Source organism: Bos grunniens, chromosome 3 (assembly GCF_055505025.1).
Source record: "Bos grunniens cultivar Pamir isolate PY7600 chromosome 3, Bosgru_T2T1.0, whole genome shotgun sequence".
Lineage (NCBI taxonomy): Eukaryota > Metazoa > Chordata > Mammalia > Artiodactyla > Bovidae > Bos > Bos grunniens.
In genome coordinates this window covers 116879457-116951545 of record NC_141167.1, presented here as the reverse complement: position 1 = coordinate 116951545, position 72089 = coordinate 116879457, and positions in this window count along the sequence as shown.

The window sequence follows — 72089 nt, the reverse complement described above, 5'->3', positions numbered from 1 at the left end:
CCTAGGCATAGTGTCTTATCTCCTCTATCGTGTTGACATTGCCCTTCTATATGCCTGCTTTATTATGCACATGACACTTTTTCTGCAAGAAACTATAAATAGTTTTTTTTTTCCCACTACCTCCTGGAACTCTTGTTAACTTTAAAAATTTAGTTTTGAATCCTAGATACCTAGTTTCATGACTGGGTGAAAGGTAGCTCTCAGTAGTAGACTAAACCTGTTTCGTTGGATGTAATAGGATGTAAAGACGGGCCTCTCAACTCAACTTTCCCCAAAGACCAGTAAAATAGAAGTAAAGTACTAAAGTCATTGTGGGAAAGACACTTAGCCTCCACCAACCCTATGTAAAAACTACAAAGGAAATATCTACATATCAGGTTATCTATAATTATTTTCCCTTTAATGGATCAATAAAATAAACTGGAGTAAAGACTGTGAAGAGAATTTCTTTAGAGACCCTATACTTTGATTCCCAAAAGATTTGGATGTGGCAGGGGAATGTTACCTGTTTCACTTGAAAATCAGAGTGTAGTTTAGAGTTAAGCAAATGTAAACGACGTAGCAAAGGATGTAGAAGTAAGGAACCATATGTCTCAGACTTTTCAGGACAGTTCTACTATCAGATTGTCCTGTTGTCCCCCATAAGTATACTCATGCTGTCAGACCATATGTTTTAGTTTTATGATAAAATATGAAAAAAGAAGATGCAGAAATTTTAAAAGATAATATGATTTTCAGATATTTATATCTGAAAAACTTGAAAGAAATAATAAGGAGGAAATGGCTTGACAGTTCAGATAACTCTGGGTGATAAGGGTGCTTTTGTTTTTGTTTTCTTTTTTTTTAAATTTTCTTTTATTTTTAATCTTTACATAATTGTATTAGTTTTGCCAAATATCAAAATGAATCCGCCACAGGTATACATGTGTTCCCCATCCTGAACCCTCCTCCCTCCTCCCTCCCCATACCATCCCTCTGGGTCGTCCCAGTGCACTAGCCCCAAGCATCCAGTATTGTGCATCGAACCTGGACTGGCAACTCGTTTCTTACATGATATTTTACATGTTTCAATGTCATTCTCCCAAATCTTCCCACCCTCTCCCTCTCCGACAGAGTCCATAAGACTGTTCTATACATCAGTGTCTCTTTTGCTGTCTCGTACACCGGGTTATTGTTACCATCTTTCTAAATTCCATATATATGCGTTAGTATACTGTAATGGTGTTTTTTCTTCTGGCTTACTTCACTCTGTATAATAGGCTCCAGTTTCATCCACCTCATTAGAACTGATTCAAATGTATTCTTTTTAATGGCTGAGTAATACCCCATTGTGTATATGTACCACTGCTTTCTTATCCATTCATCTGCTGATGGACATCTAGGTTGCTTCCATGTCCTGGCTATTATAAACAGTGCTGCAATGAACATTGGGGTACACGTGTCTCTTTCCCTTCTGGTTTCCTCAGTGTGTATGCCCAGCAGTGGGATTGCTTGATCACAAGGCAGTTCTATTTCCAGTTTTTTAAGGAATCTCCACACTGTTCTCCATAGTGGCTGGACTAGTTTGCATTCCCACCAACAGTGGAAAAGGGTTCCCTTTTCTCCACACCCTCTCCAGCATTTATTATTTGTAGACTTTTGGATCGCAGCCATTCTGACTGGTGTGAAATGGTAGCTTGTTGTGTTTTTGATTTGCATTCCTCTGATAATGAGTGATGTTGAGCATCTTTTCATGTGTTTGTTAGCCATCTGTATGTCTTCTTTGGAGAAATGTCTATTTAGTTCTTTGGCCCATTTTTTGATTGGGTCGTTTATTTTTCTGGAGTTGAGCTGTAGGAGTTGCTTGTATATTTTTGAGATTAGTTGTTTGTCAGTTGCTTCATTTGCTATTATTTTCTCCCATTCTGAAGGCTGTCTTTTCACCTTGCTAATAGTTTCCTTTGATGTGCAGAAGCTTTTAAGGTTACTTAGGTCCCATTTTTTTATTTTTGCTTTTATTTCCAATATTCTGGGAGGTGGGTCATAGAGGATCCTGCTGTGATGTATGTCAGAGAGTGTTTTGCCTATGTTCTCCTCTAGGAGTTTTATAGTTTCTGGTCCTACATTTAGATCTTTAATCCATTTTGATTTTATTTTTGTGTATGGTGTTAGAAAGTATTCTAGTTTCATTCTTTTACAAGTGGTTGACCAGATTTCCCAGCACCACTTTTTAAAGAGATTGTCTTTAATCCATTGTATATTCTTGCCTCCTTTGTCAAAGATAAGGTGTCCATATGTGCGTGGATTTATCTCTGGGCTTTCTATTTTGTTCCATTGATCTATATTTCTGTCTTTGTGCCAGTACCATACTGTCTTGATAACTGTGGCTTTGTAGTAGAGCCTGAAGTCAGGTAGGTTGATTCCTCCAGTTCCATTCTTCTTTCTCAAGATCGCTTTGGCTATTCGAGGTTTTTTGTATTTCCATACAAATCGTGAAATTATTTGTTCTAGCTCTGTGAAGAATACTGTTGGTAGCTTGATAGGGATTGCGTTGAATCTATAAATTGCTTTGGTTAGTATACTCATTTTCACTATATTGATTCTTCCAATCCATGAACATGGTATATTTCTCCATCTATGTGTCCTCTTTGATTTCTTTCACCAGTGTTTTATAGTTTTCTATATATAGGTCTTTAGTTTCTTTAGGTAGATATATTCCTAAGTATTTTATTCTTTCCGTTGCAATGGTGAATGGAATTGTTTCCTTAATTTCTCTTTCTGTTTTCTCATTATTTGTGTATAGGAATGCAAGGGATTTCTGTGTGTTGATTTTATATCCTGCAACTTTACTATAGTCATTGATTAGTTCTAGTAATTTTCTGGTGGAATCTTTAGGGTTTTCTATGTAGAGGATCATGTCATCTGCAAATAGTGAGAGTTTTACTTCTTCTTTCCCAATTTGGATTCCTTTTATTTCTTTTTCTGCTCTGATTGCTGTGGCCAAAACTTCCAAAACTATGTTGAATAGTAATGGTGAAAGTGGGCATGATAAGGGTGCTTTTGATGATCCTTTTAGTCATATAGATTTAGAACATTTGGAAGTTGGCTTCTATGAGGCATCTCCTAGCTTGACTGTCAGCCTAAAGTTCCACTGAGGCTGATAAAACTTGAAATATCTTTACTTTAGTTAGAAGCAATCAAACCAAAGAAGAAAAGAGATGGGATCTGGGTGTGAATTAGAGGACCATAGATGGCTATTGAAACTCAAAGCCCAGAATATACTTGGAAATGGGGAAGCCATGAAGAAATTGATGGATATTTTTTGAGGTTTCTCATTTCCATTTCATATACAACTTTGTTTCTTTCTTTTCTACTTGTAGATTATCTTTCTCTGATCATCACAAAATAGTATTGTGACTAGCTATCACATTAAGCATTTACTCTATGCTTCATTTACATGGAGGGAGCTGGTGGCTCAGTGGTAAAGAATCCATCTGCCAATGCAAGAGATGTGGGAGATGTGGGTTTGATCCCCGAGTCAGGAAGGTTCCCTGGAGGAGAAAATGACAACCACTCCAGAATTTTTCCTGAAAAAATCCCTTGGACAGAGGGTCCTGGCGAGCAATGGTCTGCTGGCTCGCAAAGGGTTGGGTATGACTGAATGACTGAGCATGTATATCATTTACATAATAGCTACTGCTGCTACTGCTAAGTCACTTCAGTCGTGTCCGACTCTGTGCGATCCCATAGACGGCAGCCCACCAGGCTCCCCCGACCCTGGGATTCTCCAGGCAAGAACACTGGAGTGGGTTGCCATTTCCTTCTCCAATGCAGGAAAGTGAAAAGTGAAAGTGAAGTCGCTCAGTCGTGTCCGACTCTTAGCGACCCCATGGACTACAGCCTACCAGGCTCCTCCGTCCATGGGATTTTCCAGGCAAGAGTACTGGAGTGGGTTGCCATTGCCTTCTCTACTAATTTAATGCCAACTACAGCCTTATGAAAGTGAAAGTGAAGTCACTCAGCTGTGTCCGACTCTTAGCGACCTCTTAGACTGTAGCCTACCAGGCTCCTCTGTCCATGGGATTTTCCAGGCAATAGTACTGGAGTGGATTGCTATTTCCTTCTCCAGGGGATCTTCTCAACCCAGGGCTCGAACCTGGGTCTCCCACATTGTAGACAGACGCTTTACCGTCTGAGCCACCAGGGAAGTCCACCCTTATGGAGATAATCCTATTTTACAGATGAAGAGATTAAGGCCCAGAGATGTTAAATAATTTTCCCAAGCTCTTAACTCTTAGAAGAGAGTTTTGAAAATAAGTCATTCTGACTCTGGGACTTCTAACCACTAAGGAAAATTCCTCTACCTGGCAAAATAAGTACTCTCCCTCTTTAAATATCTCATAAGAGATCAAGGTACTGGAAAAGTATAATTCTAATTCCTCAGGTTCAATTCTCAGCCCTTGAGGGTCAATGTCTGCCTGGTCAAGATTGAGTGAGATGGGAATTTCTGATGGGGATAGTCATGTTTTGTAAATGAGGACTCATCTGCTACAGAGGATCTTTACTGAGGAACGATCCATTTTCTGAAAATGGAGACTCACACACCAATATATGTCTATTATACTCTCCTTTGCAAATGATATTCCAAATCTCTGATTACAATGCAAATGGAATTCCATATCTCACAGGTTAATTTGATTCTATCCCACAAATATTTATTGAACACCTATTATGCACATGGCATTATTCAGGTTGCTCAATTTAGCAAATAACGTATAGGACATCCAGCTATATTTAAATCTCAGATAAACAATTAACACTTTTTTAAGCTTATGTATGTCCCAAATATTGCCCGGTAAAAATGGATTTTACATGGCAACCCTGAACATTATTTTTTACCCCAAAGGTTCTAGTGTCATGAAGAAGAAGGAAACTAGTCATCGTTTCTGGTCATTTTAAACTAAATCCAGGCAGTTTCATTTAATATGGACAGGCTTGAACAGTATATTTTCTCCCTACATTTCAGTTTGGATTCACTCACAATATCAGCTAGCACTTTTTTTTCTAGACAGAAGAAATTATTACCCAGGTTATTACCTGTGGGGTTATTTTGGTAGTTATAAAAGGAATTAGCTCATTGAAGAGCCCTCCGCCAAATATCATTAAAATCACAGATCTTTGGATTCAGCATAGGCACCTAAGATTTTGAATCTGTTCCCAAGTCTTATTTAGGAAATTAATTATTTAGAAATATTAAATGGGTTGGGAATGGCTAATTTAAGATGATTAAGTGGTCACTAATTAAAATCAATTTTATGTCCAGAAGAGACTTCTATCCAGGTGTGTGTTATGACAACTTGGCGCTCCAAATATCAACTCATTAAAATGTCTCCATGTTGCTCCTCTTACTTCACTGTTTCCATGCCTTACCTCCCCTTCAAAGCACACACACGTGCACACACACACATACACACACACACAGAGGTGAGCTCACGCAGGTACATACACACATACACACACACAGTTGAGTGGTGAGTGAGGACTGCACAGTTTTTGTGTAGAGAAAGGTGTTTATGACTCAGCTGTGTACACCTTCAATACTACATTATTCCCCAGAAAAACTCCCCCTCCTTTCATATCTGGCTCCAGATCACATCCAGTATACCTGAGGCACCGGCTGTGCTTTATGAAGTCTAAAATTTTCAACTGGTTGTATCTTTCCATGCAAACTCATTAGGCACTATTTACACCCGCTGCAGCTGCGAAGAGAGAGGTTCTGAACTCTGGCATTCTACAGTAGGCTTTGTTTCTCATTTACATTTGCATATTAAAGTGTTTGCCTGAAATAGGCTATTGAAATTAATTCAGGATTAATTGGTGTCTTTATCTCATTAGGACAATCTAATTTAAGGATGATGAAATTGTTTAGCCTCCCGTTTGCATAATTAGATTGCTTTGAATTGCTGTCATTATTGGCTCTTTAGCATCATCTGTAGGCCTCAAACAGACAAGAGCTTCAACCTCATAAAGACCAATCATGTGTTACAGCAGAGGGCTGTTAACCCCTTTTAACCCAAACTCACTTGGATTAGCAGTCACAATAGTCAGGCCTTGGTCCCTGAGAGCCTGGAGTGCCTTCCTCCTTGAATTCTTAATGTTCAGATTGATAAATTTCTCTGCATTTGTGTGTTTGGTTGTGGAAACTGCTATAGCATCTCTTTTGAGATCTAAAGTGTTCTCAAGACTCTTCTCCTTTGGCCATCACCCTCAATGTGGAGCAGACTTTCCTTCACTGTAAGTTTATCTCTTTCCACCTCTTAAGCCAATTGGGAATTCTTCATGACCTCAAAATGTGACAACATTCCTAACATCTCTGAGAGAATATTGGACTTCTACCAAGTCCAGTGCTCTTTACTTGTCTGAATGCTCAGCAATAAGCATTATTATTTTATTGAAATTACAAATAAGACACAGGGAACCTTCTGACATTCATTCAATTATTTATTCATTCTACATTTAACAAATGTTTGAGTACTTTTCATGTACTTGACATTGTGCATGGCACTGAGAGGTCATTGGAAAATGTTATAGGCTTGTTCTGCAAATGTTTTTGGTGAGTGAGAACATAGAATAAATGACAGGAAAGCTGGGTGGTAGACCTAGCTTAGTCACTGCTTTGGGAAGTCACAGAACCTCAATGAACTCTAATTTCTTTACTACTTTGTTTTATCAATGAAGAGTTGTACCACATTAAAGATTCTCATCCCTGGCTGCACATTAAACTCACCTGTATGCTTTTGTAAACTACCAAAGCTGGGCCCAAATTCTCCATAAATTAAATTAAAATTGCTCAGAAGGGGTGTAGTCCCCTAAATTCTTCAAATTCAGTTAAATCTGAAGCACTGAAAGCCAGTCTCCTAAATATCTTTAAGGCTGTTTATAGTAGTTAAGGGCTTCCCAGGTGGTGGTAGTGGTAAAGAACCTGCCTGCCAATGCAGGAGACATAAGAGATGTGGGTTTGATCCCTGGGTTAGGAAGATCCCCTGGAGAAGGGTATGCCAACTCTCTCTGGTATTCTTGCTTGGAGAATCCCAAAGACAGAGGAGCCTGGCTGGCTACAGTCCATAGGGTCACAAAGAGTTGGCCACGACTAAACTGACTTAGCATACATGAATGTGTAGTAATTAAAATAAACCTACAGAAAAGACACTGTTTTCACTTTCTGCTAAACTAGTAAGAATAATTCCTGGAATACAAAATTTGACTTCAATTTTCTCAGGTATTAATTAAGAAGAATGGAAACAACAGAATAAAGAGAATTTTTTGATTTTAAACTAGAAAAAAAGTTGTAACTTCAAAAAAAATCAAGGCTTTATCTGGAGAATACATATTTGAGAAAATTAAAGCCACTTAAATTAAGAACAACACAAATAATATATAATAAAACAACAAAAGCAGCATACATAAACATTTGGTGACATTTCCCACCACCCCTGAAAAACTGAAGTGGCTTATTAAAGATGCTTGATTCTCATGTTAGCTGTATTTCTCATGCGTTGCTGGCTCTGTAGGTCATAAGAGTTAATTTCTCCAAATTATCGGTTAACAAAACAAGCCAAGTCAAGAACAGACAGTGAAAAGAAAAAACTTTAGACATAAATTACATTGTGGTAAGTTTTCACAGTACAATTCAAAGAACCCTTGAGTACCCTTAGTCAATATTCATTATCAACAATATTATGATAGAGTGATGCATTGTTTCATCACCCAAGTTATTTAAAAGAGAATGAAATTCAGAAAAGGAATTATCTATCATGAAGGATTATGATATCTGATTTATAAAATCTGTTTCTATTTCCATTGATTTTTGCTTTAAATTTAGCCTGGCTTCAAATATAAAGGGTTGAGATTATAATTATGTATGTATATTATATTAGTGACTGAACACGTGCACACATATCATATTATTGGTTTCCTGAAGAGGCACAACAATGTGCCCAAACAGGTGGCTGGAGCCTTGGGTTTGAATATCAGATTGCATAATCTTGAGAATTTGCTTAACTTCCATGGCCTCAGTTGCTTCAACTTAAAATGACGAGAATATGCAAAAGCCCAAAGGGTCTTTGAGCTTTGCTATTTCTAGAACTACACTTTGGAAAATATATTACAATTCACTATTTCCTAAAAGTGTTAAATATGTCTTAATAAGTTTGAAAGAATAGGAATCATGTGTAAAATCAGACCATACATCTTGGGGTGAGTAAGGACCATAGACAGACATGCTATTTTCTCACAACACAGCACAGCAAGAGTGTTCCCAAAGAATGGCAATGAACTCCACACAGGAGCATTAAGTAACAGGAAATATCTGTGGAGTTGGTGATAACAACTACTTCATTATTCATATTGAAAGATATACTTGTTTTGGAAAGTGATTGACTTCAATTTAGACAAACAAGCCCCTCAGCTGAGGGTGAAGAACTAAATGGACCACCAGTTTCTATGACTTGGGAAGAAAGAGCAGGAGAGAGGCTGCTTTATGAGTCAGTTCACGTTTGGCAACATCTGGTTGTGTCTCATCACATTGCAAATTTATGACCCTGGAAACAACATGTTGATGTTGATGATCCTTTACGAAGAGAAGCCTGAACTATAAGCTTATGACCAGAGCAGCGGCAAGAGGCTGTGGCTGCATTCTCTGATCTGACAAATCCCTGGCTTGGGTCAAACTGATAAAGACTTGGACTGCTGGCCCTTCCTAAACAATGTCATGGATAAATATTGAGTGAAGGGGACTAGCTGACAGAAGAGCAGAAGGTTATGAGGAAGTTAAGGCCTGGCTTCCCCCAGTAAAAGCGTAGTGAGATTTAGCAGAGGCCACACTGCACAGAAGTCAAGAAGTGAAGACCTATCACAAGTCAAATCTCCAATATTTAACTCCCACAATGGCAAATTCATCAAATTACAAGGCAAAACTATTCTCTGAAAAAATTGGGGTTTGTTTTTAGATAAGTCTGAAACTCTGAGAACCAAAGGCATACTGTGTGTATGTGTTAGAATAACTTTAGGCTTCTCATCACAGCCATGTTACAGGATAAGATATATTTCAGCTCACAAGCACTATGTTTTTAACAGCAAAAGACAAGTTCCTGTCCATGAAGAATTCACCTTTGAGAAATTCATTCTCTCAAGTCAAATGGAAGACTAAAAATTTATCTTAAAATATATTAAAAATGTACCTCAATATTTGCTTGACAATGTAGGCAATGGAAGAATTATTGTATTTCTGCATATTATATTTAAATGTCTTATTTTTAAGACTGCTGGTAAAAGAAAGCAGAATAAAGTGTTTGTTCCATACCATTTCCTGAAAGTAGCTCCACAGAAGTAAAAACATTTTTTTAAAAGAGAAAATTCTACTTCCCACAGAGATAAGAAAATCTGCCAAACAGAGTAAAAACTGTACATTTAGACATGTTGTGTAATAACACACACTACTCCAGATCTCATTCAGTGTGCCACATTTTCCTGCAATAAGTTAGAGTCTTGAAAGATTCAAGTAATGATTTCTCTGGAGTGATGAGAAATGGGTATATATGTTTTAAGGGAGGTGAATATAAGTCATAGAAGGCATTTTTAGAGCAGTTCATTTCCAGGAAAATAATATAGTTGAAGGCTACTCATGGAAGGATTTGTCCATATTTGCCAAATTCATTCACCACACATCCTCTCAGGAAATAATAAGGGGCAGAATGTTAAGAAAGAGAGAACTGCACAGTAGGTAACACTGAAGTTGCTGACAAGAGTCAACTGAATAGAGATATATAAAAATCTAATAAACAAAATAAGATAAACAAAATATTTAATGTGTCACACAGTCTTCTTAACAGGGTAAACCATTCATCTCAAAATGTAAACTTGCCATGCTCAGGAGACTTTTTCACTGAAATTGAAGGATATGGAAAATTTAATGGAGTATTTTAAGGCACCATACTTGAATTAAAGTGTTGCTGACTTCCCCAGTTCATTTTATCAATTGATCTTTATTAGTGGGATTAGGTGAAATTCTCAAAATTCAAAAAGATACATGCACCCCAATGTTTATTGTAGCACTCTTTACAGTAGTCAGGACATGAAAGTAACCCAAATTTTCATCAACAGAGGAGTGGATAAAAATGCAGCACATGTATACAACAGAATATTACTCAACTATAAAAAGAATAAAATAATGCCATTTGCACCAACAAGGATGGACCTAGAGATCATCATACTGAGTGACGTAAGTCAGAGAAAGCCAAATATGATATCACCCCTTACATGTGAAATCTAAAAAATAGGCACAAATGAATTTATTTACAAAACAGAGGTAGTCACTGATATAAAAAGCAAACTTATGGTTACCAAAGGGAAAAGGAGGAGGGGATAAGCTTAGAGATTGTTATTGACATATATACACTACTATACATAAAACAGATAACTAATAAGGGTCTACTGTATAGCACAGAGAACTCTACTCAATACTCTGTAATGGCCTATATGGGAAGAGTTTAAAAATGGGTGGACACATGTATATGTATAACTGATTCACTTTGCTGTACACCTGAAGTTAACACAATTCTGTAAATCAACTATATGCCAATGAAAAAAGTCAAAATAGAATTGTTTATATATATATACATATATATATTTGATTTTGGAAATAAAAACACATTAAAATACTCAAAATTAGAATAAACATTGTTTGAAAAGAATGAATGCATGGAATATGGCTTGGAAAAATCTTATAAAAGAAAGTAGAAAAGAGTAAAAAGCCATGAGATGATATTATTACAAGAGAGAAAATAGAGATCCAATTTGCATAATTGATCTTCCTCAAGAAGAGAATGGAACAAATGGAAAAGTTAAATACTCAAAAGTATAATAAAAGAATATTTTTCTGGAATAAAAAACTGAAATTATAGATCAAAGGAATATGAGTTAAATAACAACAATTAGCTGAAAAATTCAAGAGTAACACAATTTGAGAAGTTATGATCTTCAAGATTCAAGGACCAAGAAAGAATTATATCAACATCAAAGCAGAAGAACTAAGCCACAACACACACACACACACACACACACACACACACACACACACACACATCTTTGATAACATATTAAACCAAAATCTAACATCATGTGTAATGATAACACAGTAGAAGTTACCCCACTGAGGACAGGGACCCCCCCAAAAAAAAATCTATCACCAAGACTATTTAACACTTCACAGATAACAATTAATGAAATCAGTTTTTCAACTCAGCTTTTCTGATACGTAGAATTTATAGGAAGTCTATTAGAAATTAGAATGGAAGTTATTTTATGTCTGAACTCTGCCTACAGTTCACCACAACCTTCAATAAAATCTGTATAATTAGCAGCATTGATTTAGTGTTATAAAGAAAGAAACAAAAGGGTTACAGTCTCAGAATTTCAAGCATTAGAAGCATTAAAATGATCAGAGTTTTCAGGAGATGCAAGAAACAGTGAGAGGCACAGTAGACCCTACTCAGGAACCAGTATGAAAAAAAAAATAATAATCTTTTCAAATATACCAGAGAAAATATGTGTGTATATGGGGAAGAAGCCATTAGCATTCTACTATTATATGGTGAGAATTCTCCACTTTTTCATTTAGACTTTAAAGGAACAGGAAGCCCATTAAGGTTAAAGAATAAAGAGAACGATTGCAAAGATAACAATGTGAAAAAAGACAAGGAGATAGAAAACTCCATTCGCAAAAAGGGAAAAGTACAGCTAAGTAAATTAAAGAATGTGAAAAGATTTGTATAAAAGAAAGTTGATACTAGTTAGGAGTATAAATATATATACAATTTAAAAGGAGTGTCTTTTTTCTTGGGTAGGACACCTACTTTTGAACGATGTTTTTCCCAAAGCTTATCTATAACTAGCAGTACAGTTCAGTTCAGTCGCTCAGTCATATCTGACTCTTTGCGACCCCATGAATCGCAGGACGCCAGGCCTCCCTGTCCATCACCAACTCCCGGAGTTCACCCAGACTCACGTCCATCAGGTCAGTGATGCCATCCAGCCATCTCATCCTCTGTCATACCCTTCTCCTCCTACCCCCAATCCCTCTCAGCATCAGAGTCTTTTCCAATAAGTCAACTCTTTGCATGAGGTATGGACCCCATCAAAATATTAACAGGATTTTTTTAAAACTTGTCAAAATGTTTCTACTGTTTGGGGGAAAATGCTAGAATAGCTTTTAAAAATACGAAAAATGTTACAAATGACAAACTATTCCTACCAGATACTAAAAATTATTTTAGGGTACAATAGTTTAAAAATCATATGACTGGTGGAGAAAATGTCAGATTATTGGAATAAAAATAAATACAAATGATCCTTAATAGCATGAAGGCCAGGGTGCTAAACTGCCACAAGGCCAGTTAAAAATTGGCACCTGACTTTATAGTTGGCCCACTGAATCCACCGTTCTTTGTCTATGAATTCAACCAACTGTGGATCGGGTAGTACTGCTGTTGCTGTTGTTCAGGCTAAATCGTGTCTGATTCTTTGTAACCCCACAGACTGCAGAATACCAGGCTTTGCTGTCCTTCACTATCTCCCAGAATTTGTTCAAACTCATGTCCACTCATTCGGCGATGCCATCCAACCATCTCATCTACTGTCACCCCTTCTTCTCCTGCCCTCAATCTTTCCCAGCATCAGGGTCTTTTCCAATGAGTCAGCTCTTCACACAAGTTGGCCAAAATATTGAAGCTTCAGGTTCAGCATCAGTCCTTCCAATGAATATTCAGGATTGATTTCCTTTAGGATTGACTGCTTTGATCTCCTTGCTGGCAAAGGGACTCTCAAGAGTGTTCTCCAGCACTTCAGTTTGAAAGCATCAATTCTTTGACACTCAGCCTCCATTATGGTCCAACTGTCACATTTGTACATGATTCTTGGAAAAACCGTAACTTTCACTATATGGACATTTGTCAGCAAAGTGATGTCTCTGCTTTTTAATATGATGTCTATGTTTGTCATAATTTATCTTCCAAGGAGTAAGCATCTTTAATTGCATGGCTGCAGTCTGGAAACCCACAAAAATAAAATTTGTTACTGTTTCCACTTTTTCTCCATCTATTTGCCATGAAGTGATGGGACCAGATGCCATCATTTTCAGTTTTTCAAAGCTGAGTTTTAAGCCAGCTTTTTCACCCTCATCAAGAGGCTCTTTAGTTCCTCTTAGCTTTCTGACATTATAGTCGCAGATCTAAGGTTGTTGGTATTTCTCCTGGCAATCTTGATTCTGGCTTGTGATTTATCCACCATTTTGCATGATGTACTGTGGTGTTGGAGAAGACTCTTGAGAGTCCCTTGGACTGTAAGGAGATCCAACCAGTCCATCCTAAAGGAGATCAGTCCTGGGTGTTCATTGAAAGGACTGATGTTGAAGCTGAAACTCCAATACTTTGGCCACCTGATGCAGAGAGCTGACTCAGGTGAAAGACCCTGATGCTGGGAAAGATTGAGGGAAGGAGGAGAAGGGGACGACAGAGGATGAGATGGTTGGATGGCATCACCGACTCCGGGAGTTGGTGATGAACAGGGAGGTCTGACATGATGCGGTTCACAGGGTCGCAAAGAGTCGGACACGACTGAGCAACTGAACTGAACTCTGCATAGAAGTTAGTGCTATAATACCCCCTTATTGGGGGGGGGGGGGGTGAAAAAGGGATGTAATTGTACCTGGGCAGTTCAAATCCATGTTATTTAAAGGTCAACTCAGTTAGTTCATATGCAGCTATATTTGTTCATATGTAAATATAGTAAGAAAAATATGACTTTTCAAATAAAGGGAGGGGGAGGGGATGATCAATTTTTTTTAAAAAGTGGATTAACTGGTCAGCTGTTTGGAAGAGCCACATGAATCATAGTTTTATATGTAAAAATGATAAAAGTAATACTAAGATAGTTAAAATATTTCTATATTTGACTAAAACATTTAAAAAGAAAATTCTTAGTGGTATTTATAAAAATATGATAACAAAATTAAAACAAAAATGAGAAAAATTGTAGTATACGACAGACAAAAAAAAGGGCTGATTTCCTTCATATAATAAGGGCACTTATAAATCAATATAAATGGAATAACAGAGTGTGGACTGCAAGGAACTTGTTCTCCCTATAAAACAATGAAAGCATCAACAAAAAGGCTTCCCTAGTGGCTCAGACAGTATAGAGTCTGTCTGCAATGTGGGAGACCCAAGTTTGATCCCTGGGTCTGGAAGATGGAAATGGCAACCCAGTTTAGTATTCTCGCCCAGGAAATTCCATGGATGGAAGAGCCTGGAGGGCTACAATCCTGGAGGTCACAAAGAGTTAGGCATGACTGAGCAACTAACGCTGAATGAACAAAATACTAAAGTCACGAATTTCAGATTTCTAGCTAGTAACCAAAGCCAAAGAATGAGGTACAAATCATATATATAAGAGACACTATCAAAAATCATTAAGACAACAGAACCTATAGTGTTCTAACTTGGGACTATGTATATTTCTCCTTTTCCTAGCTCAGAGGCATGGTAGCCAAAAGCTGTCTTAATTGCAAACAACAAAGAGATCTGATGGTTCTTATATTGTGTTAAAAGCATCATCCCCAGAACACAGTGGAAGTGTGGGAAAATGCTTACTCCAAAGGATTAATTTAAACAATTCTAATGATCATCTAGGAAAAATGCTAGGATACCTCTTAGGTGACTAGGTATGTGAATTCAATTGGGGCAAACAAGAGCCTGTCTAGATCTGTAAAAACAAATAAACAAATAAAAGAAAATTTGAAAACCTCTGAAACTGAAGGTTTTCATAAGGCTGTGCACACATGCCATACTATGCTCATATCCAGGAAAGACACAGGAAAAGTGGAGGCTCATCTTGAGACCCTGTGTAAGGAGATGGAAGCTGTGGGAGATTATCATTATACTTGTCTAAATTGGAAAGAAATCTTTCCTAATTAAACTTAAAAGCTTCTGCACAACAAAGGAAACTATAAGCAAGGTGAAAAGACAGCCTTCAGAATGGGAGAAAATAATAGCAAATGAAGCAACAGACGAACAACAAATCTCAAAAATATACAAGCAACTCCTATAGCTCAATTCCAGAAAAATAAATGACCCAATCAAAAAATGGGCCAAAGAACTAAATAGACATTTCTCCAAAGAAGACATACAGATGGCTAACAAACACATGAAAAGATGCTCAACACCACTCATTATCAGAGGAATGCAAATCAAAAACACAACAAGCTACCATTTCACACCAGTCAGAATGGCTGCGATCCAAAAGTCTACAAGCAATAAATGCTGGAGAGGGTGTGGAGAACAGGGAACTCTCTTACACTGTTGGTGGGAATGCAAACTAGTCCAGCCACTATGGAGAACTGTGTGGAGAGTCCCTAAAAAACTGGAAATAGAACTGCCTTATGATCCAGCAATCCCACTGCTGGGCATACACACTGAGGAAACCAGAAGGGAAAGAGACACGTGTACCCCAATGTTCATTGCAGCACTGTTTATAATAGCCAGGACATGGAAGCAACCTAGATGTCCATCAGCAGATGAATGGATAAGAAAGCAGTGGTACATATACACAATGGAGTATTACTCAGCCATTAAAAAGAATACATTTGAATCGGTTCTAATGAGGTGGATGAAACTGGAGCCTATTATACAGAGAGAAGTAAGCCAGAAAGATAAACACCAATACAGTATACTAACGCATATACATGGAATTTAGAAAGATGGTAACAATAACCCTGTATACGAGACAGCAAAAGAGATATGATGTATAGAACAGTCTTTTGGACTCTATGGGAGAGGGAGAGGGTGGGATGATTTGGGGGAATGGCATTGAAATATGTATAACATCATATATGAAACGAGTCGCCAGTCCAGGTTCGATGCACGATACTGGATGCTTGGGGCTGGTGTACTGGGATGACCCAGAGGGATGGTATGGGGAGGGAGGACGGAAGAGGGTTCAGGATGGGGAACACATGTATACTTCTGGCAGATTCATTTTGATATATGGCAAAACCAATACAATGTTGTAAAGTTAAATAAAATTAAATTTAAAAAAAAAAGAAATTTTTTTCCAACCATCAACTGATTTCAACGTTTGGGAGTTTTGTTATAAAAAAAAAAAGAAATCTTTCTCATACAAATCTTCTTGGCAAAAGTGAAAGTTACACAAGCATGCTAGTTAATAAAACCTTCTGACCAATTACTGGCTGACCACTAAATTATATTAATCCAGGATGACTTTTAGGAAGCCGGGCTTAAAGTATAAATAAGCGCTTTAAAAAAAAAAAAAAAAAAAAACTAACAGAAAACTTATAAGCTACATTGTAGAGATAGTGGAATGCACAGTAGTAGTCCTAGAAAGTCACCAAACAAATAAACATCAAGAAAAACAACACATACCTTGTAAGATGGGGCAATCTGATATCTGAGTTTCCATACTATCTGAAAGGGGATAGTTAGGGGAATTGGGATTAACATGTATAAACTACTGTATTTAAAATGATAACCAACAAAGAACTATTGAATACCACTGAGAATTCTGCTCAATATTATGTAACAATCTAAATGGGAAAAAAATTGAAAATGAATAGATACATGTATAAATGTATAACTGAATCTGTTTGCTATACACCTGAATTAACCACAACATCATTACTTGACTGTACTCCAATATGAAAACAAAAACTAAAAAAAAAAAAAAAAAAATTTTAACTGTCTAGTTTCAACAAAAATTTAGCAAGGCATGAAAAACAATAGTAAAGGATGCTTCATGAGAGGGGGTTGGTGAAGCCAACAGAACATCTCCCTGAAAGGCCCAGATTTTGGAATTAGTAGGTAAAGACTTTAACTTGGTTATTGTCTATTCAGTTCAGTTCAGTCGCTCAGTCGTGTCTGACTCTTTGCGACCCCATGGAGTGCAGCACGCCAGGCTTCCCTGTCCATCACCAACACCCGGAGCTTATTCAAACTCATGTCCATCAAATCAGTGATGCCATCCAACCATCTCATCCTCTGTTGTCCCCTTCTCCTACCCCTTCAATCTTTCCCAGCATCATAATAACTTGGTTATTATAAACACGTTAAAAAGACTAAAAGACAACATCAGTCAGTCAGTTCAGTTGCTCAGTCATGTCAGACTCTGAGATCTCATGAACTGCAGCACACCAGGCCTCCTCATCTGGGAGTTGTCCATCACCAACTCCCAGAGCTTGCTTAAACTCATGTCCATCAAATTGGTGATGCCATCCAACCATCTCACCTTCTGTCGTCACCTTCTCCTCCTGCCTTCAACATCTCCTCCTTTCCCAGAAACGAGGTCCTTTCCAATGAATCAATTCTTTCTACCAGGTGGCCAAAGTATTGGAGCTTCAGCTTCAGCATCAGTCCTTTCAATGAATATTCAGGACTTATTTCCTTTAGGATTGACTGGTTTATTTCCTTGCAGTCCAAGGGACTCTCAAGAGTCTTCTCCAGCATCACAGTTCAAAAGCATCAATTCTTCCACACTCAGCTTTTTTTATGGTCCAACTCTCACACCCATACATGACTACTAAAAAAATCATAGCTTTGACTAAACAGATCTCTGTTGGTAAAGAAATGTCTCTGCTTTTTAATATGCCATCTAAGTTTGTCATAGCTTTTCTTTCAAGGAGCAAGTGTCTTTTAATTTCTTGGCTGCAGTCACCATATGCAGTGAGTTTAGAGACCAAGAAAATAAAGTCTGTCACTGTTTTCATTGTTGCCCCATCTATTTGCTATGAAATGATGGGACTGGATGCCATGATCTTAGTTTTTTGAATGTTGAGTTTTAAGCCAGGTTTTTCACTCTCCTCTTTAACTTTCATCAAGAAGCTATTTATTTCCTCTTTACTTTCTACCATAAGGGTGGTATCATTTACATACCTGAGGTTATTGATATTTCTTCCTGCAGTCTTGATTCCAGCTTGTGATTCATCCAGTCCAGCATTTCATATGATGTACTCTGTGCAAAAGCTAAATAAACAAGGTGACAATATAGAGCCTTGATGTACTCCTTTCCCAATTTGGCACCAGTCCATCGTTCCATATTCAGATCTGATTGTTTCTTCTTGACCTTCATATAGATTTCTCAGGAGGTGAGTAAGATGGTCTCATGTTCCTATCTTTTTAAGAATTTTCCACAGTTTGTTGTCATTCACACAGTCAATAGCTTTAGCAAAGTCAATGAAACAGAAGTAGATGTTTTTCTGAAAAACTCTTGCTTTTTCTATGATCCAACAGATGCTGGCAATCTGATATCTGGTTCCTCTGCCTTTTCTAAATCCAGGTTGAATATCTGGAAGTTCTCAGTACACGTACTGTTGAAGCCTAGCTTGGAGAATTTTGAGCATTACTTTGCTAGCATATGAGATGAGTGCAATTGAGCAGTAGTTTGAACATTGTTTGGCATTGCCTTTCTTTGGGATTGGAATAAAAACTGATCTTTTCCAGTCTTGTGGCCACTTATGAGTTTTCCAAATGTGTTGGCATATTCAGTGTAGCACTTTAACAGCATTATCTTTTAGGAGTTGAAATAGCTCAGCTGGAATTCCATCACTTCCACTAGCTTTGTTCATAGTGGTGCTTCCTAAGGCCCACTTGACTTCATACTCTAGACTGTCTGGCTCTAGATGAGTGATCACAGTATCATGGTTATCTGGGTCTTTAAGACATTTTCTGTATAGTTCTGTGTATTCTTGCCAGCTCTTCTTAATATCTTCTGTTTCTGTCAGGTCCATACGATTTCTATCCTTTATTGTGCCCATTTTTGCATGAAATGTTCCCTTGGTATCTCTAATCTTCTTGAGGAGATCTCTAGTCTTTGCCATTCTGTTGTTTTCCTCTATTTCTTTGCATTGATCACTTAGGAAGTCTTTCTTATCTCTCCTTGCTATTCTTTGGAATTCTGCATTCAGACTGGATATAGTTTCCCTTTTTTCCTTTGCCTTTCACTTCTCTTCTTTTCTCAGCTATTTGTAAGGTCTCCTCAGACAACCCTGGGCTTCCCTGGTGGCTCAGAGGTTAAAGCATCTGCCTTCATTGCAGGAGAACTGGATTCAATCCCTGAGTTGGTAAGATCCTCTGGAGAAGGAAAAGACAACTCACTCCAGTATTCTTGCCTGGAGAATCCCATGGAGAGAGAAGCCTGGTAGGCTATAGTCCCCAGGGTCATAAGGAGTTGGATATGACTGAGAGACTTCACTTTCACATCACTTTCCTCAGACAATCATTTTGCCTTTTTGCATTTTGTTTTCTTGGGGATGATTTTGATCATCACCTCCTGTACAATGTTGTAAACCTCCGTCCATAGTTCTTCAGGCACTCTGTTTATCAGATCTAATCCCTTGAATCTATTTTTCACTTTCATTGTATAATCATAAAGGATTTGATTTAGGTCATACCTGAATGGTCTAGTGGACAATATACAAAGGACAACATATAAAGCAATAAAGGAAAAGATGATAATCATATCTAATCAAATAGAGAATGTCAATTAAGAGATAGAATTATATAAAACAGAATTGAATAGAAATTCTAGAGCAGAAAAATAAAATATCAGAAATAAAAAATTCACTAGATGCACTCAACAAGAGATATGGGTTGATAGAAGAATCAGTGAATTTGAGGATATGTGAGTAGAAGTTGGGCTTCCCTGGTGGTTCAGTCTGTAAAGAATCTGCCTGCAATGTGAGAGACCTGGGTTCAATAAAGATTATCTAGTCTGGAAGTAGGAAGAAAATGAATGAAAAAAAAAAGTGAACAGAACCTCAGAGATATGATATAAAACATACTTATAATGAGAGTTCCATAAGATTAGGAGAAAGGGAAAAAAGACAAAAATATTTGACAAATAGTGGCTGAAAACTTCCCAATTTTGATTAAAAATATTAGCATACACATTCAAGAAGATAAACAAGCTCCTAGCAGAATAAATCAAAGCAATCCACACCAAGACACTTTATAGTCAAGCTGATGAAAAACAAAGAAAAAAGGAAAATCTCACAAGTAGCAAAAGAAAAGTGACTTATCACATACCAAAACTTCACAGTGAAATTAACAGCTGGCTTCTTTTCACAAGTGATAAAGGCCAGATTATAGTGATATGACACTTTAAAAGTACTGACAGAAAAAGCTGTCAAGGAAAAATTCTATATTCACTTATGACCTCTTTTAAAAATGAAGGAGAAATTAAGATATTTCTGGATTTTAAAAAACTGAGAAAATGTGTTACAAACATCCCTACTCAACAAAAATTGCTGAGTCCTTGAGGCTGAAAGTGAAGAAGAACTAAAGAGCCTCTTGATGAAAGTGAAAGAGGAGAGTGAAAAAGTTGGCTTAAAACTCAACATTCAGAAAACTAGGATCATGGCATCCGGTCCCATCACTTCATGGCAAATAGATGGAGAAACAGTGGAAACAGTGGCAGACTTTATTTTGGGGAGCTCCAAAACCACTGCAGATGGTGACTGCAGCCATGAAATTAAAAGACGCTTTCTCCTTGGAAGAAAACTTATGACCAACCTAGACAGCATTTTAAAAAGCAGAGACATGACTTTGCCAACAAAGGTTCATCTAGTCAAGGGTATGGTTTTTCCAGTAGTCGTGTATGGATGTGAGAGTTGGACTATAAAGAAAGCTGAGCATCAAAGAATTGATACTTTTGAACTGTGGTGTTCAAAAAAGAGAAGACTCTTGAGAGTCCCTTTGACAGCAAGGAGATCCAACCAGTCCATCCCTTCAACCTGAATCGAAACTTATGCTGAAGCTGAAACTACAATACTTTGGCCACCTGATGAGAAGAACTGACTCATTTGAAAAGACCCTGATGCTGGAAAGATTGAAGGTGGGAGGAGAAGGGGACAATAGAGGATGAGATAGTTGGATGGCATCACCGACTCAATGGACATGAGTTTGAGTAAACTCTAGTAGGAGTTGGTGATGGACAGGGAGGCCTGGGATGCTGTAGTCCATGGGGTCACAAAGAGTCAGACACGACTGAGTGACTGAATTGAACTGAACTGAAGCTTCAATGAAAGAACACTAGAAGGTAATTTGAAACCACATGAGGAAAAAAAAAAAACACGCTAATCAACAGATGGCATAGGTAGTGTGAAAGAAAGTAAAAAGCGTTTTTGTTTGTTTCACTCTTCTTGACCTATCTATTTTTAAAAGAAAACGACATAAAGCAATAATTATAAAAGGTGATAATGGGTTTCTAAAGTATACAAATGTAATTTATATAGCAATAGTAATATAAAAGGAGAGAATAGAAGTATGTTGAAGCAAAAAATTTGTTACTATTTAAATTAAGTTTTTCCTGTGGTCATGTATGGATGTGAGAGTTGGACTGTGAAGAAGGTTGAGCGCCGAAGAATTGATGCTTTTGAACTGTGGTGTTGGAGAAGACTCTTGAGAGTCCCTTGGACTGCAAGGAGATCCAACCTGTCCATTCTGAAGATCAGCCCTGGGATTTCTTTGGAAGGAATGATGCTAAAGCTGAATCTCCAGTACTTTGTCCACCTCATGCCAAGATTTGACTTATTGGAAAAGACTCTGCTGCTGGGAGGGATTAGGGGCAGGAGGAGAAGGGGACGACAGAGGATGAGATGGCTGGATGGCATCACTGACTCGATGGACGTGAGTCTGAGTGAACTCCAGGAGTTGGTGTTGGACAGGGAGGCCTGGCATGCTGCAATTCATGGGGTCACAAAGAGTCAGACATGACTGAGTGACTGAACTAAACTAAACTAAACTAAACTAATGTTAGTCTGAACTAGGTTTTTTTTTTTTTTTTTTTTTTTTAGTTAAAATACCAATTGTCTTTCCTAGGGCAACCACTAGGAGGAAAAAAAAAACTCTTAAAAACATAGTAAAAGCAAAAATAGAGCAATTTGGAAGATACTATGTAGTTTCCTAGGGCATTCATAACAATCATAAACTGAGTGACTTAAAATAGCAGATTTATTTTACCAAAGTTCAGGATTCCAGAAATCCAAAATCAAGATATTGGCAAGCCAACACTTCCCCTCAGGGCTCTAAACGAGAATCCTTCTTTTCCTTTCACCTCCTGGTGGCTCCTGTTAATTCTTGGCAAGTAGTAGCATCAGTCCAATCTCCATATCCATCTTCACATGGTCTTTTTACTGATCTACTAATACAGTAGAATCTCATCTTGATTACTACTTTAGCTACAACTGCCAAGATCCTCAGAGAAGGCAATAGCAACACACTCCAGTACTCTTGCCTGGCAAATCCCATGGACAGAGGAGCCTGGTAAGCTGCAGTCCATGGGGCCGTGAAGAGTCGAACACGACTGAGCGACTTCACTTTCACTTTTCACTTTCGTGCTTTGGAGAAGGAAATGGCAACCCACTCCAGTGTTCTTGCCTGGAGAATCCCAGGGACAGGGAAGCCTGGTGAGCTGCCCTCTCTGGGGTTGCACAGAGTCGGACACGACTGAAGTAACTTAGCAGCAGGAGCAGCAGCCAAGATCCTATTCCTATATAATGTTGCATTTTGAGGTTCCAGGTGGATGTGAAATATTGAGGGACACTAGTCAAAACACTTCAAATGCACTAGAATATGGGTTTCCCAGGTGGCACTAGTGATAAAGAACCCACCTGCCAATGAAGGAAATATAAGAGACGCAGATTTGATCCCTGGTTTGGGAAGATACCCTGCAGGAGGGTATGGCAACCCACTCCAGTATTATTGCCCAGAGAATCCCTTGGACAGAGGAGACTGGAGGGCTACAGTCCATAGAGTTGCAGAGAGTCAGACATGGCTGAAGCAACTTAGCATGCACACACACACATTAGAATATATCTATTCAACACGCATTAAAAAAAATAAAAAACAGGAATTAAGAAAGAGAGCAAAAAATATAAAAGACATATTGAAAAAAATGGCAAAATAGCAAATGTAAATTCTATTTTATGGGTAATTGTATTACAATAAATGAATTAAAATGAAAATCAAAAGACAAAATTAGCAAAACACATGTTTAAAACATAACAGCTATCTATCTATATATATATGTCTTTAAGAGATACACATCATATTCAAAGAAAAAGAGTAAAAGAATGAAAATATGAAAGTGAAAGAATGAAAACTGATACACCATGAAACAGTAACAAAAATGAGAGCTGGAGTAGCTGTACTAATAAGAGACAAATTAGATTTTAAAACAAAAATTGTTACTAGAGAAAATGAAGGATACTTTATATTGATATGAAGGTTAATTCATCAAGAAGAAAGGATGGTTATAAATATATGTGAACCTAACAACAGAGTCTAATCTTCTACTCACATTGTACTGAGCTTCTAAGGTATAGGCTAAATAAGCAAATAAATAAATAAATGAGTGACATGTTTATTGGAAAGAAAGAAACAAACTATAGTTATTCACAGATTATGTAACCTTATATGTAGAAAAGCATAATAATTAAGGATTCCACAAAACTCTATTAGAATTAATAAATGAGTTTATCATTTTGGTAGAATATAAGAGCAACATACAAAAACGCATTGTATGTCTGAACATGAGCAATAAACAACCCAAAATGAAGGAAAAAATTCCATTTAAAAAAGCATCAGAAACAATAAAATTCTTAGTAATAAATTTAGCAAAAGAACTGCAAATCTTGTACACTGAAAATTTAAAAAAAAAAATTTGGAAGACTGGAAAAGGTCAGTTTTCATTCCAATCCCGAAGAAAGGCAATGCCAAAGAATGTTCAAATACCGCACAACTGCACTCATCTCACATGCCAGCAAAGTAATGCTCAAAATTCTCAAAGCAAGGTATCAATGGTATGTGAACTGAGAACTTCCAGTAGTTCAAGCTGGTTTTAGAAAAGGCAGAGGAACCAGAGATCAATGTCAACACCAGCTGGATCATAGAAAAAGCAAGAGAGTTCAAGAAAAACATGTACTTCTGCTTTATTGACTATGCCAATGTCCTTGACTGTGAGGATCACGACAAACTATTGAAAATTCTTCAAGAGATGGGAATACCAGACCACCTTACCTGCCTCCTGAGAAATCTGTATGTAGGTCAGGAAACAACAGTTAGAACTGGACATGGAACAACAGACTGGTTCCAAATTGGGAAAGGAGTACCTCAAGGCAGTATATCGTCACCCTGCTTATTTAAATTATATCATGTATGAAACGAGTTGCCAGTCCAGGTTCGATGCACGATGCTGGATGCTCGGGGCTGGTGCACTGGTACGGCCCAGAGGGAGGGTATGGGGAGGGAGGAGGGAGGAGGGTTCAGGATGGGGAGCACGGGTATACCTGTGGCGAATTCATTTTGACGTTGGGCAAAACTAATACAATATTATAAAGTTTAAAAGTAAAATAAAATTAAAATTATGGAACCGAGAAAAAAAAATTATATGCATAACAGACCATGTGAAATGCCTGCCTGGTAAATCACAAGCTGGAATCAAGATTGCCAGTAGAAATATCAATAACCTCAGATTTGTAGATGACACCTCCCTTATGGCAGAAAGCAAAGAAGAACTAAAAGCCTCTTGATGGAAGTGAAAGAGAAGAGTGAAAAAGCTGGCTTAAAACTCAGGATGGGGAACACGTGTACACCCGTGGTGGATTCATGTTGATCTATGGCAAAACCAATACAATATTGTAAAGTAATTAGCCTCCAATTAAAATAAATAAATTTATATTTTAAAAAATAAATAAATAAAAAAGGGAAAATACAATGGAGACCAGAAAAATAAATAAATAAAACAATAAAAACAAAAACAAAAAAAACCCCTCAACATTCATAAAACTAAGATCATGGCATCCAGTCCCATCACTTCATGGCAAATAGATGGAGAAACAATGGGAGACTTTACATTTTGGGGCTCTAAAATCACTGCAGATGGTGACTGCAGCCATGAAATTAAAAGATGCTTACTCCTTGGAAGAAAAGTTATGACCAACCTGGACAACATATTAAAAATCAGAGACATTACTTTACTGACAAAGATTCATGTATTCAAAGCTATGGTTTTTCCAGTAGTCTTGTATGGATGTGAGAGTTGGACTATAAAGAAAGTTGAGCGCTGAAGAACTGATGCTTTTGAACTCTGGTGTTGGAGAAGACTCTTGAGAGTCCCTTGGACAGCAAGGAGATCAAACCAGTCCATCCTAAAGGAAATCAATCCTGAATATTCATTGGAAGGACTGATGCTGAAGCTGAAACTCTTAATACTTTGGCCACCTGATGCGAAGAACTGACTCACTTGAAAAGAACCTGATGCTGGGAAAGATTGAAGCTGGGAGGAGAAGGGGATAACAGAGAATGAGATAGTTGAATGGCATCACTGACTCAATGGACATGAGTTTGAGCAAGCTCTGGGAGTTAGTGATTGACAGAGAAGCCCGGCATGCTGTAGCCCATGGGGTCGCAAAGAGTCAGATACGACTGACTGACTGAACTAAACTGAACTGAACAGAGTACACCAGGTGAAATGCTGGGCTGGATGAAGCCAAAGGTGGAATCAAGATTGCTGGGCAAAATATCACTAACCTCAGATATGCAGATGACACCACCCTTATGGCAGAAAATGAAGAGGTGCTCAAGGGCCTCTTGATGAAATTGAAAGAAGAGAGTGAAAAAGCTGGCTTAAAATCTCAACATTCAAAAAATTCACATCATGGCATCCAGTCCCATCACTTCATGGCAAATAGATGGGGAAACAATGGAAACAATGACAGGCTTTATTTTTCTGGGCTCCAAAATCACTGCAGATGGTGACTGCAGCCATTAAATTAAAAGATTCTTGCTCCTTAGAAGAAAAGCTGTGACAAACCTAGACAGCATATTAAAAATCAGAGACATTACTTTGCTGACAAAAGTCTGTTGAGTCAAAGCTATGGTTTTTCCAGTAGTCATGTATGAATGTGAGAGTTGGACCATAGAGAAAGCTGAGCACTGAAGAATTGATGCTTTTGAACTGTGGTGTTGGAGAAGACTCTTGAGAATCCCTTGGACTGCCAGGAGATCAAACCAATCAATACTAAAGGAAATCAGTCCTGAATATTCATTGCAAGGACTGATGCTGATGTTGAAACTTCAATAGTTTGGCCACCTGGTGTGAAGAACTGACTCATTTGAAAAGACCCTAATGCTGGGAAAGATTGAAGGCAGAAGGAGAAGGAGATGACTGAAGATGAATGAATTGATGGCATTATCGACTCAATGGACATGAGTTTGAGCAAGCTCCGGGAGTTGGTGATGGACAGGGAAGCCTGGAGTACCATAGTCCATGGGGTCCCAAAAAGTCAGACATGACTGAGTGATTGAACTAATTAAATAAATGGAAAGATAACTCATGCTTATAAGACATTCTTAAGTTGTTGGTACTCCCAAAACTGAGCTACAGAATCAGTGAAATGTTTCTCAGAAAGCTTAAGTTTTTGGTGTGTTTGTCTGTTACTGAAATTTATATGGAAATGCAGCAGACCTAGTATAGCCAATGTGGGAGACCTGGGTTTGACCTCTGGGTTGAGAAGATACCCTGGAGAAGGGAAAGGCTACCGACTCCAGTATTCTGGCCTGGAGAATTCCTTAGACTGTATAGTTCATGGGGTCACAAAGAGTTGAATGTGACTGAAAGGCTTTCACTTTACTTTAGCCAAAATCATCAACAACAAGAAAAAATGGATATAGAATAAATTTTCAATTGTCTCAATTTCAAGCATAAAACTTTAGTAATCAATACCGTGTGGTGCTATTATAAAGAAAGATATATAAATCAATATGAAATTGAGTGTACAAATAAACCCTTATATTTAATATCAACTGATTTTCAACAAGGGTGTCAAGACAGTTCAACTGGGAAGTGTAATCTTCACAATAGATGGTGGTGAGACAATTGGAAATCTGTATATAAATGAATGAATTTTGTCCCTTATCTCCAACCATACACAATAATTAACTCAAGTGGATCATAGATCTAAAGGTAAGAAAATTATAAAATTCTTCAGAAAACATAATAAATAATAAATCTTTATGACATTTGATTAGGCAATAGTTTTTAAGACATGATGCCAAATGCATTAATGAAAAAAAAATAGGTAAATTGGACTGCCACAAAACTGAAAACTTCTGTGTATTAAAGGATATCATCAAGAATGTGAAAAGGCAACTCACACTGACAAAGGACATATATTTGGGATATACGAACACTTACAACCCATCATTAAAAAGATTATTTCAGTTAAAAATGGTTGAAGATCTATCTAATGAAGATACACAAATGACCAACAAACACATGAAATGGTACTCATCTTCATTAGTCTTTAGGAAAATGTAAATAAAAATACAATATCATTCCATACTCACTACCATATTTAAAATAAAAGGGAAAGACAATAACAAGTAAATAAAATGTGTGTGTGTGGGGAAATGGAACCTTTAAACATTGTTTCTGCCAATACAAAATGGTGTAATCTCTTTTCAGAAAAGTTTTGTTCTTACATTGCTCAACCACGTCATCCAGTAATTCTTAGTAGATATACTCAAAAGAAATGAAAATATGTCTTTACCAAAATTGTACACAAATGTTTATAGCATTATTATTCATAATAGCCCCAAAGTGGAAACAGTCTAAATGTCCATCACTAGATAGCCATGATGGATGCTACCATGAACAATGATAAAACAATCATCCATGATGATGGATAACCAAAAATGGTATATCTATACTATGGAACATAATTCAGCAATAAAAATGAAATGAAGTACTGATATGTGCTATGTGTATTAACTTGAAGATATTAAGCTACACGAAAAATCCAGTCATAAAGACTTAATATGGTATTACATTTACATGAAATGTCTAGAAATACAGTTCATGGATATAAAAGGTAAATTCATGTTTACTTGTGACTGGGAACAAGGTGAGGAAAGAAGTAATAGGGGATGATTGCTAATGTGTACATGGCTCTTGTGAGGGTGCTAAAAGTATTCTAAAATTGGATTGTGATAATGCTTACACAGCTCTGTGAATAAACAAAAATCATTTAAATAGGAAAATTTTCTATATGAGATATATATCAATAAAGCTGTTAAAGAAAAAAGTGCCATCACCTCAATAGAGAAAATAATTTTTTAAAATCTTAAGGACACAGATAAAAGAACATAAATTACTTTTAAATATAATAGAGATAATAAACTATCTTCATGACGAAAAAGCTAAATTAAAACAAAGTGTTATGTTTCCATTTATTTTTGCAAGTATTAAAAAAATGGTAGTGCTCTTTTACACAACAGTGGAAATGTAAATGGGAGCACACATTTTGGAAGGCAATTTGAAGAGATAGCTGGATGAGAGGTTGATGTAGGTATAGATAAAAAAGTATCTGAACATTTGAAATATATATATATTTATATATATTATATATTATTATATATTCAATATATATATAGAAATATATATATATATAATATATATATATATCTCCAACAGCTATTTCAAGAAGTGAAAGTCTCGCGATCGTGTCCAACTCCTTGTGACCCCATGGACTATATGTTTGTGTGCGTGCTAAGTTACTTCAGTCGTGTCCAACCCTTTGTGACCCTATGGACCATAGCCCGACAGGCTCCTCTGTCCATGAGATTCTCCTAGCAAGAATACTGGAGTGGGTTGCCATTTCCTTCTCCAGGAGATCTTCCTGACCGAGGGATTGAACCCAGGTCTCCTGCATTGTAGGCAAATGTTTTTACCATCTGAGCCACCAGGGAAGTCCTATATAGTCCATGGAATTCTCCAGGTTAGAATACTAGAGTGAGCAGCCTTTGCCTTCTCCAGGGGATCTTCCTGACCTAGGAATTGAACCAGGGTCTCCTGCATTGCAGGCAGATAAGTATTTCCAGAACTTTATCCTGGAAATAGTATGTAGAGTATACCAATACCAATAACTTTATATACTAATATATAAATATAAGAATATATATATATATAAAGAATATATAATATAAAATGTAATAAAATATGTATAATATGAAATGTACATATTATTTATAATATATATAATATATATAAGCATATAAAAACATCTATTTCTGCTTTAATGACTTTGCCAAAGCCTTTGACTGTGTGGATCACAATAAACTGTGGAAAATTCTGAAAGAGATGGGAATACCAGACCACCTGATCTGCCTCTTGAGAAATTTGTATGCAGGTCAGGAAACAACAGTTAGAACTGGACATGGAACAACAGACTGGTTCCAAATAGGAAAAGGAGTACGTCAAGGCTGTATATTGTCACCCTGCTTATTTAACTTATATGCAGAGTACATCATGAGAAAAGCTGGACTGGAAGAAATACAAGCTGGAATCAAGATTGCAGGGAGAAATATCAATAACCTAAGATATGCACATGACACCACCCTTATGGCAGAAAATGAAGAGGAACTAAAAAGCCTCCTGATGAAGGTGAAAGAGGAGAGTGAAAAAGTTGGCTTAAAGCTCAACATTCAGAAAACGAAGATCATGGCATTTGGTCCCATCACTTCATGGGAAATAGATGGGGAAACAGTGGAAACAGTGTCAGACTTTATTTTTCTGGGCTCCAAAATCACTGCAGATGGTGACTGCAGCCATTAAATTAAAAGATGCTTACTCCTTGGAAGGAAAGTTATGACCAACCTAGGTAGCATATTCAAGGGCAGAAACATTACTTTGCCAACAAAGGTTCGTCTAGTCACGGCTATGGTTTTTCCTGTGGTCATGTACGGATGTGAGAGTTGGACTGTGAATAAGGCTGAGCGCCAAAGAATTGATGCTTTTGAGTTGTGGTGTTGGAGAAGACTCTTGAGAGTCCCTTGGACTGCAAGGAGATCCAACCAGTCCATTCTAAAGGAGATCAGCCCTGGGATTTCTTTGGAAGGAATGATGCTAAAGCTGAAAGTCCAGTACTTTGGCCACCTCATGCGGAGAGTTGACTCATTGGAAAAGACTCTGATGCTGGGAGGGATTGGGAGCAAGAGAAGAAGGGGACGACAGAGGATGAGATGGCTGGATGGCATCACTGACTCGATGGACATGAGTCTGAGTGAACTCAGGGAGTTGGTGATGGACAGGAGGCCTGGCGTGCTGCGATTCATGGGATCACAAAGAGTCAGACATGACTGAGCGACTGATCTGATAAACATATATAAAGAGTATGCCAATACCTTTACATGCTTAGAAAATTCCTGAAAATATATAAATTCAATAGTTAAAAGTAGGTACTTCTGGGAATGGGATAGACACCTTTGTTATTACAAACACACATAATCTTATAATTTTATAGCAAAGATCTTGTTAAAATGTTTGAAATATATAAAGGATTTGATGCCACATTGTTGAAACACAAATGATATTTCATATCTATTGATGTCTACAAAGAGGAAATTTTTTTGGTTACTAATTCTGGTGTTTGATCACCTAACTGCATTTGATAAGTATTGCAATTCCGGAATGGTGGCTCCACAGTTACAGACGTCAGAGACTCCTGTCTTTCTGTTATACTATCCGAGCAGATCCCAAACTTAAGTTAACTCTATGGTTCATGATGGAGCCTGGAGCCATCACATACTTTTTCTTAAGTTTTGAGTCCTCTATTTAAAGAATGTGTAGTTAGAGTTGCGTGTTATTAATCACTACCTCGAGAAAATTACAGTAGATTTTTTTTGAGGTTATAAACTCAAGAGTTAAAAATTACATTTTTCACCAGTGCTTTGGCATCTCTTTGGGTTTAGTGAAACAAAACAAACAGAGGAGGATTTTATAATGGTATCTAACTACTTTGACTGTGTGGATCACAATAAACTGTGGAAAATTTTGAAAGAGATGGGAATAACAGACCACCTGACCTGCCTCTTGAGAAACCTATATGCAGGTCAGGAAGCAACACTTAGAACTGGACATGGAACAACAGATTGGTTCCACATAGGAAAAGGAGTACGTCAAGGCTGTATATTGTCACCCAGCTTATTTAAATTATATGCAGTGTACATCATGAGAAACGCTGGGCTGGAAGAAGCACAAGCTGGAATCAAGATTGCCAGGAGAAATATCAGTAACCTCAGATATGCAGATAACACCACCCTTATGGCAGAAAGTGAAGAGGTAAAAGACTCTAAAAGACGCTTACTCCTTGGAAGGAAAGTTATGACCAACCTAGATAGCATGTTGAAAAGCAGAGACATTACTTTGCCAACAAAGGTCTGTCTAGTCAAGGCTATGGTTTTTCCAGTAGTCATGTATATGGATGTGAGAGATGGACTGTGAAGAAATTTGAGCACTGAAGTATTGATGCTTTTGAATGGTTGTGTTGGAGAAGACTCTTGAGTCCCTTGGACTGCAAGGAGATCCAACCAGTCCATTCTAAAGCAGATCAGTCCTGGGATTTCTTTGGAAGGAATGATGCTAAAGCTGAAACTCCAGTACTTTGGCCACCTCATGCGGAGAGTTGACTCATTGGAAAAGACTCTGATGCTGGGAGGGATCGGGGGCGGGAGGAGAAGGGGACAACAGAGGATGAGATGGCTGGATGGCATCACTGACTCGATGGACATGAGTCTGAGTGAACTCCGGGAGTTGGTGATGGACAGGGAGGCCTGGCATGCTGCGATTCATGGGGTCGCAAAGAGTCGGACATGACTGAGCGACTGAACTGAACTGAACTACATCGAATACATTTTATATATTCTTTTGATAATTACAAGTTACCTTGTCTATTGATTCACTCAAAGTTCTTATTTACTAACCACATTGTTTCTCTAATTCTCCGTGCCATTACATCTAAAGTCTGGGTGTTCAATAGCAGAACATTGAGTTTTGACAGTTTGTACATCGTGTCTGATATTTCACATCTGGCAGCATTATAAAGTGACAGGTCTTTCACAGTTTTTTTTGAATTCACTCTGGTAATGTTAATATAAGTGATGAACTTTGTGTATGCTATGGACATAATGGGCAATTCTATATGACTGACACTCTAATTTTACTCTATACTAATGGGCACTAATTGTAACAATCAGTGATTATGTCAGTTAAAGGCAATGCTGATGGCAATTGATGTCAGCAGTGAAAGCCCTGACACCATTTTGGAATAGAACTTGGAGCAGCCATTTGTAAAGATGGGAGATCAAATTTGTAAAGATGAAAGATCAATTGATTTCCTATATTTTGTATCTTATACTTTTCTTCATTTTTAAAAATAACATACAGCATGTTGTCCTTAAATATCAATGGCTTTCTGAACTCTTCTATCTATTATAACATTATTTCTATATACTAGGTATATTACTCTCAAAACACTGAAATGACTCAAGGTATTTTTTTAAAGAGAGTAATGCCTCTTAAAAAGATAACTCTGAATAAAATTTTCTCTTAAATTAGGGGCAAGTTATGGCTAAAAGAAGCAACAAGTGACTATAAATTCCAGTGGAACATCTGGACTGTGTGATGATGCTAGACTTACTGTCTGCTTCCCTGTAAATATTCCATGGGTATTTATAAGTCCTCTGCTGTTCCTGAATGAAGACAGTCATTTTTAGTGATAGTTAAATTTGTATTCTATCTAAATGTAGCATCCTTCTCCAAAGTTATAAGTTATTTCCAGAAAAGAACATTACTTACTGATTTGGAAGAGAATGAATAGTATTCAAAGGCACAAAATGAAGTAGGGAAGCAACACAAGTCAATAATAAAAAAAAAATGCAAACTTCTATTGCATGTATCATATTAACAGACACTACTTAAATACACATAGTCTATATTAAAACAAGCAATATATTTATGCATAAACTGAGGTTAAGAGAGCTTAAATATCAAGCATAAATATTCAAGGTCACACAACCAGTAGTCTCCTAGACATTCTTTAAGATTTAATTAAGTTTGATGTCATATCCTACAAGGGCCCTTCTTTGACTATCTCCTGGCTGAATATAGATCTCTACCTGCCTATTTCTACAGTGTTCTTTGCTTCCTTCTGTTTTTATGCTTATCACAATGCATGACATAAATTTTCTCTGCACTTGTTGTTGATTTCCTTGGTTGAAATCTAACCTTTTAAAACAATGACATTTTGTGATTTTTTTTTTAGTCCTAAATCTGTTAGCATAACATTGGACTTGTAGTAGGAACTCAAAAAAAACATGGAATAAGTGAATGAATGAGTAAAGAAATGAATGAGTATAACAAAAATTAATAAGGCAAGGTCATATCTTAGGGAACAAAACCCACTGGAGGTGGTGAGGGAAGAGTCCAAGAACCACAAAATCAACCAAATGCAACCTCATAGCATTCATTGCTGTCTTGTATGATGTGGTTTTCTAGGTGGGTGCAGTGAATTTCACTGGTTCTCCTTGGATAAGCTTAATTTTACATAATGCTAGATTCATCACACACATTATACCACAGATATAAAAACAATGAGGCATTGCAATTATCAATATAAAAGTCTTGAAAGTCCTTACAAGAAATATAATTTAAAGATAAATGTTTATTATTTAACATTATAGGTTATTGCAAGAGAATGAATATAGTTCCCTGTGATACATGGTAAATTCTTATTATTAATATTAATCTGTTTTACATATAGTAGTGTTTATCTTGGAGAAGGCACTGCCAACCCACTCCAGTACTCTTGCCTGGAGAATTGCAGGGATGGTGGAGCCTGGCAGGCTGCCGTCTATGGGGTCGTACAGAGTCGGACACGACTGATGTGACTTAGCAGCAGTAGCAGCAGCAGCAGTGTTCATCTATTAATCCCATTTATTGGTGTTCAGTCACTAAGTCACTATGTTGTCTTTGCAACCTCATGAACCGCCAGGCTTTTCTGTCCTTCAGTATTTCCCAGAGTTTGCTCAAACTCATGTCTAATGTGTTGATGATGCTACCTAACTATCTCATCCTCTGCTGCCCCCTTATCCATTTAATATTCCTCAGCATCAGGGTCTTCTCCAATGAGTTGTCTCTGAACATGAAGTGGCCAAAGTATTGGGGCTTCAGCTTTGATATCAGTCCTTCAAATGAATATTTAGTGTTCATTTCCTTTAGGATTGACTGGTTTGATCTCCTTTCTGTCCAAGGGGCTCTCAAGAGTCTTCTCCAGCACCACAATTCATAAGCATCAATTCTTTGGTCCACAGCCTTTTTTATGGACCAATTCTCATGCCTGGATGTGACTACCAGAAAAATTGTAGCTTTGACTATATGGACCTTTGCAAGCAAACTGATGTCTCTGCTTTTTCATAAACTGTCTAGGTTGTTCAGAGTTTTCCTTCCAAGGAGCAAGCATCTTTTAATTTCATGGCTGCAGTCACCATCCACAGTGATTTTAGAGCCAAAGAAAATCTATCACTGTTTTCACTTCTTTGCCTTCTATCTGCCATTAAGTGGTGGGACCGGATGCCATGATCTTTGTTTTTTGAATGTTGAGTTTTAAGCCAACTTTTTCACTGTCTTCTTTCACTCTCATCAAGAGGCTCTTGTTCCTCTTCTCTTCCTGCTATTAGAGTGGTATCATCTGTATATCTGAGGTTGTTGATATTTCTTCCAGCAAACTGGATTCCATATTGTGATTTTCACATAATGTACTCTGTATAGAAGTTAAATAAGCAGTGAGACGATATACAGCCTTGTCATATTCCTTTCTCAATTTTGAAACAGTCCAGTTTTGTTCCATGGAATCAATTTTGTTCCATGTCCAGTTCTAACTGTTGCTTCTTGACCCACATACAAGTTTCTCAGAAAAAAGGTAAGGTGGTCTTGTATTCCCATCTCTTTAAGAATTTTCTTCAGTTTGTTGTGGTCCACACAGTCAATGACTTTAGCATGGTCAATGAAGCAGAAGCAGATATTTTTTCTGGAATCCCCATGCTTTCTATATGACTCAATGAATGTTGGCAATTTGATCTCTGCTTCTTCTGCATTTTCTAAACCTAGTTTGTACTTTTAAAATTTCTTGGTTCATGTAACATTGAAATCTAGCTTGAAGGATTTTGAGCATAACCTAGTAGCATGTGAAATAAGGGCAATTGTATGGTAGCTTGATAATTCTTTGGAATTGTTCTTCTCTGGGTTTGGAATGAAAACTGACCTTTTCCAGTCCTGTGGCCACTGATGAGTTTTCCAAAATTGCTGACATATTGGGTGTAGCCCTCCAACAGCATCATGTTTTAGGAGTTGAAATAGCTCAGCCAGAATTCCATCACCTCCACTAGCTCTGTAGTAATGCTTCCTAAGGTCCACTTAACTTCACACTCTAGGATGTCTGGCTGTAGGTAAGTGATCACACCATCATGGCTATCTGGGTCATTAAGACCTTTTTTATATAGTTCTGTGTATTCTTTCAACTTCTCCATCTCTTCTGCTTTTGTTAGGTCTTCAACATTTCTGTCCTTTATCAGGCCCATCCTTACATGAAATGTTCCCTTGATACCTACTATTTTCTTGAGGGAATCTCTAGTTTTTCCCATTTCTATTGTTTCCCTATTTTTCTTTGCATTGTTCACTTTAGAAAGCCTTCTTATGTCTCCTTGATATTCTCTGGAACTCTGCATTCAGTTGAACATATCTTTCCATTTATCTCTGCTTTTCACTTCTATTCTTTCCTCAACTATTTGTAAAACCTCCTTAGACAACCACTTTGCCTTCTTGCATTTCTTCTCCTTTGGGGTGATTTCGGTCACTGCCTTCTCTACAATGTTACAAACCTCCATCCGTAGTTCTACAGGCACTCTGTCCCATACTCCTAATTTACCCTTCCCCTACCCCTTTGGTAGCCATAATTTTGTTGTCTATGTCTGTGAGTCTGTTTCTGTTTCATAGAAAAAAAAAAAGGTTGATTTGCATTATTTTCTTAGGTTCCACATGTATGTGATATACACTATTTATCTTTATCTGATGTACCTCATTAAGTATGATAATCTCTAGGTCTATCCATGTTGCTGCAAATGGCAATATTTCATTGCTTTTTTATGACTGAGTAATATTCCAGTGCATATATCTATATGTCTATATCACATTTCCTTAAGCCATTCATCTGTTGATGGACATTTAAGTTGCTTCCATATCTTGATTTTTGTGAATAGTGTTGCTATGAATATACAAGTGCTATAATGTTTTTCAATTTGAGTTCTCATCTTTTCCAGATATATGCCCAGGATTATTGGATCATATGGTAATTCCACACCCTCTCCAGTACTTATTATTTGGAGATTGTTTGGAGATGGCCATTCTGATTGGTGTGAAGTGGTTCCTCATTGTAGTTTTCATTTGCAGTTTTCTAATAATTAGTGATGGTCTGTCACTTTATTATTTTCTGCTTTGTTTTTAACCCAAAACAGATTTCAAATCCACCAAGAATGATATTCCTTGATTAATTTTTAAATTTGCCAGGGTGAAGATAGTAATAGAAAATAACAGGTTGGTAACTAATTGCAAAAGGATTTGTCTTAGTAAATTAATTTCATTCAATTTTGTGAATTCAATGATATGAAAAAGTAATATATTAAATGTATATACAAAAATATGTGGTGGCTTCCTGGTGGCTCAGCAGTAAAAATTCCATCTACTAATGCAGGAGATGTAAGTTCAATCCCTGAATGGAGAAGATCCTCTGGAGAAGGAAATGGCAACCCACTCCATTATTCTTGCCTGGGAAATACCATGGATGCAGGAGCCCGGTGGCCTATACAGTCCATGGGGTTACAAAGAGTCAGACATGAATGGGCAACTGAACAACAACAATAAGTACATGTAGTTTTTTCTGCATATATGTGTATTTGTGTGTGTGTACATTAACAGCAGTTATCTTTAAATTGAGAAGTTATGGCCATTTTAATAATGAATCTTATCTTTCCTAGGGCTTTCCTTGTAGTTTCCTTGGCAAAGAAACTGCCTGCAATACAGGAGACCTGGGTTCAATCCCTAGGTCGGGAAGATCCGCTGGAGAAGGAAATGGCAACCCACTCCAGTATTCTTGCCTGGAGAATCCCATGGACAAAGGAGCCTGGCAGGCTACAGTCCATAGGGTATAGGGCATGACCTCGTGACTAAACCACTGCCACCAACTTTCCTAGTCTTTCCACATTTTTTATTGTAATCATGCATTAGTTACAGAAATAACAGTTATAGCTAACATTTTTAAGCACTTATTTATGACACTAAGCTGAAATCAATACATAAATTATTTCATTTAATACCACAACCCTGTAACACTGGTATCTACTTTGTAAGTTTAAAAATTGTGGTTTTAAAAAATTCCTGAGATTAATAAATGATGGAGACAGGGTCTGACCCCAGAGTCGAACCTTTTCAATACTACATTCCATACCCACTGGAAAAGAAAATGAGAGAGAAACAGAACGGAGGAGAGAGACAGACAAATAGAACAGCATAGACAGTCATTTTATAATTGTTTTGCACTAGTGAGACAAAATTGGAGAAGGAAATGGCAAACCACTCCAGTGTTCTTGCCTGGAGAATCCCAGGGACGGGGGAGCCTGGTGGGGCTGCCGTCTATGGGGTCGCATAGAGTCGGACACGAATGAAGTGACTTAGCAACAGCAGAGAGACAAATGTGGTGTAGTAAAAAGATTGCTATACTGAAGATATTGAGTTATGGATCTATCTGAATCCATCTTTTTCCCTAGAATGACTAGTGTGGAGCTTAGATACCACATGTACTCTAGTGTATCTTCCAATCTTAAATTCCGATGTTTCAAAGCTCAAATATCTTGGGCACTTGAGCACTTGATTTGTTATTGTTCAACAAAAGCTTTTGTTGTTCAATCAAAAGCACTCTAATTTGATAGTAATATACACAGAGAAGACATTATTTTCAGTATCAATCTTTTTTGGAACATCATTATATCTGTCAACAAAATTGGGCAATTTGGATTCATGGCCACATGTCTCAACACCTTTATAACATGATTCTGACTTTTTAAAATTAATTTAGTTTTTAATTGAAGGATAGTTGCTTTATAGAATTTTGTTGTTTTCTGTCAAACCTCAACATGAATCAGCCATAGGTATACATATATCCCCTCCCTCTTGAAACTCTCTCCCATCTCTCTCCCAATCCCACCCCTCTAGGTTGATACAGAGCCCCTGTTTGAATTTCCTGAGCCATACAGCAAATTCCCATTGGCTATCTATTTTACATATGGTAATGTAAGTTTCCATGTTACTCTCTCCATCCATCTCACCCTCTCCTTCCCTCTCCCTGTGTCCATAAGTCTGTTCTTTATGACTGTTTCTCCACTGCTGCCCTGCAAATAAATTCTTTGGCACCATGTTTCTAGATTCTGTATATATGTGCTAGTATATGATATTTATCTTTCTATTTCTGACTTACTTCACTCTGTATAATAGGCTCTAGGTTCATCCACCTCATTAGAACTGACTCAAATGCATTCCTTTTTATGGCTGAGTAATATTCCATTGTGTATATGTACCACAACTTCTTTATCCATTCATCTGTCGATGAACATCTAGGTTGCTTCCATGTTCTAGCTATTGTAAGTAGTGCTGCAATGAACAATGGAATGTTTCTTCAGGATATATGCCTAGGAGTGGGATTTTTGGGTCATATGGTGGTTTTATACCTAGGTTTTCAAGGAATCTCCATACCATCTTCCACAGTGGCTGAATCAATCTACATTCCCACCAACAGTGCAAGAGAGTTCCCATTTCTCCACACCCTGTTCAGCATTTATTGTTTGTAGAATTTTTGATGATGGCCATTCTGACCAGTGTGCAGTGATATCTCATTGTAGTTTTGATTTGCATTTCTCTAATAATGAGTGATGTGGAGGATCTTTTCCTGTGTTTGTTAGCCATCTGTATGTCTTCTTTGGAGAAATGTCTGTTTCGGTCTTTTCCCACTTTTTGATTGGGTTGTTTGTTTTTCGGGTATTGAGTTGTATGAGCTGCTTGTTTCTTTTGGAAATTAATCCTTTTTCAGTTGTTTCATTTACTATTATTTTCTCCCATTCTGAGGGTTGTCTTTTCACCTTGCTTATAGTTTCCTTTGCTGTGCAAAAGCTTTTAAGTTTAATCAGGTCCCATTTGTTTACTTTTGTTTTTATTTCCATTACTCTAGGAGATGGGTCATAGAGGATCTTGCTTTGATTTATGTCATTGAGTGTTCTCTTTCCTCTAAGAGTTTTATAGCTTCTGGTCTTACATTTAGGTCTTTAATCAATTTTGAGTTTATTTCTGTGTATGCTGTTAGGAAGTATTCTAATTTCATTCTTTTACATGTATCTGCCCAGTTTTCCCAGCACCATTTATTGAAGAGGCTGTCTTTGCCCCTTTGTATATTCTTTGCATATTCTTTGTCAAAAATAAGGTGCCCATAGGTATACACCTATGGGAACCTTATTTATTTCTGAGCTTATTTCTTGGCTTTCTGTCTTGTTCCATTAGTCTATATTTCTGTTTTTATGCCAGTACCATACCATCTTGATGACTATAGCTTTGTAGCATAATCTGAAGTCAGGAAGGTTGATTCCTCCAGCTCCATTCTTCTTTCTCAAAACTGATTTGGCTTTTCATGGTCTTTTCTGCTTCCATATGAATTGTAAAAATTTTTTGTTCTAATTCTGTGAAAAATGCCACTGGTAATTTGATAAGGATAGCATTGAATCTGTAGATTGCATTTGGTAGTATAGTAATTTTCACAATATTGATTCTTCCTACCCAGGAACATGGAATATCTCTCCATCTGTTTATGTTCTCTTTGATTTCTTTCATTAGTGTTCACCACTTTATCTTCCAGCTCACTGATCCATCCTTCTGTTTCAAATATTATGCTACTGATTCTTTCTAGAGTATTTTTAACTTCAGTAATTGAGTTGTTTGTGTCTGTATGTTTATTCTTTAATACATCTAGGTCCTTGTTAATTGATTATTGCATTTTCTCCATTCTATTTTCAAGGTTTTTGATCATCTTTACTACAATATTTTGAATTCTTTTTCAGGTAGTTTGCTTATCTCCTCTTCATTAATTTGGACTTCTGTGTTTCTAAGTTATTCCTTCATTTGTGCAGTATTTCTCAGCATTTTCATTATTATCATTTTTTAAACGTATTGTATTTGAGGTCTCGTTTTAAAGGCTTAAAGGTTAAATCTTTTCTCTTTTTTGGTTTCTGCCCTCTTAAGGTTGGTCCAGTGGTTTGTGTAAGCTTTGTATAGGGTGAGATTTTCACTGAGTTTTTTCTTTTTTTCCCTCTGATTGGCAGGGCTGAGTGAGGTGGTAATCCTCTCTGCTGATGATTGAGTTTATATTTTTGTCTTGTTTGTTGTTTGTATGAGATGTCCTTCACAGTGATACTACTTGTAGTGGGGTGATGCTGGGTCTTGTATTTAAGCGGTTTCCTCTCTGGGTATTCTCACTATTCGATACTCCCTCAGGTTAGGAGTTCTATGATAGTCTAGGATCTTGCAGTCAGTGCTCCCTCTCCGAATTCTCAGAGCTTGATCTCTGGCCAGGAATGGAGATTCCACAGGTGGTTTGTTATGGCATTAAATGAGATGAAAAAAAAATACACAAAAATGAGAAATCAAAGATATGCTATGCTATGCTAAGTCACTTCAGTCGTGTCTGACTCTGTGCGACCCTGTAGACGGCAGCCACCAGGTTCCCCCATCCCTGGGATTCTCCAGGCAAGAACACTGGAGTGGGTTGCCATCTTCTCCAGTGCATGAAAGTGAAAAGTGAAAGCGAAGTCACTCAGTCGTGTCCGACTCTTAGCGACCGCATGGATTGCAGCCTACCAGGCTCCTCCATCCATTGGATTTTCCAGGCAAAAGTACTGGAGTAAACCCCAGACAAATGACATTTACAAAATCAGGCAAGTAATAATTAAAATAACTGAATAAACACACACACACATATATACACATATACCCATAAGCAAAATCAAAACAATCCAATTAAAATAAAGTACAATAGATTGGCCTGGCAAACAAAGGAAATAAAAAATTATATCTACAAGTTAAGAACAAAACTAACTAAAGTACAAACTGGAAGACAAAACTAAAGCAAGTTGCCAACTGGGGAATAAAGCAATGAAAACAAAACTAACAAATACGGTGAGAAAAAGAAAGGAAAGAAAGAAAGACTAGAAATGCAAAGTTACATATAGGTAGATAAAGAATATTTACATACATTGAAGATTAACTGCAAGGGGAAAAGAACAGTAGAAAAAGCAAATAAAAGAATAAATATAGAAAAAATAATATTGGATTTAAAATTTTTAAAAATTAAAATAAAAAAAAAAAAACAGAACAAAGAAGAAGGAGGAGGAAAACTCCACAACTCCGCAGAACTGCAAAAGCCAAAATAGAGGCAGAGGTTTATAACAGCAATAAAAAGTGTGATTGGGAAAAAAAAAAAAAAAACTCAAAAGCTTAATTAGATTTCATAGTGCTAATAACATTGACAACTACAACAAAGAAGGGAAAGAAAAGAAAAAGAAAAAAGTCCAAAAGAAATGACAGAACAAGTCAAAACATAAGAATAGTAACTGATTTTCTTGAGTCACTGCTGTTGGAGTCCTTTCCCTCACTGATAGTCTCAGTCCACCTTGCCTCCCTAGGATGCCCTCCAAGGCTGTGCTTGTCTCTGGACCTGCTGTGGGGCCAGCATAGAGTCTGCCTAGTTGATCATGTGGATTTAATCTGCAGCTTGTACAGCTGGTGGGAAGGTTTTGGATCATCTTAAGGAAATGGTAAGCCACTCCAGCACTTTTGGCTGGAAAATCCCATGGATGGAGGAGTGTGGTAGGCTACAGTCCATGGGATCACAAAGAGTTGGACACAACTGAGCAACTTCACTTTCACTTTCCTTAGTTACAGACCTGGGTTTCAATTGTGGTTTTATTTCCATCTCTGTATGTGGGTCATCCACTGGGGTTTATTCCTGAGGCTGCCTTTGAGGACTTGGGTCTGCCCCAGTGAGAGTCAGGTGTGGAGGTGGTGCAGCTGCTTGGGTCATGGGGGTTCTGGCAGCACCAGGTACTCAGGGGAGTTGGCGGCTGGGGAAGCCCGAAATATAGTGCCCTAGAAGAGTATGGTGAGCAGTATTGGTCAATACAGTCCAGTATTCTTGCCTGGAGAACCTCACTGACAGATAAGCCTGGCAGGCCACAGACCACAGGGTCTCAAAGCGTTGGACATGATCTAAGTGACCCTGCATGCATAGACACAAGCCTTTTGTGACCTGCGGCAACTCTGCCCCAGTGAGGGTTGAGAATGAAAGTGTTGCAGCTGCTTGGGTCACAGGGACCCTGATGGCACCAAGTATTCAGGGACATGGACTGCCTCAGCCGCAGGAGTTATGTCCCTATCTGAGTCTTTTATTGAGCCTCTGGTAGCTGGTGATCAGAAGTCTGTTTTGGCTAGTCTTTCTCTGTAGCTCTGCCCATTCAGGCACTTAGAGGGCTCCCTTGCTTGGGTCCTTTTCTGTTGCTTGGTGCATCAGGTACATATAGGTGACCCCTGGCTGGGGTCCTAATCTGTAAATTTGTGTGTCAGGCACTTAAAGGGGCACCCTTGGTGGAGTCCTACTCTGTAGTTTGGTGTGTCAGGTGCTTGATGGGCCAGCCTCTCTGTGGTTCAGCTGCTGATACTGGCTGTGTGGGGAGAGAGAGGCTATGGTGATGGCATGACTCAGTAGTATCGCCTTGCTTCCATGGCTGTCTGGCTTTCCTCCACCAGCATTTCCCATCCCAATCTCCTCCCTCACATCTCCTTGGTCTGTCTTTCTGCAGTCAAAGCAGCCCTTGTCCTGGGATTGCTCCACAATCACTACACTCCAGCTTCCAGCTGCTGTGCTTTCTAGGGGAATTGTGCCCCTGTCCAGGGTACTATGGCTACAGCAACAACTGTTTGATTCTCATTCCATTTAGGCTGCCACAGATCAACTGCTTCACTCTCAGCCTTAAATATTTCTCTTCTGACCCAGACAATTGTCCTGATATGGGGATCAGACTCCTGCTTAATTTCCCCCACCTTCCAAGTGCAGGTCCAGTCCTACTGACATTTCTGTTTTCCCCCCTAGTTTCTTCACCCTACCGAGTTTTGCATAGTCCTATATATTCTTTTCTGATGGCCAGGTACTCCTGTCTGCTCTCAACTGGTGTTCTGCAAGCACTTCTGTGTTCCCAATGTATCCATGGAGAGAGATGTACTCCACGTCCACCTACTCCTCCACCATCTTGTTCTCCCCCCATGATTCTGATTTTTAAAAACCACTTTTGAGATGAGATATACTCAGCACATGCTAGACAGAGTAAAAGGAGATGAAAATTGAGAGATAGTGTGGGTGGGGGAAAGGTGGAGGAGGGGAGACAGTAAACCAAATAATAACTACTATGGAATATACAAGACAGTGGTTTGGTTACTTTCCCAATGTGTTCACCATTTTCCAGATTCTACTGTAATATCAGGAAGACTCAACTGCAAATGGATTTTCTTTGGATACCACTCCATTGTACTATCTACTTTTTTAAGATTTTTTAAAAATTTATTTTTAAATGAATTTTAACTTCAATAAATTGAAATTTATTTTTAACATTTCTTTACAATATTGTGCTGGTTTCTTCCATACATCAACATGAGTCAGCCATAGATATACATATGTCCCCTCTTTCTTGAACCTCCCTCCTGGGATCAAAGGAGAATAACATGAAAACAAATATACTACCTACGTGAACTAGATAGCCAGTGGGGATTTGCCAAGTGATTCAGGGAACTGGTGTACTGTCTTCTTATTTAAGCAAAAAAAAAAAAAGTGTTGGGTGTAATTGACAGTTTTGTCCACTTACTTCAGTGAGCTCTTTTCAAGATATAAAACTATAACAATTCTCAAGGGTGTTCTTTTCTTGGGACACTGTATAAAAGGATAATAAAAAATACAACTAGAGGAGAACTGAAGCTCTTTTAATGTACCACATACAGTTTATTATACAGATAATATCATAAAAATGAGTATTTAACTAACCATAGTTAATATACTTATATGTCTATAATGCAGTGCTAGTGTTATTTCATAAACTTCTTTACTCTTCTTATTTAATTTCTCTTATTTTTTTTCATTTTGCAGACTGGTTCTGTGCTATTTGTCAAACTGCTTGGGTATCCTGGTCTATGTATTATGCTGGTGCTCACTTAGACTGGTTATTTCCTTATAATGGGATATTCCCTGAGAAACCAATAAATGTATCTGCCATTGACCAAGATTCAGTATGTGAGGTCTAAAGTTTCCATAGCTGAAAATCTATAAATCCACTTGTTTTTCATTTTCAACACTACTCATCAATGGAACATTAAACTTCTATTTTCCTCTAGGGTATACCTGCTGAATATGCCTAATATGGATGCCTGGGGAGGGGGTGCTTATATCTCTATCTGCTATGGCAAGTAGCAGATAGACTACTAGGCTTACATGTTGCCCCTATATTTGGCAGTAAGAGAAAGACTTTAAAAATTAATGCTGCTGCAGACAGTTTTCTCCCATTGGTCAAGCTATTGTTCATCTATGGGTGCTTCTTGTTTATACTGTTATAGATCTCATGATAGTTCAAAACTTGTGCATTTTATGCCAGTGAATGAGTTGTTCCAACTTAGAGTCCTTTTATATGGCTCAGTTTTGTGAAGACCAGTTAAAGGGCGTTTCAGACAGTAAAGCAGTTGCCTGCAATGCAGGAGACTCAGGTTCTATCCCTGGGTTGGGAAGATCCCCTGGAGAAGGAAATTGCAATCCACTTCAGTATTCTTGCCTGGAGAATCTCATGGACTGTAGAGCCTGGCTGGCCAGTCCATGGGGTCACAAAGAGTTAGACACGACTGACTAACACTTTCACTTTTGTGAAGACCAGTTAAATACTCTGTAGTTTATTTGTTCTTCTGCATATAGTTTGGATTTAAGGCATAAAGAAATTCCTACCAATGAAAATATCTGGAGATCAATTTTTCTAATTCATCTCTTATTTAAGGGGAACAAAATATTTTATGTATTTTTCTTCCTACACTGAGAACCTATATGACGATGGTGAACACTGGCTCCTTGAGAAGAGCAGGGGGAGGAGGTAATTCTATAAGCCATTTCACAGTCCAGTGCTTCATCTAGGAGGTGTGATCTGAGAGTCATGAAGCTCAAAGTCATCAAAGGAAACCTTGATAAAAACAACTCGATAAATATTCAGACATTGCATGAACTACTTAACACTCATCCAGACAGGAGAACAGCTCAGACACGGCTGGAAACTTGAGCAGCACCAGAAGTTTAGACCAACTAGTTTTACTCACTACTTCTGCTAAAACTGAGGAGTCACAAATTAGTAAGATTTCTAGAGATATCATTTAGCAGCCACCCACGGAACTGGTTTTTGTGACTCTGCATTTATATGAAGAGATGCTGTTTTCATGATGCTTTAGAGAATTGTGATGGGAGGGAGAGCTGTGTATATCTAAACAAGCAGAAGGATTTTGTGTTAATGAAGATTAATTAAACATCAGAATGAAGACATGCTTCTGTTTATCTCTTAAAATTTGAATAGAAATCCATCTATTTAAATGGTTTAATATACAGGATTATGACCTTCAGTCTATTTTTTTTCAAGTTTTCTGGCTTTAAATGTGCTATTTTATACTCAGTTTATACACCCATAGCATTTTATCTAGGTATATTTTATTTTCACATATTTATCACAGTTTTGGTTTAAAGATATATTTGCTACTATAACTATACCTATATCAGCTATGTATTTATTAAAAAATAAAGTTAAATATCTGAAAAATATCCTTAGTTCTTTTCTTCAAGGATTTGACAGGCAACAAGAAGTTCTGAACTGTGTCCTAATTAGAGATGGAAGTAGGAGAAGTGAAGAAAATATTAATTAATTTTGAGGGGTGTTCAATCTACTTAGACAAACATATGGAAAAACACATATGAATATCTTCATCAGTAATAGATATCTATGTTCCTATTCAACAGCTCTAAGGATACACACATACACAAGTTATAGAGCATTTATAAAGTAAATGTAGGAGTATAACAATGTGCATAAAAAGAATCTAGGGACTTTCCTGGTGCTCCAGTTGTTAAGAATCCATCTTTCAGTGCAGAGTACTTGGGTTCGATCCATGATCAGTGAACTAAGATCCCATATGCCTAGGGGCAACTAAGCCCGTCTGCCACAGTGGAAGATCCTGCATGCCACAACTAAGGCCAGACACAGCCAGATAAGCAAATAAATATTTCAAAAAATCTAAAAATCTCCACTGAATAAGCAAAAATGAATCAACACAAAGAGAAGCATAAAATAAATTCCAGAAATAAAAACTCAAAAAGGAAATGATCCAATGTTGTAATTGGGAAGAGTTATTTAGGGGTTAGTAAGCAAGTCATTCTGGCCACAAAACGCTGAGCAAATGGTTGAATGAATAATCATTCTCTTCTACTTTCTACAGTAAGCAGAATAGATGTGGGGAGCACATCGCTGCCATTCCAGAGACCCAAATCTGCTCCAGGTGGTGCACAATAGTTGATTGTGCCACAGACCACTGGAAATACTTCTGGATGCTCTCCAGGGGAATCAAATCTGAAAGGTGATCTAACACCTTTTATTCAGAGCAGTGAAGTAAATTGTTTAAAATGACAACCAAGGGTGTAGGACTTCCTGCTCAGTGTGGGAACAATGAGAATCTTTTTCATCTTAGAGTCTTGTCGTAAAAGACACTGAACAGTTTTAGTCAGTATCAGGAAGCAGACTGAGAATTGAGAGGATGAAAAATTATGGAAGGGAAAGACTTAAATGTGATGATGGAGGAAATACCCTTTTGCTTTTCAAATCTTATTCTTCATATTGCAAAAAATGTTTGGAAGAAAGAGATAAATTAGTATGGGGAAGAAAATGAAAATGAGGAACATGGAATCAGCTTTGAGTATAAAAGTGTCCAATGAAATAGAAATGGATTTAGTTTTGATGAGTGCGTATAACTAGAACCAATGGGTAGAATATACAGAGAGCCATATTTTGGTTTAATGCCAGGAATATTTTCAATTAGTACCACAATAGATTGTTAAATGAATTGGAGAAAGTCCTTCAATGGGATGTGTCAGAGCAGAATCTCTTTGTCTGTAAAAGGGCTGATGAAAGGACTGGTAAATTGCTTGGAAGTTTGTTTCAGAATCTGATCTTTACAGGTCTTTCAACTTGAAGACTCTCAACAAAAGAAGAGCAATGTTTTGAGACTGCATTAACAATAATATGGAATTACAGAGGAGCTAGAATTTCATAATTCTTTCTGCTGTGTAAGTCGCTTCAGTCATGTTCGACTCTTTGCAACCATGTGAACTGCAGTCCTCGGGCTTCTCTGTCCATGGGATTTTGCAGGCAAGAATACTGGACTGGGTTGCCATGTCCTCTTCCAGGGGACCTTCTCAATTCAGGGTTCAAATCTATGTCTCCTGCATTGGCAGGTGGGTTCTTTACCCCAAGTGCCACCTTACCCCTGCCCAAAACCTGTGTTTGAGGGGATGCGGGGAAGTGGAATGATGCAGGGGCCATCAGGAAATATGACAGTAAACAGTGATGGCAAGACACTGGGAATTCAAATTCAATGATTGCATAAACAGATTAGTTGAGATCATATATCAACCTTCTGTGTATCCAAATTCTATACATTTTTCAAGGGTTGGTTCAAAAACCGTCCCCTTAAGCAGTACCTAACATGCCACAGCTCTTTGGTGCAGGCACTATCCCAGGCAATGCAATTTTAGCTGACTGCATGAATAGTTGTAATGTGATATTCCACTGAAACACTGAGGATCATTTAATAGAGATTTAAAATACTAAGTTTTTTTTTTTTTTTAATTACTGTTTTAAAAGATTTGCGGTTAATTTACTTGATCATCGAATAGCATTTTCTCATTTGTACTTCTCTTTCTCTCAGTGGTCTCAGTTTTTAGATGCTTGATGATGGTGATTTCACTAAATCTTCTTCCTCTAAATACTTGTCCTTGTTGTTTGGGTATAATTAAGTTTCCAGGTTGCTTAGGAAACTAAACCTAGGCAGCAGCTGCCAGGGCTTAACAATGAGGTCCCATTCCAATTCAGCTCCTTTGTCAGAGGTTAAGTGGACAACCATTATTATTTCAGAAGAAACATTTTTCAAATAGTTCATTTAATTTAAGTTAAAAATAAATTGCTAAGTAAATAATCCAATAAATGCTTTTTCAAAGACATGCTGAAGGAAGATAGGGCTACATTACTGTTGCAACCATATATTCTAGGATGTAACAAGCCATTGTATCAGTTGCAGGCAGCATTGGGGATATGGCTGGGAGTGAGATGGGAGCTGTGTTTGCAGTTGTGCCAGCATCTCTGGACAGGCAAATGAAAACCACCTGCCAGAGCAATGATACCCAGGAGCCTTCCTCAGGCCAGGCAAGCAGAGTCAATTGTTCTTAGGAAATGAAGGGAAAAAAAAAAAAAAAAGAGTTCAGCCTCACAGAAATTAAAATCGTTCAAGAGATGAACAACATAAGGATAATGGCTTCAGCTGTGGCTTTTTCAGAGTTATCAAGCTCTCATGGACACATTTCCTGCATGTTTTATCATAATAATTTAGACTCATTTATTAAAGAGCTAGTTGTTTGTGTCACTTTCTAGGCACAATATTAAATAAAAATATATAGTTTTTCCCCTCAAATCTCTTAACATTATTAATGGTTACTTGAGCCATTTGTTTCTGCATATATTAATTTATTCAGTAAACAAGTGTATACTGAATGCCAGGTATATAATAACTGTGTCAGGTATAGAGTGACACAAAGAGGAATAAAACACAACCCCTCCAAGACTGCTATTCAGGAAAGTAATAAGACTACATCAGGACACTGATAAACACGGTTAGGTTAAGTACAGGTGCTATGGAAGCAAATATGACAGGCAACAAAGCCAAGATAGAATGATGGTTAGAGATGTCTTTTCCAGATGATTGTAAGAGAAAGCCTGGAGATGGCATTTAATTATTTATAGAAAGTATGTATAGAACTGATACTTTTATGTGGAGGGAAGTAGTCAGGTTGATGTTAATAATATTTTGTACACCATAATTTTATAAGGATGATAATAAAAGTAATACAAGAGTTTTAAACAGAGAATTAATTTGCTTCTGTTTGATAAATGTTTCATTTTTGTTTGTGGTGCCTGGATAAGAAGTGGGAGGGCTAGAAGTACAGACTTGTGTGAAGCTATTCAGTTCAGTCACTCAGTCATGTCTGACTCTTTGCAACCGCATGGACTGCAGCAAGCCAGGCTTCCCTATCACCAACTCTAAGAGCTTGCTCAAAATCATGTTCATTGAGTCGGTGATGATATCCAACCATCTCAACCTCTGTTGTCCCCTTCTCCTGCCTTCAACTTTTCCCAGCATCAGGGTCTTTTCCAATGAGTCAGTTCTTCTCATCAGGTGGCCAAAGTATTGGAGTTTCGCTTCAGCATAAGTTCTTCCAATGAATATTCAGGGCTGATTTCCTTTAGGATGGGCTGGTTGGATCTCCATGCTGTCCAAGGGACACTCAAGAGTCTTCTCCAACACCATAGTTCAAAATCATCAATTTTCGGTGCTCAGGTTTCTTTATGGTCAAACTCTCACATCCATACATGACTACTGGAAAAACATATTTTTGACTAGATGGACCTTTGTTGGCAAAGTAATGGCTCAGCTTTATAATATGCTGTCTAAGTTCATCATAACTCTTCTTCCAAGGAGCTCTCTTTTGATTTCATGGCAGCAGTCACCATCTGCAGTGATTTTGGAGCCCAAGAAAATAAAGTCTGTCACTTTTTCCATTGTTGCCCCATCTATTTGCAGTGAAGTGATGGGACTGAATGCCATGATCTTAGTTTTTTGAATGTTGAGTTTTAAACCAGCTTTTTCACTCTCCTCTTTCACTTTCATCAAGAGTGTCTTTAGTTCTTATTTGCTTTCTGCCATAAGGGTGGTGTCATCTGTATATCTGAGGTTATTGATATTTCTCCTGGCAATCTTGATTCCAGCTTGTGCTTCATCCAGCCTGGCATTTCTCATGATGTACTCTGAATATAAGTTAAATAAGCAGGGTAACAAAATACAGCCTTGATGTACTCCTTTCACTATTTGGAACCAGTCTGTTGTTCCACGTCCAGTTCTAACTGTTGCTTCTTGACCTGCATACAGATTTCTCAGGAGGCAGGTAAGGTGCTCTAGTATTCCCATCTCTAAAAATTTTCCACAGTTTGCTGTCATCTAAACAGTCAAAGGCTTTGGCGTAATCAATAAAGTAAAAGTAGATATTTTTCTGGAATTCTCTTGCTTTTTCTATGATCCAACAGATGTTGACAACTTGATCTTTGGCTCTTCTGCCTTTTCTAAATCCAGCTTGAACATCTGGAAGTTCACAGTTCATGTACTGTTGAAGCCTTGCTTAAAGAATTTTGAGCATTACTTTGCTAGTGTATTGATGAGTGTGAAGCTATTACTCTAATCCAGAAATGAGATGCTAGTGGCTTAAACTAAGAGAACACCAATGGGGATCCAGAGACGTGAACAGATTTTAGAAATATTTTGGAGGTAAATTTTATAGGATTTTTACTTTGTGATATGGCCACTGAGGGATAGAGAGAAGCAAAGATCAGCTGAGATTTCTGACATGGGCAGGTGGAGTGGTGCTAGGGCCATCTTTGAAATAGAAGAATACCAAAGATAAAACAAATTATAGAAGAATATTTATTGAGCACGAGCCACTGGGTCATATACTGTTCTAAACTGAGGAAGAAAAAGATTTTGACCTCACATAGCTTATAGTCCAGTTGAGAAAGCTAAGTTGACAAACTTCCATACTCATAAATATAATAGTTATATGGTGGTGAGTTATTGAAGAGATAAATGGAAAATGTGAATGCAAAAATGGTAAGAAAGAAAAGGACAGGAATGTGATAGATGGTGGTTACAAGTTGGAAAGCATAACAATTCAATGATGGAGGAAGTCTTCTCCAATAAGATGGAGCTACTCTTGAGAAGACCTGAGGATGCATGGCATCCTAGACAGAGGAACCCATAAGTAAGAGGTTCTAAGTTGGAATTGAATTTGACATGATTCAAAAACAAAAGATCAGTGTGGTTAAAGCATAGTGGATATATGGGTATGGGGAGTCCTAGGTCATGAGATAATACAAGCAGGGATCCCAACAGTAAGGGACTTTTAGGCTTCAGTAAGCAATTTAAATTTTATTGTGACAGATATGAGAAAACAATGAAAGACTATAAGTAGATGAGTGACATAATCTGACTTCTCTTTGGCTGCTGTGTAGTAAATAGATTGATTATAAAGGAATAAGACAACAGAATACCAAGTAAGAAGGCTGTAGCTACATAGAAAAGTGTAGATCTGTAGATATGGTGGTCATTAGATGAGGCTGTTTCTTTCTTATTTCTATCATTTTATCAAAGGATTATGAAGTAAAGTATCAGTTGAAAATAAAGGGTGAGGAAGTGTTTTGGAGATTTGAGGAAATAAGTAGAAGTACACATATTATGCTGCTTGAGTTTAAGTGAGAAGTAGACATGCAACTGGATTTATCCATGCTTAGAATTTTTAAGCCAGTATTATGATGTTATAGGAGAATAAAATAATCAGTGAGGTTTGCAGTGTATGAGTATGAAATTGTACCTTAGAATGGGTATGGATTTAGGATGGATAGTGGAAGCCAATCAAAGGATTAGAGGTCCTTAACTGTGGGAGAAGTTGTTGGACTGAAGTTATTAGAGTAAGCTCTAAGCAAAGGAGGTATTAGAGAGACAGACAGAGAGAGACATACACAGAGAGGTTATTGAAAGTGAGATTCCAGAGATAGTGCCATCGGCTGTAGCACACAATTGAGTAAGTGAGAGAGGTGGAGAACTTAGTCAATGGAAATAAGATCAAGAAAACGAGAGGCTAGGGCATTTGATGGATCATTAAAATGGTTGTGGAAGTTACCAAGCATCATGATGGAAGCAGTAGTAGAGAACAAAGGGGCAGATGTTAGAGTCATCAGTAAATGAAACAGAAGTCACCAGGATCATGGCTGCAGAGAGCGAGTCTAATTTGATTACATAAATTTCAGATAATCTTGAATGTCTGTATTGGATAGGAAGACAATCAGTTTATTAAAGTGTGTAACTTTATGATGACTTCCCCAGACAGAATTAGTTTAGCCATTAGAGGGTTGATCTACAGCATAGCCAAGATGATTTTCAATATGGATCTAGAAGTCGAGGAAATGAGATGAAGAAGAAGAAGTTGAAGGCAATTGAATATATGAAGGTGATGAAGTTAGCTGATGAAAATTTTGAGGGGTTTTACTCTTTAGGGGAAACAGAAAAGAATCCATAAAGAAAACTGAGAAACATTTAAAAGGGTAAGAAACGATCCTATGGACTGTAGCCCACTAGGCTCTCTGTCCATTGAATTCTCCAGGCAAGAATACTGGGGTGGATTGCCATGCCCTCCTCCAGGGGGATCTCCCCAACTCAGTGATCAAATCCTTGTCTCTTATCTCCCCTGCACTAGCAAGCTGCTTCTTTATCACAAGCACCACCTGGCAAGCCTAAAAGGGTAAGAAGGATACCACAAGTAGTGTCAAGAAAACAGGACTGTATATACTGTAGTATATGTGTGTATACACATATGCTAGAAGGTGTATGTGTGTATATGTACACACACACACACATATATACCCTATACATATTTATAGGGTATATATATGTGTGTGTGTATATGTACCTTATAAAACAATAAATTCTTCCCAATTTGCACAAATTGCATTTTATTATGACAGTGAACACATTGAATTACAGTAATTTTTGTAAGTCTACCATCTACATTTTATTGTGAGCTGATAAGCTCACTACCATTGATAAATGGTAGTGAACACATTTTATTCAACTTTGCACCTCAAATAGTTATTGTAATGAGACAAATAAGCATTAAAAATATCTTTTTTGAATTTACTTCTACATTTAAACTTTATGTTGTTTTGGCTTTTTTCCAAAATGGTATTTTAGAAAAAGAGAGATTAATGAAACTAAGATAAAGCAGAGGCAAAGAAAGGTTAAGTAATGGTTTAGAGTGGCATGATAAGTTTAATCTTTATGATATTATATTTGACAGGGAAATAGATATCCCAAAAGAAATGCAACCTGAATTTGCTCTGTGTTTGTGTGAGGATAGGGTGTTGGGAGATGCTCATCATAGGTGAACTGATAAGTTTAGAATTTATTGAAGTCAAGGGATAGGTTATCTTGAAGCTAAAATATTCAGATGCCTTCCAGAATAAAGGAGTAAGGAGTAGGACAGACTCTCTATTCAGCAAATAATCTTTTATTGGGGGAAGTTATTTTTAAAGATACTGAAAGATTCTTTTAGTCTCTGAGCATTGTTGTAAGGGCATACCCCAAATGAATGTACACCTACTTAAAACAACCTATTAAACCTCAGTAAATAGCAAAGAGACTGTGGCATTTGAGCCCAATCCATGGCCTCATACAGCAGACTGTTTTATGAAAACTACTTGGATAACAAATCCAGATAGATGTGATCAAGAAAATAGAGTGCCTTGTTTTTCTAACTCCAAGTCTGGGACTAGAAATTTACTCTGGGAGGGGAAAGCCACTAGTTTTTTCTCTTCTAGCTTTGTGTCATAGAAGCTTTATTCTGCATACCAAGAGGACTGGGATTTCTTCCTCCACCCACTTGCCACTGGGCAGAAGCTCCCCCCAGGTGCAATAGACTGAGAATACTTGACTCTAATACCTCCTATCTAAGCAAATGATCCCATGTTCATTCAGTGGAAATCCCATGTTCCCAACAGGTTTTTGGGGCAAGCTAAGAATGCCAGTGGCACACTCTCCCTGCTTGTAGGGCAAGGGTGACAATGCAATACTGGCATGAGGATAGAAAAAGAGAATTGACAGGGCTTCCCTGGTGGCTCAGCGGTAAAGAATCCACCTGTCAGTACAGGAAACACAGGTTCATCCCCACATCAGGAAGATCCCTTGAAGAAGGAAATGGCAACTCACCCCAGTATTCTCGCCTGGGAAATCCAACGGACAGAGGAGCCTGGTGGGTTGCAGTCCATGGGGTCACAAAGAGTCAGACACAACTTAGCATCTAAACAACAACACAACAATAGACTTGACAATACAGAAATAAATATTTATAATTACAGTCAATTGCTTTTGACATAGGTACCAAGATGTTTCAGTGGGGAAAAGTACAGCCTTTAGAACATAAAATACTGGGACAAATGGATATTTGCATGCAAAAGAATGAACTTTATCCCTTACCTCACATCAGACAAAAAGTAAATCAAAATGGATTATAGATCTAAATGTAAAATTTAAAACTATAAAACCCTTTAGAAGAAAATGTAGGAGTAGATTTGATGACCTTGAATTAGGCAACAATTTCTCAGATATGACACCTAAAAATGTGAAAAGGGAAAAAAAAATGTATAAATTGGACTGCATTAAAATGAAAATCTTTTGTGCTACAAATTGTATCTTCAAGACAGAAAAGATAGCCCTCAGAATGGGAAAAATATTTGGAAATCTTATATCTAATAAGAAACTGATATACAAAATATATCTAAAAACTCATGAAACAAAAATAATCAAATGACCCCATTTAAAAATGGGTGAAGTATTTGCCTAGACAAGTATCCAAGTTGCTGCTGCTGCTGCTAAGTCGCTTCAGTCATGTCTGACTCTGTGCGACCCCATAGATATAAGCCTACCTAGACAAATGGATGATAAGCATGTGAAAGCACACACAACATGTTAAATTATCAGGGAAATGCAAATAAAAAACACCATAGATACCCAAACCCAGAAAATAACAAGTACTGGTGAGGATGCAGAGAAATCAGTAACTTTATACATACTGTTGTCAATGTAAAATGGTGCAGCCATTTTGGAAGACAGTTTGGCATTTCTTCAAAATGTTTTGCCTAGTTACTGTCTGATCCAGCAATTCCATTCCTAAGAATATAGTTGGAAAAATTGAAAATATATGTCCACCCAAAGACTTATAAAATAGCAATTATGACAGCATCATTCATCATAGACAAAAAGACAAAACTACCTAAATGTACATCAACTGGTGATTTATAAGTGTAAATGTCCATATAATAAAATATAATTAAGCAATAAAAAAGGAATGAACTACACATTTATGTGAAAACACTGATGAACCTTGAAAACGTGTTACAGGGCGGCGGTCTTAAGATGGAAGAGGAATAGGACGGGGAGACCACTTTCTTCCCCACAAATTCATTGAAAGATCATTTGAATGCTGAGCAAACACCGCAAAACAACTTCTGAATGCTTGCAGATGACACCAGGCACCCAGAAAGGCAGCCCATTGTCTTCAAAAGGAAGTAGGACAAAGTATAAAAGATAAAAAGAGACAAAAGAGATAGGGATGGAGACCCATCCTGGGGAGGGAGTATTAAAAGAGAAGTTTCCAAACACCAGGAGACCCTCTCACTGGTGGGTCTGTGGGGAGTTTTGGAATCTCAGAAGGCAACATAACCGGGAGGAAAAAATAAATAAATAAAACTCACATATTATGGGTCTAACTATAACTCCTAGTGGAGAAGTAGCCCAGATGTTGACCTCCACCAGCAGCAAGCAGGGGCGAAACAGGGAGACATGGGCTGCATTGCTTAAGGTAAGAACCAGGCGAGAATGCCCTGAGGGCAACCCGAAGGAGCCAACGTGAGATAGAAACCCAAACCATGGGATAGCCAGAGAGGAACAAAAAAAAAAAAAAGAAGAAGAAAGAGAGAGAGAGAACTTTCCCTCGAAAAGCTCTAAGAAAGACTTCCTCAGCGATCAATGCAAAGAAATAGAGGAAAACAACAGAATGGGAAAGACTAGAGATCTCTTCAAGAAAATTAGAGATACCAAGGGAATATTTCATGCAAAGATAGGCTCGATAAAGGACAGAAATGGTATGGACTAACAGAAGCAGAAGATATTAAGAAGAGGTGGCAAGAATACACAGAAGAACTGTACAAAAAAGATCTTCACGGCCCAGATAATCATGATGATGTGATCACTGACTAGAGCCAGACATCCTGGAATGTGAAGTCAAGTGGGCCTTAGAAAGCATCACTATGAAAAACGCTAGTGGAGGTGATGGAATTCCAGTTGAGCTCTTTCAAATCCTGAAAGATGATGCTGTGAAAGTGTTGCACTCAATATGCCAGCAAATTTGGAAAACTCAGCAGTGGCCACAGGACTGGAAAAGGTCAGTTTTCATTCCAATCCCAAAGAAAGGCAATACCAAAGAATGCTCAAACTACCACACAATTGCACTCATCTCATATGCTAGTAAAGTAACGCTCAAAATTCTCCAAGCCAGGCTTCAGCAATATGTGAACTGTGAACTTCCTGATGTTCAAGCTGGCTTTAGAAAAGGCAGAGGACCAGAGATCAAATTGTCAACATCCGCTGAACTGAAGGCACTGCTGGCCAGATCACAGAACAAAGTTCAGTTCAGTTCCGTCACTCAGTCATGTCCGACTCTTTGTGACCCCAATGAATCACAGCATGCCAGGCCTCCCTGTCCATCACCAACTCCTGGAGTTCACTCAAACTCATGTCCATCGAGTCAGTGATGCCATCCAGCCATCTCATCCTCTCTCGTCCCCTTCTCCTCCTGTCCACAATCCCTACCAGCATCAGGGTCTTTTCCAATGAGTCAACTCTCACATGAGGTGGCCAAAGTATTGGAGTTTCAGTTTCAACATCAGTCCTTCCAATGAACACCCAGGACTGATCTCCTTTAGAATGGACTGGTTGCAACTCCTTACAGTCCAAGGGACTCTCAAGAGTCTTCTCCAACACCACAGTTCAAAAGCATCAATTCTTCAGGGCTCAGCTTTTTCACAGTCCAACTGTCACATCCATACATGACCACAGGAAAAACCATAGCCTTGACTAGATGGACCTTTGTTGGCAAAGTAATATCTCTGCTTTTTAATATGCTATCTAGGTTGGTCATAACTTTCCTTTGAAGGAGTAATCGTCTCTTAATTTCATGACTGAAATCACCATATACATTAAGGACTGAGTGAATACCAGAGGAGAGCTAGCCAGCTGCAGACCGGCCATGAGAAAATACTTGAGAAGGTAATAGATGAAAACTTCTTTAAAATGGGGAAGGAGATAGTCACCCAAGTCCAAGAAACCCAGAGAGTCCCAAACAGGATAAACTCAAGGCAAAACACCACAAGGCAAATATTAATCAAATTAACAAAGAACAAATATTAAAAGCAAGAAGGGAGAAACCACAATTAACCCACAAGGGGATCCCCATAAGGATAAGAGCTGATCTTTAAATAGAAACTCTTCAAGCCATAAGGGAATGGCAGGACATACTTAAAGTGGTGAAAGATAAAAGCCTACAACCCAGATTACTGTACCCAGCAAGGATCTCAATCAAATATGAAGGAGAAATCAAAAACTTTACAGAAAGGAGAAACCAAGAGAATTAAGCACCACCAAACCAGCTCTTCAACAAATGCTAAAGGATCTTCTCTAGACAGGAAACACAGAGAAGATGTATAAACTTGAATCCAAAACAACAAAGTAAATGCCAACAGGATCATCAGTTCAGTTCAGTTCAGTTCAGTTGCTCAGTCGTGTCCGACTATTTGTGACCCCATGAATCACAGCACGCCAGGCCTCCGTGTCCATCACCAGCTCCCGAAGTTCACCCGGACTCACGTCCATCGAGTCAGTGATGCCATCCAGCCAGCTCATCCTCTGTCGTCCCCTTCTCCTCTTGCTCCCAATCCCTTCCAGCATCAGAGTCTTTTCCAATGAGTCAAATCTTCGCATGAGGCGGCCAAACTACTGGAGTTTCAGCTTTAGCATCCTCCCTTCCAAAGGAAACCCAGGGTTGATCTCCTTTAGAATGGACTGGTTGGATCTCCTTGCAGTCCAAGGGACTCTCAAGAGTCTCCTCCAAAACCACAGTTCAAAAGCATCAATTCTTTGGCACTCAGCCTTCTTCGCAGTCCAACTCTCACATCCATACATGACCACTGGAAAAACCATAGCCTTGACTAGATGAACATTTGTTGGCAAAGTAATGTCTCTGCTTTTGAATATGCCATCTAGGTTGGTCATAACTTTCCTTCCAAGGAGTAAGCGTCTTTTAATTTCATGGCTGCAGTCGCCATCTGCAGTGATCTTGGAGCCCCAAAAAATAAAGTCTGACACTGTTTCCACTGTTTCCCCATCTATTTCCCATGAAGTGATGGGACCGGATGCCATGATCTTCGTTTTCTGAGTGTTGAGCTTTGAGTTAACTTTTTCACTCTCCACTTTCACTTTCATCAACAGGCTTTTTAGTTCCTCCTCACTTTCTGCCATAAGGGTGGTGTCATCTGCATATCTGAGGTTACTGATATTTCTCCCGGCAATCTTGATTCCAGCTTGTGCTTCTTCCAGCCAGTGTTTCTCATGATGTACTCTGCATATAAGTTAAATAAGCAGGGTGACAATATACAGCCTTGACACAATCCTTTTCCTATTTGGAACCAGTCTGTTGTTTCATGTCCAGTTCTTTTTTTTTTTTTTTTTTTCATGTCCAATTCTAACTGTTGCTTCCTGACCTGCATACAGATTTCTCAAGAGGCAGGTCAGGTGGTCTGGTATTCCCATCTCTTGAAGAATTTTCCACAGTTTATTGTGATTAAGAGTAAAAGGCTTTGGCATAGTCAATAAAGTAGAAACAGATGTTTTTCTGGTACTCTCTTGCTTTTTCCATGAACCAGCGGATGTTGGCAATTTGATCACTGGTTCCTCTGCCTTTTCTAAAACCAGCTTGAACATCAGGAAATTCACGGTTCACATATTGCTGAAGCCTGGCTTGGATAATTTTGAGCATTACTTTACTAGCGTGTGAGATGAGTGCAATTGTGCGGTAGTTTGAGCATTCTTTGGCATTGCCTTTCTTTGGAATTGAAATGAAAACTGACCTTTTCCAGTCCTGTGGCCACTGCTGAGTCTTCCAAATTTGTTGGAATGTGGAGTTCAACACTTTCACAGCATCATCTTTCAGGATTTGAAAGAGCTCAACTGGAATTCCATCACCTCCACTAGCTTTGTTCGTAGTGATGATTTCTAAGGCCCACTTGACTTCACATTCCAGGATGTCTGGCTCTAGGTCAGTGATCACACCATCGTGATTATCTGGGTCATGAAGATCTTTTTTGTACAGTTCTTCTGTGTATTCTTGCCACCTCTTCTTAATATCTTGTGCTTCTCTTAGTCCATACCATTTCTGTCCTTTATCAAGCCTATCTTTGCATGAAATGTTCCCTTGGTATCTCTAATTTTCTTGAAGAGATCTCTAGTCTTTCCCATTCTGTTGTTTTCCTCTACTTCTTTGCACTGATCGCTGAGGAAGGCTTTCTTATCTCTTCTTGCTATTCTTTGGAACTCTGCATTCAGATGCTTATATCTTTCCTTTTCTCCTTTGCTTACGCTTCTCTTCTTTTCACAAGCATTTGTAAGGCCTCCCAGACAGCCATTTTGCTTTTTTTGCATTTCTTTTCCACAGGGTTGGTCTTGATCCCAGTCTCCTATACAATGTCATGAACCTCATTCCATAGTTCATCAGGCACTCTATATATCAGATCTAGACCCTTAAATCTATTTCTCACTTCCACTGTATAATAATAAGGGATTTGATTCAGGTCATACCTAATGGTCTAGTGGTTTTCCCTACTTTCTTCAATTTAAGTCTGAATTTGGCAATAAGGAGTTCATGATCTGAGCCACAGCCAGCTCCTGGTCTTGTTTTTGCTGACTGTATAGAGCTTCTCCATCTTTGGCCGCAAAGAATATAATCAATCTGATTTTGGTGTTGGCCATCTGGTGATGTACATGTGTAGAGTCTTCTCTTGTGTTGTTGGAAGAGGGTGTTTGCTATGACCAGTGCATTTTCTTGGCTAAACTCTACTAGTCTTTGCCCTGCTTCATTCCGTACTCCAAGGTCAAATTTGCCTGTTGCTCCAGGTGTTTCTTGACTTCCTACTTTTGCATTCCTGCCCCCTATAATGAAAAGGACATCTTTTTTGGGTGTTAGTTCTAAAAGGTTTGTAGGTCTTCATAGAACCGTTCAACTTCAGCTTCTTCAGCATTACTGGTTGGGTCATAGACTTGGATTACTGTGATATCGAATGGTTTGCCTTGGAAACAAACAGAGATCATTTTGTCGTTTTTGAGATTGCATCCAAGTACTGCATTTCAGACTCTTTTGTTGACCATGATGGCTACTCCATTTCTTCTGAGGGATTCCTGCCTGCAGTAGTAGATATAATGGTCATCTGAGTTAAATTCACCCATTCCAGTCCATTTTAGTTTGCTGATTCCTAGAATGTCGACGCTCACTCTTGCCATCTCTTGTTTGACAACTTCCAATTTGCCTTGATTCATGGACCTGACATTCCAGGTTCCTATGCAATATTGCTCTTTACAGCATCGGACCTTGCTTCTATCACCAGTCACATCTACAGCTGTGTATTCTTTTTGCTTTGGCTCCATCCCTTCATTCTTTCTGGAGTTATTTCTCCACTGATCTCCAGTAGCATATTGGGCACCTACTGACCTGCGGATTTCCTCTTTCAGTATCCTATCATTTTGCCTTTTCATACTGTTCATGGGGTTCTCAAGGCAAGAATACTGAAGTGATTTGCCATTCCCTTCTCCAGTGGACCACATTCTATCAGATCTCTCCACCATGACCCGCCCGTCTTGGGTTGCCCCATGGGCATGGCTTAGTTTCACTGAGTTAGACAAGGCTGTGGTCCTAGTGTGATTAGATTGACTAGTTTTCTGTGAGTATGGTTTCAGTGTGTTTGCCCTCTGATGCCCTCTTGCAACACCTACCATCTTACTTGGGTTTCTCTTACCTTGGGCATGGGGTATCTCTTCATGGCTGCTCCAGCAAAGTGCAGCCGTTGCTCCTTACCTTGGACAAGGGGTATCTCCTCACCACCGCCATTCCTGACCTTCAACGTGGGATAGCTCCTCTAGGCCCTCCTGCACCCACGCAGCCATGGCTCCTTGGACGTGGGGTTTGTCTTTCCTGCCACCTCCCCTGTCCTTGGGCATTGGAGCGTGGGGTAGCTCCTCCAGGCCACTGCCCCTGGGCTTGGGCTTGGGGGCGTGGGGTAGCTCCTCCCGGCCGCCGCCCCTGACCTGGGACGCGGGATAACTCCTTTCGTCGCTGCCCCTGACCTCGGACGCAGGGTAGCTCCTCTCAGCATCCCCCTCCCCCGACCTCAGACTCGGGGTAGCTCTTCTCGGCCGTTCCTGTGCCGTCGCAGCCTGGCACTCTCGGCCACTGCCCCTGACCTTGGACGTGGGGTAACTCCTCTTGGCCACTGGCCTTCGGGCATCGGGTCCTCCTGGCTTCTGCCCCTGACCTCGGACATGGGGTAGCTCCTTTCGGCCACGCTTAGCGCGCCAGTCGTGGCTGCCTGCGCTTAGCACACCAGTCGCAGCCACCTGCACTTAGTGATCATACTTATCAATAATTACCTTAAATGTAAATAGGTTGAATGTCCTAAGCAAAAGACAAAGACTGGCTGAATGGATACAAAAACAAGACCCCTATATACACTGTCTACAAGAGACCCACCTCAAACCTAGGGACACATACAAACTGAAAGTGAAGGGCTCAGAAAAGATATTTCATGCAAATGTAGACCAAAACAAAGCAGGAATAGCAATACTAATATCAGATAAAATAGACTTAGAAATAAAGGCTGTGAAAAGAGACAAAGAATGACCCTCCATAATGATCCAAGGATCAATCCAAGAAGAAGATATAACAATTATAAATATATATGCACTCAACATAGAAGCACTGCAATATGTAAGACAAATGTTAAAAAATATGAAAAGGGAAATTAACAGTAACACAATAATAGTGAGAGACTTTAATACCCCACTCACACCTATGGATAGATCAGTTAAACAGAAAATTAGCAAGAAAACACAAATTTTAAATGATAAAATGGACCAGTTAGACCTAATTGATATCTATAGGACATTTCACCCAAAAACAATGAATTTCACCTTTTTCTCAAGTGCACACAGAACCTTTTCCAGGATAGATCACATCCTGGGCCATAAATCTAGCCTTGATAAATTCAAAAAAATTGAAATCATCTCGATCATCTTTTCTGATCACAATGTGGTAAGATTAGATGTCAACTACAGGAAAAAAAAAACTATGGAAAATACAAACACATGGAGGCTAAACAACACACTTATGAATAACCAACAAATTACAGAAGAAATCAAAAAAGAAATCAAAATATGCATAGAAATGAATGAAAATGAAAACACAATAGCCCAAAGCTTATGGGATTCAGTAAAAACAGTGTTAAGGGGAAGGTTTATAGCAATACAAGCCTACCTCAAGAAACAGGAAAGAAATCACATAAGTACTCTACACTTAAAGCAACTAGAAAAGGAAGAAATGAAGAACCACAGGGTTAGTTCACATCAGTTGCTCAGTCATGTCTGACTTTTTGTGACCCCATGAACTACAGCACGCCAGGCCTCCCTGTCCATCACCAACTCCTGGAGTCCACACAAACCCATGTCTATCGAGTCAGTGATGCCATTGAAGCATCTCATCCTCTGTCATCCCCTTCTCCTCCTCCCCTCAATCTTTCCCAGCACAGGGTCTTTTCAGATGAGTCAGCTTTTCGCATCAGGTGGCCAAAGTATTGGAGTCTCACTTCAACATCAGTCCTTCCCATGAACACCCAGACTGATTTCCTTTAGGATGGACTGGTTTAATCTCCTTGCAGTCCAAGGGACTCTCAAGAGTCTTCTCCAACACGACAGTTCAAAAGCATCAATTCTTCGGTGCTCAACTTTCTTTATAGTCCAACTCTCACGTCAGTACATGACCAATGGAAAGACCATAGTCTTGACTAGACAGAACTTTGTTGGCAAAGTAATGTCTCTGCTTTTTAATATCCTATCTAGGTTGGTCATAACTTTCCTCCAAAGGAGTAAGCGTCTTTTAATTTCATGGCTGCAGTCACCATCTGCAGTGATTTTGGAGCCCAAAAAAATAAAGTCAGCCACTGTTTCCACTGTTTCCCCATCTATTTGCCATGAAGTTATGGGACTGGATGACATGATCTTAGTTTTCTGAATGTTGAGCTTTAAGCCAACTTTTCACTCTCCTCTTTCACTTTCATCAAGAGCCTCTTTAGTTCTTCATTTTCTGCCATAAGGGTGGTGTCATCTGCATATCTGAGGTTATTGATATTTCTCCCAGCAATCTTGATTCCAACTTGTGCTTCCTGCAGCCCAGCATTTCTCATGATGTACTCTGCATATAAGTTAAATAAGCAGGGTGACGTTATACAGCCTTGACGTACTCCTTTTCCTATTTGGAACCAGTCTGTTGTTCCATGTCCAGTTATAACTGTTACTTCCTGACCTGCATACAGGTTTCTCAAGAGGCAGATCAGGTGGTCTGGTATTCCCATCTCTTTCAGAATTTTCCACAGTTCTTTGTGATCCACACAGTCAAAGGCTTTGGCATAGTCAATAAAGCAGAAATAGATGTTTTTCTGGAACTCTCTTGCTTTTTCCATGATTCAGCAGATGTTGGCAATTTGATCTCTGGTTCCTCTGACTTTTGGTTCACTTATTGCTGAAGCCTGGCTTGGAGAATTTTGAGCATTACTTTACTAGCATGTGAGATGAGTGCAATTGTGCAGTAGTTTAAGCATTCTTTGGCATTGCTTTTCTTTGTATTTGGAATGAAAACTGACCTTTTCCAGTCCTGCAGCCACTGCTGAGTTTTCCAAATTTGTTTGCATATTGAGTGCAGCACTTTCACAGCATCATCTTTTAGGATTTGAAATAGCTCAACTGGAATTCCATCACCTCCACTAGCTTTGTTCGTAGTGATGCTTCCTAAGGCCCACTTGACTTCACATTCCAGGATGTCTGGCTCTAGTTGAGTGATCACACTATCATGATTATCTGGGTCATGAAGATATTTTTTGTACAGTTCTTCTGTGTATTCTTTCCACCTCTTCGGTTAGTAGAAGAAAGGACATCACAAAAATTAGGGCAGAAATAAATACAAAAAAAAAAAGAGAGAGAGAGAGACTATAGGAAAAATCAACAGAGGTTAAAGCTGGTTCTTCGAGAAGATAAATAAAATAGAAAAGCCATTAGCCAGACTCATCAAGAAACAAAGGGAGAAGAATCAAATCAACAAAACTCAAAATGAAAATAGAGAAATCACAACGGACAGCACCAAAATACAAAGGATCATAAGAGACTACTATCAGTAACTATATGCCAATAAAATGGACAACTTGGAAGAAATAGACAAATTCTTAGAAAAATATAACTTTCCAAAACTGAACTAGGAAGAAATAGAAAATCTTAATAGACCCATCACAAGCAGAGAAATCAAAACTGTAAGCAGAAATCTTCCAACAAACAAAAGCCCAGTACCGGATGGCTTCACAGCTGAATTCTACCAAAAATTTAGAGAAGAGCTGAGACCTATCCTACTCAAACTCTTCGAGAAAACTGCAGAGGAAGGTAAACTTCCAAACATTCTGTGAGGCCACAATCACCCTAATACCAAACCCCAAAATAAGTGCCACACACAAAAAAGAAAACTACAGGCCAATATCAGTGGTGAACACAGATGTAAAAATCCTTAACAAAATTCTAGCAAACAGATTCCAACAACATATTCAAAAGATCATACATTGTGACAAAGTGGGGTTTACCCCAGGAATGCAAGGGTTCTTCAATATTTGCAAATCAATCAAAGTAATACACCACATTAACAAATTGAAAGATAAAAACCATATGATTATCTCAATAGATACAGAGAAAGCCTTTGACAAATTTCAACATCCATTTACAAAAAAAAAAAAAAAACCCTTCAGAAAGCAGGTGTAGAAGGAACATACTTCAACATAATAAAAGCCATATATGACAAACCCATAGCAAACATTATCCTCAATGGTGAAAAATTAAAAGCATTTCCCCACAAGTTAATGATGCCCACTCTCACCACTACTATTCAACATAGTTTTGGAAGTTTTGGCCACAGCAATTAGAGCATAAAAAGAAATAAAATGCCTCCAGATTGGAAAAGAAGAAGTAAAACTCTTACTTTTTGCAGATGACATGATCGTCTGCATAGAAAACCCTAAAGATGCCACCAGAAAATTACTAGAGCTAATCAATGACTAAAATTAATATGCAGAAATCCCTTGCATTTCTATATACTCTCAACGAGAAAACAGAAAGAGAAATTAAGGAAACAATTCCATTCACCATTGCACTGAAAAGAATAAAATACTTAGGAATAAATCTATCTAAAAAAATGAAAGACCTATATACAGAAAACTATAAAACACTGATGAAAGAAATCAAAGATGACACAAATAGATGGAGAAATATACCATGTTCATGGATCAGAAGAATCAATATAGTGAAAATGAGTATACTACAAGAAGCAATCTATAGATTCAAAGCATTCCCTATCAAGCCACTAATGATATTTTTCAGAGAATTAGAACAAATAATTTCACAATTTGTATGGAAATACAAAAAAAAAAAAAAAAAACTTTGAATAGCCAAAGAAATCTTGAGAAAGAAGAATGGAACTGGAGAAATCAACCTGCCTGACTTCAAGCTATACTTCAAAGCCACAGTCATCAAGACAATATGGTACTGGCAAAAAACCAGAAACATAGATCAGTGGAACAAAGTAGCATTGCCAGAGATAAATTCACGCACCTATGGACACCTTATCTTTGACAAAGGAGGCAAGAATATACAATGGAGAAAAGACAATCTCTTGAACAAGTGGTGCTGGGAAAACTCATCAACCAGCTGTGAAAGAATGAAACTAGAACATTTTCTAACATCATACAGAATAAAAAACTCAAAATGGATTAAAGATCTAAATGTAAGACCAGAAACAAAAAAACTTCTAGAGGAAAACACAGGCAAAACAGTCTTTGACATAAATCACAGCAGGATCCTCTATGACCCACCTCCAAGAATAATGGAAATAAAAGTAAAAATGAACAATGGGACCTAATTAAACTTAAAAACTGCTGCACAACGAAGGAAACTATAAGCAAGGTGAAAAGACAGCCTTCAGAATGGGAGAATATAACAGCAAAAGAAGCAAATGACAAAGAATTAATCTCAAAAATATACAAGCAACTCCTGCAGCTCAATTCCAGAAAAAAAAAAAAGCGACCCAATGAAAAAATGGGCCAAAGAACTAAACAGACATTTCTCCAGAGAAGACATACAGATGGCTAACAAACATGAAAAGATGCTCAACATCACTCATTATCAGAGAAATGTAAATCAAAACCACAATGAGGTACCATTTCACACCAGTCAGAATGGCTGCTATCCAAAAATCTACAAACAATAAACATTGGAGAGGGTGTAGAGAAAAGGGAACCCTCTTACACTGTTGGTGGGAACTAGTGGGCAAACTAGTTCAGCCACTATGGAGAACAGCGTGGAGTTTCCTTAAAAAGCTGAAAATAGAACTGCCATATAACCCAGCAATCCCACTGCTGGGCATACACACCAAGGAAACCATAATTTAAAGAGACACATGTACCCCAGTGTTCATCACAGCACTGTTTATAATAGCTAGGACACGGAAGCAACTTAGATGTTCAACAGCAGACAAATAGATAAGACAGTTGTGGTACATATACACAATGGAATATTACTCAGGTATTAAAAAGAATGCATTTGAATCAGTTCTAATGAGGTGGATGAAACTGGAGCCTATTTTACAGAGCGAATTAAGTCAGAGAGAAAAACTGTAATACAGTATATTAATGCATATATATGGAATTTAGAAAGATGGTAATGATGACCCTATATGGGAGATAGCAAAAGAGACACAAATGTAAAGAACAGATTGTTAAACTTGGTGGGAGAAGGCAAGGGCGGGATGATTTGAGAGAAAAGCATTGAAACATGTATATTATCATATGTGTAACAGTTCACCAGTCTGGGTTTGATGTATGAGGCAGGGTGCTCAGGGCTGTGCACTGGGATGACCCTGAGAGACGGGATGGGAAGGGAGGTGGGAGGGAGGGTCAGAATGGGGAACACATGTATACCCATGGTGGATTCATGTGAATGTATGGCAAAAACCACCACAATATTTTAAAGTAATTAGCCTCCAATTAAAAAAAAAAAAAAAAGAAAGAAAGAAAATGTGTTACATAAAGAAGCCTAATCAGAAAACATGATGTATTTTCTGATTCTCCTTATATAAAAAGTTCAGAATTGGTGAATTTATATACTAAAAGTAGATTAGCAAGTGTCTAAGGAAGGGATAAAGAGTGATAAGAATGGAAAGTAACTGCTATTGGATAGGAGTTTCTATTGAATATGATGCAAATGTTCTAAATAGATTATGGTGATGATTGCACACTCTCAACACACTAAAACTGTTGCAGTATACATTTTAAATGGGTACATTTTATGCAATGAATTTATACTCCAAAGATGCTTAAGAAAATAAAATAGGCTGATGGGATGTCACAACAAGCAGAGAAATGGGACTACGTAAGGCGATTTCAAAGAATGGTAAGTTGTCTAATTGGCTGAAGAAAATGATCAGAGTATGGTGTTGGGGGTTGTGAGTAGTGAGAAAGTAAATTAGAAATGCAGGATGCAACCAAAGGTCTGACTATGGAACTCACTTCTGATGATCTCACTCCTCTGCTTAATAAATAGTGGGAGTCAATATAGGCTTGTGTGCAGAAGAGTAATATGATCTAAACAGTGCTATCAGAAGATTGATTCTGGTATGGTAGGATTTTTAGTTTAGTTACACATCATTTTTTTCATATCAAAATGAAATTATTATATGTCAATATGATTTCTCTCTCTCTCTCTCTTTTTGTCAATAGAGTCATTTCTACAGGAACCAAGCTAACTGCTTTGCCATTTCTCATATTTAAACTGTGTTTATCTTTCCTTATTCAATTCACCCTAAATGGAAGTCACTTTCCCTGTTCTCTACAGTATTTTGAGCCCTAGTTCAAAGACACATGTGAAACATCTCTCCAGAAACCTTCTTTCATTACCTCTTACTCAACCCTGATCATTTCTATACTGTATATTTCTCTTTCAACATGTGAGTATCAATGTGTGCTATATTGGTTGATATGTATAAATATTATATGTGTGTTTAATTATGTCATTTTAAATATATATTTTCCCAATATAAACTTAAGGTTGGTGCTACCACTTTGGTTTCTGTTGAATGCATCCTGAGTAGCCATAGTATAGTATAGTATTTTGTGCTTAAAAAGTTTACTCAAAAATTGTTCTAGCTAGCAAAGTCCTCAGGGAGGCTCACATTCTTTTTGGATACTTTTCATTCATATCATTTGGCCAAATCTAATTTTCTCTGTGAGATGTTTAATGGCTATCTTCTCAATTTTCAGGATGTGCTGTCTATAATATACACTTCCCAGATGGCCCTATTGTTAAAATAATATTACAGAACATTTACATCTCTTTAACTTTCTCTTCTTCTGACACCTTCTGACTAAGGTGACACACTCCAGTCATACAACTGCATCCTGAGTTGTGACATGCATTGCTTCGAAAACCAAGTTCTCTATTACTATGATTTCATTTCAAGTGCTAAGAACAATGGCATGAAGCACAAAGGGAGTTCTTATTCAATATTTTGCTTAGGAGGTATATACTATAACTTATTTGTTGTCCCTTGGCATCACTAAAAGACATTTTTAGTTGGAAACTTGACCTAAAAGAAAGGACTGTTTATGAGTCCGAAGAATGGCTGTTATCATCTTTCTTGGTGTATGAGATCTATAAAATATGGGACTTTTTAGGAGAAAAGAGTACCTCGCAGATTTAATTAAGACCCAATGCATGTGCATGAGGCCTTAGCCCTGTTCTGACTAAATGAAGACAAAACATAGAAAATTTATAAATGGACACAAGTATTCTTCGATTATTTTGACTAAATAATGGATAATAAAATAATTTTTATATTCATTCCCATGTTCATCACAATTTAACACTTTTTGAGAAGCTGATTTCACTAAAAAAAGAACTCACCTTCAATTCAGGAGATTTTGGCTTTAGTTTTAAACTCTGCCTCTTGCTATTTTTATTTTGGAGCAAATTATATAAGCTTTCTGATCTTTGGTTCAAACTTTTTAAAAGGCAGTTATGAAGAACAAATGCACTAAAGCTAGTAAGTTGATTTAAAATTAAAATATTCTAGAGATGAAAATTAATATTATTTTTCAAGATGAAAAATGTCAAGTGTTTATTTTAGAGTAAAAAAAAAAAGTCCAAAAATAAATGCCAAGACATTAAAAAAAAAAAGTTTTAAGCATTTTAATATTTATTTTTTCATGGGATAAATCAATATACAAGCATGTAAACTTGTATATGACTTTGAATTTAGCCATTGCATATATTAAAATACGGGGAAGCAGGTTATTTTTAAGTGAAATGAAGTAAGTTCAAATGGGCCAGACTTTGAAATTAGAAGTAAAGTGCAGCAGATGTTTGGAGAACAGATCCAGTTATAGGAGCTAGAAGGAAGTCTTGTCAAAGGTTCAGTTCAGTTCAGTTGCTCAGTTGTGTCTGACTCTTTGTGACCCCATGAACTGCAGCATGCCCCTGCCCATCACCAACTCCTGGAGTCCACCCAAACCCATGTCCATTGAGTCGGTGATACCATCCAGCCATCTTATTCTCTGTCATCCCCTTCTCCTCCTGCCTTCAATCTTCCCCAGCATCAGCGTCTTTTCAAATGAATCAGCTCTTCACATCAGGTGGCCAAGTATTGGAGTTTCAGCTTCATCAGTCCTTCCAATGAACACCCAGGACTGATCTCCTTTAGGATGGACTGGTTGGACCTCCTTTCAGTCCAAGGGACTCTCAAGAGTCTTTTCCAACACCACAGTTCAAAAGGTCAAGGTTAAAAAGAAATTCCTTTTCAGGCATCTGGCTGTAAAGCCCTATCCTTTTTTGTTGTTGTTGTTGCTTGTTTTCTTAGAGTCTAGCTTTTAACAAATGTAATATACTGTCTCTTGGTCTCATGAAAAATCCCATAATGAGACTATCAAAGAAGATAATTCTATGCTGCCTGATGTTCACTCATACAGGGATGGATTCCCAGTAGCCAGAGACAATGAAGCTAAACTGGAGGTTTATTATTGGTTTTAGAAACATCCAAGTCCAAGCTTTGAGAACAATTTCAGTGTCAAGTCTAAACTATAGTGAGGATGAAGAATCAGAGCATATGAGAATAGATGGTATCAAGTAACATGGTGTGCAGGATAAGTAAGCTCTAGAAAGGGTTTGAGATTTGAAGTCAGGATATAGGCATTTGATGATGTGGCCAAGACATTAACAGTAGAGGTTGGCACACAAATTCAAAAGAGAAGGACTAGGGTAGAAAAAATGTGGCTTGTGCTTGTTAAAAAAATCTCCTGCTTGAAGTGAAGATTGGATGGATTGGGAGATCCTCACCATCAGGAAGAACAAGCAAAGAGGACCACCATTCTCCTGCAGGAGAGGCTGGATTTGGTGGTTGTATGTAATGTCTCTTCAGATCTGCTCTAGCCTAATTAACATTATTCTCTTTTAGAGATAGTTATGATTCACAGTGAGTATAGACCCCTATTCCCAGATAGTATGAGAATCAGAAACAGCATGAATTTCAACTCTACTGGGACACACGTTCCTGAAGAAAATACGTGGCAATTTTGTAATTGTTCACACATATCCTAGTAAAGTGGTAAATATAAAATTTGTAATATCCAACAAAGTACAATAAATCATGTTTTGAAAGCTTCCCTTCCCGATGGCAGATGCTGATTATTTCCACACTTCCTCAAAGAAGCTTCCAATTTCTCCCCCTTACTTCAAAGAAGACTCTGACCCCCTGCCCAAATGATTCTCCCTTTAAAAACTTTTCTGGTCAAGCAGAATCTCTGGAGTTGGTTTTTGGAAACTAGTTTTCCTTCTCCCCAGGTTGCTGACCTCCTGAATAAAGCAACATTTCCTTTTCCAAAAAACACTTGTCTCAAGTATTGGCTCTCAAGTGGTGAGACACCAAACTTGAGTTTAGTAACACTAAGAGGATGGATAATAAGCAATAGGGTTTCCAAATGATTCTCTTGTAAATCTTTCTTTTGAATGAAAGAACAATCGGATTGTCCTGAGGCCTGTGATCATGGCCAAAAACACCATATAAGGGCCACATAAAAAGACCCTGAAGCTGCATAAGGAGAGACATTCTCAGTTGCTCATCTAATGTTTCAGTTCAGTTTAGTTCAGTCACTCAGTCGTGTCTGACACCTTGCAACCCCATGGACTACAGCACTCCAGTCTTCCCTGTCCATCATCAACTCCCAAAGCTTGCTTAAACTCATGTTCATCTAGTCAGTGATGCCATCCAACCATCTCATCCTCTGTCATCCCCTCCTCCTCCTGCCTTCAATCTTTCCCAGGATCAGGGTCTTTTCCAACGAGTCAGTTCCTCTCATCAGATGGCCAAAGTATTGGAGTTTCAGCTTTAGCATCAGTCCTTCCAGTGAATATTCAGGACTGATTTCTTTTAGGATTGACTGGTTTGCTCTTGCAGTCCAAGGGACTCTCAAAAGTCTTCTCCAACACCACAGTTCAAAAGCATCAATTCTTCAGTGCTCAGCTTTCTTTGTAGTCCAACGCTCACATCCATACATGATTACTGAAAAAACCATAGCTTTGACCAGACAGACCTTTGTTGGCAAAATAACATCTTTGCTTTT